Raw genomic sequence first — 72,089 nt, 5'->3', positions numbered from 1 at the left:
TTGTTCGCAATGAAATGCTAAAAAATTTTAAACGAATGTTGGTCATAATAAATGTAGAATAAATTTTTTATGTTTCAGTTTTGTAATGTGTTCTTACTTTTAAAAAATGTATTAAACATACCCGATTTTTTTTATTTCCTTGCATTACTAGTATTATCATTTAGCTACCTGTCTACCCGAGTGTCAGCTTGGCGCCACGAAGTCGGTGACTAGCGGGCCTGTTGTAGCATGCGCGTCATGACTGCAGCTCGAGTGCTTCGTGATGATTCTTTGACGAGCTGTTTGTGGCAGGCTCAGACATTCATGAGCGCCTCATGGCGCCACAAAGTCGCGGACTAATGTACCTGTTGTGACATGCACGGTCAAGTCTATTGTTTGGGTCCCCTCGGCACTGCGAGACGACATTCCTGAGTGATGAGTCACGATGCAGGCAGTGCCTCGCGCCCTAATCTCTAATCACCTAGGTAATAAGTGGTTTTACCCGAGAGAGGTTTCCTCTGTTTGGCTGTCAGGTTACATTTCTACCCCCACCCCTCACAGACCTGCTACGACATGCACATAAGTCATGCTGGGTTTTTCCGAAGACAATGGTACTTCCATGTACTACATTCCTATTGGCGGATACAACAGAAATACTCTGTTCCTAATGGTTTTTCCAAGAACAGGCAGGTCCGAGGCTATAAAAGGCCAGGATTAGCTGTCGGAGCTTAATTGTGTTATTGGAGTTTGAGTGAGCTAGTTCGTGTGTGAGTTTCGCTGCTACCATGATTCCTACCGCCAACGATACATCATCTTCTGCAGCTCCACTTCATCGTTTTCTGAGGTATGCTACATGTTTCGTTAATATTTTTATGTTTCTCAGCTTTTTCGTAGGTTATCTGCTAGCTAGTTTTTTCTCTGTACACTTATGTGTGGGTAACCAGTAATTGTTTAGCTTAAACTTTTAACAGTAAGTACTTTAAATATTCTAGCATTTTTGAGTTGTGCATTAGTGTAGTTTTGAGGTTATGTAATCAATCATTTTGAGTTAACATTGAATACTTTTTCAGCTTTAACTTTTATCAGTACTTTAAATATTCTACCATTTTTAGGATTGTACATGAAGGAGTAGCTTTGAGGTTATGTTTGCAACCTTTTTATTTAGTAACATTGCTAGCAGTTTAGGTTAGTAAGCTTGAGGGCTAGAGTTTTGAGGATATGTTTGCAACTTTTTTTATTTAGTCACATTGCTAGCAGTTTAGGTTAGTAAGCTTGAGGACTAGAGTTTTGAGGGTATGTTTGCAATTTTTTTTATTTAGTAACATTGCTAGCAGTTTAGGTTAGTAAGCTTGAGGGCTAGAGTTTTGAGGTTATGTTTGTTTTCATGTAACATCTAGCTACATTGTATTCTTAATTCTTTTGTTGCAGTTCTCCGTACGTCGAGCTTCCTTCGCGTGTTCCGTACGTTGAGACCGGACTACCGATTGTCGAGATGACATCTACCGTTCAGAAATGTCGTTTCTGCTCTGCCTCCTTCACGGCATCTAAGAATTGCTACCGACACGAGCGACAGTGTGCCGAGAACCTGCATCGTGACTACCAGCAGTGCCACCTATGTGGCAAGACTGTCGCTCGCAGTGACAAGATGCAGCAGCACCTTGCATCATGTACCGGTGCTATCACCACGACATCAAGCATGCGGTGCAGTTTCTGCTATAAGGCCTTCAAGAACTCCAGCCATGCCAGACGACATGAGAAGTCTGCTTGTGGACTAAACCCAAACCGCATAGTGCATTCCTGCGAGAACTGTGCTAAGGAGTTCGCCAGGGCTGACAAATTGAAAGCCCACATTAAGGTATGCAAGAGGCCTGCTCCACCTCCGACCAAAAAGCAGAGGATGGCAGTAGTTAAGCCTGCAGTTATGTCCAAGCCAGGTCGTACAAAGGTGGTGACCGGCATGGGTCTGGCCAATACCCACGGCTTCATCACCGCCGAAGTAGGTTTCAAGGGCAACTTGAAAACATACGTGGCAGAAAACACAACAAGTACTGCCAAGGACATATGCGCATATCTCAACTCCATCAAGGCAAAAATAATAAGCCAGCTCATGGAGGAGATTGAAGAGAATGGACCGCTGAAATTTAACATAATGCTGGAGTGTGACTACGAGAAACCTGTGGATGTCAGCGAAGACAAGAGGGCCTTCAAAACCATGAATGCCCCCCTCTACGCAGTTCACGAGGTGGAGGAAGCAGTTGCCGAGTCCATCTCCAAGATCTGCAAGGAGGAGGAAGATTACATGGGTAAGGGGTCCGGATGGACTTTATCGGCCGTTAAGAGACTACAGTTGAGAATCAACAAGCTTGATCCACTCCGTGCCAGCTCCTACATCGACCTACCTACTTCCATCGAAACAAAACATGCAGTGATCAATCCACAAAACCTGGATGATCACATGTGCTTCAAGTGGGCGATCCTGGTAAAGTATGTGGAAGGGCGGAATCCTGAACGTGTCAACCAGCGGTACCATGACTTGGAAGAGAAATTCAACTTCACGAACATCGAGTTTCCTACTCCAATCAAGCAAATACCGCTGTTTGAAAAACAGAACCCCGGAGTCTCTATCAACATCTACAGTATCGACGAAAATCTGAATGTTGTTCCTGCACGAGTCGCTCCTGAAGAGAAAGAACATCATTTCGATCTACTGCTCTTGGTCAATGACGATTCGTCCCATTTCACATACATTAAAAAATTTTCTGCCCTGGTTCGGTCCCAACTCACTACACACACTGAGGCTATTCATGTTTGCAAAAGATGCTTCAAGCATTATGATGATCAGGATAGGGTTAGTGGGCTCACTGGTCTTCAGTGTTTGGAAAAACACAGTGTGCTCTGCAAACAGCATGCTGCTGTTAGGATTGAGATGCCACAGCTTGATGAAAATGGCCAGCCACCTGTTCTGAAGTTCAAAAACTTCCATCACAGTGATAAGATGCCCATCGTGGTATATTGCGACTTTGAAGCTATTCTGGAGAAAATCCATACGTGTCACCCGAATCCTGATGAGCCATACACGCTGCAGTACCAAAAGCATAAAGCATACAGCTACTGCATTTATGTGAAAGCAGATAACTCCGTCATTCCAGCACACCTCACTTCTTCACTTCCTTCACAGCCTGAAGTGTATCGTGGTTGTGACGCAGAAGACAAATTCATATCCCGCATTGTGGAGATTGGACATGACGTACAGAAAATATTTTCTACGTCTGTTCCTATGACTCCGCTCACACATTCGCAGAACACTGCTTTTCTGCAAGCAAGGTGTTGTTGCTACTGTAAAGGAAAGTTCGGAGGGGTCGCAAAGAAAGTTCGTGATCATAATCACTTCACCGGTGAATTTATTGGACCTGCATGTAATGACTGCAACCTTCTCAGGCGCAGACCGAAAAAGATGATTGTGTTCTTCCACAACCTGGCGTACGATCAGAACTTCATTATCAGGAAGTTGGGGTACGACACTAAAGACATCTTCATCATTCCTAATTCGGAAGAGAAGCTGATAACTTTTTCCAAAAAGTTACATGATAAGTTCAGCATTCAGTTTGTTGATACGTTCCGTTTCATGAGTCGGGGTCTTGCTTCGCTCGCTGAGTTCTTGCCTGCAGACAAGTTTGTCAGTACTGCTGAGTTTTTCGCTCCTGATGACTTGGAGTTGGTTACTCGCAAGGGAGTCTTCCCCTACGACTTCGTTGATTCTTTTGCTCGACTAGACGATACGAGTCTTCCACCTATCGATGATTTCTTTAATATTCTGACTGATTCTGGGATTTCAGAGACGGAGTATGCTCATGCAGTGAAAGTCTGGGAAAAGTTTCAGTGTGCTACTTTGGGGGAGTATGCTGACTTGTACCTGAAGACGGATGTTCTGATCCTAGCAGATGTATTCGAGAATTTCCGTTCCATATGTTTGGAGACATATAGTTTAGATCCATCTCACTACATTTCTTGTCCTGGGTTCGCTTTCGACGCGATGCTTCGAACCACAGGTGTACAGCTAGAGCTACTCACAGATTATGACATGTATATGTTTGTGGAGGCTGGTATTCGTGGTGGTGTAGCGCAAAGCATCAAACGTCATTGTGTTGCGAATAATTCATATGTGCCTGAGACATATGATGCTTCCAAGCCATCCATATTCCTAGAGTATATTGATGCAAATAATTTGTACGGGTGGGCGATGTCTCTACCGCTTCCAATTCGTCATTTCAAATGGTCGGATACATCCGTTGATGTTATGTCTATTCCGGAAAATTCACCTACTGGATACATAATTGAGTGTGACGTGGAGTACCCTCCCGAGCTCCACGAAAGTCACAAAGACCTGCCATTTCTCCCCGTGAATCAATGTCCTCCCGGCTCAAAACAATCAAAGCTGATGACAACGCTGGAAAATAAAGAGCACTACATCGTCCACTATAAAAACCTCCAGCAAGCCGTATCGCATGGACTAAAAATCATAAGAATACATAAAGTTCTTCAGTTTGAGCAGTCGGCATGGTTGGAGCCCTATATTCGACTGAACACCAACAAGCGTAAAGCAGCAGCAAACGAATTCGAGAAGGAGTTCTTCAAGTTGGCTGTGAACTCCACCTTCGGAAAATTGATGGAGAACAAGAGACGAAGGCTCAAAATGGAGTTGGTGTATTCTGAGAAGAGGTTCAAGAAGTTGGTGTGCCGCCCATCCTTCAAGGATCGCACAATGTACGAGCCGAATTTGTCTCTAGTCCACCTGAACCATGAAACGATAATATTTGACAAGCCGATCTATGCCGGACAGGCCGTACTTGACCTATCAAAGATTCTAATGTATGACTTCCACTACAATACCATGAAGCCTAAATACTCTGAAAATATTCATCTGGCGTACATGGATACAGACAGTTTCGTGTATGAGATCCAGACACAGGACTTCTACCATGACCTCCAAGCCGACCCTATACTGATGGAGAAGTTCGACACCAGCTGCTACCCTTCCGGCCACCCTTGCTTCTCCCCCACCAACAAGAAAGTTGTTGGCAAATTCAAAGATGAATGTGGGGTAGAAGTGATGGAGGAGTTTGTAAGCTTACGAGCCAAACTCTACGCCTACAGGTGTGGTGGTAAGAGCGAGAAAAAGGCCAAGGGCATCCAGCGGTGCGTGGTCAAAAACCGCATCATATTCAGCGACTACCTGGTTGCCCTGCAAGAACACCGCACAAGGAGGGCGGGTGTAAGAGCCATTCGCTCCCGGCAGCACATACTATACAGCGAATATAGCAATAAGCTGGCCATCACGTGGGAGGACGACAAACGGCTGATCTGCGAAGATGGTATCCGCACGGTCCCCCACGGATATGTTGGCAATGACCTGTAAAATAATCTGTTGTATAGTTTTTCTGCTGTATTTATTTTCCGTTTTGTCGTTTTATTTTTTTGTATATATTTTCCATTTTGGTGTATAGTTACAGTTTAGCAGTATAGTTTTCTGTTTTTGCTGTTATATCTATTTTGTTGCAAATTTTCCATTTGTTGCATGGTTTCCCTTTGCTGTATAGTTCTGTTTTTCTTGTACGTTTTTCTCTTCATGAGATTTTATTTTTAATAAATACAATTTTACCCATATATTGTTTTACTATTTTAATATAAAACATGAATTCTCCTATTATTTTATTTAAAATTGGTTTCGGAAAAGTGAAATGATATTATACGCAAACATTAAAAAATATCTGCTTCCATGCAGCTTTTAAACATGTGTACGCAAACATGAGAAGAGAATATTACTTGTAAGTTAGGAGACTGAAAAATTTCTGGTCCGCTAAGATGGAGTGATAATTTTTTTTTTAATTATCATTACTTTAACTAACGCATCCACAACGATAGTATTGATAACATATATTTTAGTTAAAACCTATAAATGATAAGACTTTAAGAAAAAATTATGGTTACAACAACAAAATGACTGTGGATTTTGTAAATTTCGGTCTATAAGGTTCATAATAATGTTGGTAGAGAATTGAAACTCGACCTTATATACACTAATATTCTTTAGAAACCTAAACCCGATGACGACATCCATCAGATGAAATCAAGATGGCGGTCTCCACTAAATAAGATGGCTGCCTCCAGCAGACAACGATGGTATATATATTTTTATTTTGATAATAAATTTATTTTAAAGAATGTGGTGTAACGAAAAAATGTAACAGGGGTTAGTGGGGTGTTCGATGACGATGTCATTGTAACAGGGGAGGGGGGGGGCTAGTTGGTGTACTCGTAATGTAGAGGAGTGGGGTGTTCGATGCGCAGGTTTTTAATTAAAATTTTATTAAGTAATATATTTTTAAATTTTATTTAATTTTTTTATAAATTTTAAAATATATTTCATTAAAATCGTATAATAAATAAAGATTTTCAAAATGGCGGACGAAACTCAAATTGGCGGAATGTTCTAGTAAACAAAATGGCAGATAAAAACAAAATGGCCGCCGGAAGTGATGTAATCCAAGATGGCCGCCGGGGTCAAAGGTCAAGGTCGAATCCAAGATGGCCGCCGGAAGTGACGTAATCCAAGATGGTGGCCGTGGCTCCCCGGCTCCCGACCCCCAACCCCCCTGCACCAGGACATACTATATATACCTACTACTGTTATGCAATAATAGGAAGTGATGCAATACAAAATGAATTGGGCTAGTGCCTAAGTTAAATTAGAATTATAATTATAGGAAAAATACTGCATCTAATACTTCGAAAATAGGCTGGTTTAAGTTGTGATAGGTAATCTGTGAGTTGGAATAGTATTTATAATTTTGGTCCCATTAAGTTATGGCAGGTGGGATATATTAATAAATAATAAATGAAAATAACTATGTAGAGAACTGGATAGAAGGTTTTTATTTCGAGGACCTGGGAAGAGGGAGTACTATATTTTTAATGGGATGTTGGGCATATTTATTAATGTAGCATGATATGTTAAAGAAAGTTGTGTGAACTTTGGTTTTGGAAGTAGTTGTTGCATAATGGTTAATATAGTGATCACATTGGTTATATTATAGATCTATATAATCTGTACAGTTTCAAAATTCTTAGGATGAAATAATTTTAGAATTGTGGGAGAGATGAAGAATGTGATATTAGAAGATAGATCCTATGTCAGCTGATTACCACAGTGACTGTATATAGAGATGTGAGCATAATTATTGCCTCAGTTTACATCCGGACTCTGAAGAGAGAACATCACTTTGGAGATCTCTCTTGTTTAACTACAATAACATCTAAAGAGAGTATGAATATAGAATCTACCACGTGTTCTTCGGGATCCTGTGTGGAGCCAAGATCTCCAATGAAGTATCAGTGTCAGCATTGCAATATGATGGTCTCAACAAGCTCCAACATGTGGCGTCATGAGAAGAGTAATTGTGCGAAGAATCCGTCCTATGGTTTACTGTAATGAATATTGTAAGAAGTTTTCTCCCATGGCAATAGCTTCCATGTTATTGTTATGCCGTAATGCCTCTTCTAGTTGTTTGTTTTATTTCTTTGATGAGTTGACTGCATCACAATGCCGCTGGTGGCTTCAATAAGCTCACCAAGTGATCCGATAGCAAGAATAACTAGTGAGAGAAACCCTCTTATTTCTTTTCTGTGTATTTTTTCTTACACTGCTTCTTTCATTTTTTGTTGAATCGTATACATATTTCGCGCTTAACTTTAGTCTTCATTACTTTAGAAACTCACCATATTTATTATCTGATTATTTCAAAATTTTATTTGCTCTTTCGGCTAAGATATTGTAGACTCGGTACCTGCCTTCCAAGTTATTACTGTTGGCATACACTATATTGTGTTTTCTGCATCATATAATTATTTATACCTTTGTCGCCTCGTACTAAACATTTAGCTAGTTGGGTGCCTGGTCCACAAAATTGATATTCTGGAATATAACGTTCAAATGGCAATTTTTTATAAGCGTATTCACTAATCCGCGACCAGATTTGGTTTTTAACTTACAAGGCATAACGACACACTGATCCAGAAACATTGTGAGTATAACAAAATATATAGGGTACTGGTTTACTACATATGTTGGATAGTCCTGACTTCACGTCTGTGGTGGTATACTACATTTGGGTTAGTTGTGTTTTGGTTGTTGAAGAGTAAACATTTTAAATAGTAGCTTGCTGGATACCATGAGATGTTCCCACATAAAGTTTAAATGCAAAATCTGTCAACACACATTTAACCGAAGTGACAACCTCAAATTACATACTCGTCTATGTAAGCTTAGAACTACTTATCCTAAATATTCAACTCATTATATCCTCCTCATAGTCCTCCTAATAGTCCTCCTCTTAGTCCTCCTCCTATTACATCTACTCATTCACCACATCTTAAATCTAATGCTGCAACTACTTCTCATATAAGTGTATATGGTATACAAGTAGTTCAAGAAGATATAAAATTACCGGTATATACGTATAAGTGTTGAGAATGAGGCACTAGCACACGAATCACGACACAGTCATTTGCTTCCATCAACTGTGCGCTGCATTATTGCAGGGTCTTCAAATTGCTGGAAAAAATGTGTGTTACTAAGTTTGTTGGAGGATAGCAATGAACTTAGGTTTGAAATTGTGTGTCAAAGTCTTTACAACAACCATAATTTCAACACCTAGCACAAGTGTTGCAGGCCATAGATGGTTTAAAATATTTTCCATATAGTGATAATGAAGAAGTTGTGACGCCTGAAAATGCCTTGCCAAATTCTGTGATTGTTTTTGATGATGTTGCTTGTGAAAAGCAGCAATGTATCCAATATTAGGTACTCTATAATGGGAAGGTGTGTTAATGTAGACTGTTTTTACCCATGTCAGATATACTCGCGCATTCCAAAACAGTTAATTCATGACAATGCAAAAATGATAGTTTTGCTCAAAATTGATTATATGAATATTTGTTATATCTATTCTGGTAATGTTAATAATGACAAGTCATTTGAAAATTTTAAAGATCTATATTTCTTGAGCTGGAACATAGATCATGATTTTATGGTCATTGTCAAGGATTTCCCCCTACTTAATGGAGGAACAGTCGTGGATTTGATCAGTTTATGATAATATATCAGTAATAAATGAGCTCTATCATACCTAAATTTGGCCATAATGGTCTGAAACACATGACAGAGTCTTGTCTCATTCCTAAAGTAGATGTTCAGTTGCAGTGCTGATGGGAATCATATTAAAAATGTAGGCAGGCCGAAACGTGAGGAGGATGTAGTTAACAAGGCCTACGTTGATGCAGAGATTTCATATTTATTCGCTTTGATAAATAGCTTGAAGGCAGATATTATTACATATTTAAGCAATGAAATCTATGCCATTCCCTCAAAAACAATTACTTTAATAGACGATATACTTAAAATTATTGAAGATGAGCTAGTGTTTAAAATAAACAATAATTTACTAGATATGTGTCGCAATAAATATGAAAGATAATAAAACGCACAGGGTACGATAGTGCAGTGCTTAGTGAAACTTGAAGATACAATGAAACATATCTGCTGGAGCTTCGAACTCGCGTCTGAACGATCCGTCTCCTGTAATAGTTTTTTTTTCGGATCATGGGAATGTATCAAACAAAGAACCTCATCACAGAAGAATATATAAACAGTTTCCTTTTTGATTTACATTCATTATAATGTTTGAAGCAGCAAGTGACTTACATAATATCATTCAAAGTGTGTATGCAAAATATATGTTAGCTAAGCGTGCACGAATGGAGCATAATATGGTTTATGAAGAAGCTTTTATAATAATTATTTTGTGACTAGAAAATTTAAAGCCACCGGCAATACCTGTAGATGTAAAGGAGGAACCTGCTGATGAGATACTGAAAAGGAAGAAACAGTTCGTTAAACCTAGTGATGATGATGATGATGATGATGATGATGATGATTTTCCTCTCTCTTTATTAAATCCTAAGCAGGTAAGGGATAACATTCGGAGCGCATCTGTTCGTGGTTATTTGTCTTCTCAATTATCTCAGAATCAAGATACAAATTATGGTATGTGGAAAAAAGTAAAAAATGTTTTTTGGGAAAAAAAGAAATTGTTTTCCTTCCTAATTATGTAATACAGATTGGTAATGAAGTGGTTCAAGCAGCTCCTGGTCTTTATGAATTGCTATTCAAGTTGGAAAAAGGCGCATATTTCCAAGAAGCATTAAAGTAGTATAAATGTTTACTAAAAATCAAGAATGGTTATTTGAAGAATAATGGTTTCTCGAGTAACGCATATAAAGACGAGAACCATGTTAAATTCGATATTATTTCACAGTTGTTTCCGAATGTTGGCGGTAATGCTCCATCTGGTAGAGGACTATAGAATAAAATCGAAAATGATCGGCATGTAATAATGTTTATTGGGATGATGTAAATGAACCTATTGACAGATTATGCTTGCTAGTTGACTCTCAAAGAGCAGTAAATAATTCGCATACAAATGAAATTAATTCTATACTTGAAGAACTGAAGGAAGTAGGCTACATACAATGAGTCGCTCAGATATAGCAGCTGAATTACACAAACCTACTAGACGTTACTATCCAAGATGCAAAGTAACTGTTTTTGTTATACGAGATTTATTCCAAGCAGACCTCGTCGAGATGATTCCATATTCGCGTGAAAATAAAGGATTCAAGTATATGTTAACTGTTATAGATTGCTTTGGCAAATACGCTCGGGCAGTACCAGTTAAAACAAAGAATAGGTACTTCTGATGTGAAAAAACCATGAGCACAATTTTGCAAGATGGAGGATCGCCTTAGAACTTACAAACTGACCTGGGCAAAGAATTCTACAACTTTTCCTTCAGTGCACTTAGGAAGAAACATAAAATTAATCATTACTCGACTCATAGCAACCTCAAAGTTAGCCTATTTGAAGGTTTCAATCGAATTTTGAAAGGAATTATGTGGCGTGACTTTTCGTCTCAAATAAATTATAAATGGATAAAAATATTACTTAGACTTATAAATATGTATAATCACACAAAACACCGAACTTCGAAATTGAGACTGAAGGATGTTAAAGATAATTCATTGCTTCAGACGGTATTTAAAAATTAGAAACTACTGGATACTCACAAAATAAAAGCAGGAGTAGTATCCTAGGTCAGAATATCCAAGCAGAAAGACATATTTGTTAAAGGCTACACTCCAAACTGGAGCACGGAAATTTACAATGTGATTAAGATTCTTACTTATAAGCAGCGAATGTACTACCTCGAAGATTTGAAAGTAAATCCCAATCGAGGGGGATTTTATGCCTATGAAATCCAACCTACAAAGTTTTCCCATACATATCTAGTGAAAAAAGTTTTGAGATGTAAAGGAAAATAATTTGCAGTTCGTTGGCTTGGTTTTGACAAAAGCCATGATTCGTGGATACCAATATCTGACATTACAGATAAGTGGTATTAAACAAGCTGCTGCTGATCTTGACTTGTCTTATCACTATAAATATTTACTTCAAATGCGAGCATTATCTTATCGGTATAAATAGAGACGCACGATCCTCGACTACCTTCATTAAGATCATAGACGTCAACATGGACACATGGAGCATCAGTTCTGAGTCATTACTGAATGCTGTATTTGATGCAGTCATCGAAATTGAAAAATCATTAATAGTGGGTCAGCAGCCAACGCAAACAGATTCAACTTTGGCTGAGGAGCACTGCCTCCATCACCCACTGCATCTTACACATGTAGAAGTCACTGGTCGGATGATGAAGATGTACATTCACCGGCGTCTTGGAGCGAATATAGGCTTGGATCGCCCACCATGCAAGAAGAACCTACAGAAGAAGAGGAAGAGGGTATTGCCGAAAATGGAAAAAACTCTTAAAAATGGTATGGAAAACATGTCTTTCGGGAAGAAGTTATAGCAGAAAGAATAGCTATGCAAGAAGCGTGGATCAATGCAGTGTTGCATGAACTCTGGAGGCTTCGGGAAGAAATAAAAGATTGCCAACATGCCCATCGGCGAGAAAAGAGTACTATTATAAAATAATAATAATTTGTATTTGTACATATGTATATATTAAACTTTATTAATAAATATGGTAATTTTCAAACATTTAGTATGTTATTTCGTAGTTTCAGTACCCTGGCTGATAATTTATATGTATATATATATACATATATATATATATATAATTGGTTGAAAAGAATCCATAAGTTTTACAGTAGTAGGCCTATGCTTAAAACTTATGAAAGTTATAAATATTATGAACTTAAGTAAACTGTATAAGTAAGAATGGTAACTAGTTAAAAGATGGTGAGTGGAACAAATTTAGACCAGGTGTGTAATATTTTTATACAAAATTATGGTAGCCCAGTGGTTAGCACCTTTGCTACCTAACCCTAGGTTATTCCTTAACATATTTTTTTAGTTGAAATTATGTTATTAAGGACGGTATTATCATAAGAATTAAATGGAACATTCGACCTAGACACTAGTGCCTCTTTGATGGTTGCGATAATAGTGCGCTCTAGCATAATGATGTATGAATTAAAAATATAATACATTTAGTAATAAAAGTAAAATACATAAACTATATAATTCAAGATGACAGCTATATAAGTTATACCATTAAAAAATCCTGAATCCGAATCCACAAGCCTAATTGCAATTAGTTGTGATGAAATACAATATGAATGCATAATAATGGAATGATAGAGCATGAGAAAATTAAATACAAAATAGCGGAATGTTCTAGAAATACCAAATGGCGATTGTATAATGGTAATGTGAAAATCCGAAATCTGAATCCTTAATCCTCAAATCTTATCAGTGGTGATGTAATCGACGATAGTAGAAAGTTTTAAATTCAAAATGGTGGAAGGTTTTAGAATACAAAATGACAATAATAAATGACAATCCAACATGATGGCTGGAAATGATATAATCCAAGATTGCGACTAGAATTTATGTAATTCAAAATGGCGAATGTAAATTATGTAATAAAACATGGCGACTGGAAATAATGTAATCCAAGATGGCGGTAGTGATGTCAGAGATCAAAGGTTACAAATCTGAAATCGGGATCCACAATACACTGCCCCCGGATGTACATAACCATACTACTCATAATGCCTACCGGTTTGGTGGCTGAAGGTTCCAAGGTTCAGAGATTGTTGGGCCTATAGGCGCTACTCCCACCGTGTGTGGATTTATGACATGGCAGTAAAGTAATCATCATGGTTCGAGGAGAGTTTTATATGCTTTTAATAGGGCTTTTAGTAATCGTTATTCACACCTTTTATGTAAGTACATTAAGACTGCTGGTTCGGAGACTCATCCTAAATGCTTGTCATTGGTGTTCACTTGGGCATAAGGCATACCATGTTTCGGCACTAAAGGCCTTAGTGGTTCGGAGGCACTTGGTCCATATGCTTGTAGTTGCACCTATTGTGGTCGTGAGGCACATTATGTATGAGCCTATGACAGGCTAAATAATAATTCTATCAGTTGTTTTGTATTTATTCCTTGTATGTAGGTTTGTATTATGCTTAGTGATGTTGTAGTGAAAAATAAACTAACAATTTTTATTGAAGTGAAACTTCTAATGCGACTTACAACAAGGTTGCGTTAAACGTTTAACGATACCATGGAGGGGGTATGAAAGCACTGTTGCGTTAAACGTTCAACGCTCCTGGGGAGGGGGAATAGAAAGAGACAGAGCGAGAGTGAATGCGTGGCACTCGAACGCATGCGCGTAGTAGTAGTACCTGTTACAGGCCAGCGCGAGCGTTAGCAACGAGTAGCGTCCAATATTCCAAGCACATGCGCGTGGTATTCTTGCTATGCAGCGAAGTAAACAGTGTGAGCGTCGTGAAACTAACTGAAATACGTACTTGTTGTTCTATTTTATTGTTCTATTTGAATTTATAATATTCATTATTTCATTTACGTGTTTTTTTTTTAGTTTGATTTGATACAATATGATTTCACTAAAAATCAATTTCTACCCCTTCATATTTTCATTTCCACATTACCAGGTTTCACTTATTCCGCACGGAGGGACTCCACGCACTATTTTTGTTGTTGTTTAATGCTCTACCCACCATATAGCATAAGCATATTTTCTTAGATTTTCAAGAGTAAGCCATCAATGAAGGGCTGGCAATCTGGTGATTTCAACTAGTTCACTCTAGTGGGTAACAAGTGAAGCAAGATTCAAGATGTCTACCAACTCCAGCAGACGAGAATAGAATTCAATATGGCTTCCATCATAACACATCAGTTAAAATAATATACACCTTAGTAATAGTTGTTAGGAGTTGGTAAAGGGTTGAGGGGGGGGGGGGGGGGGGGGGTGTTCGATTAATTTTATGTTTTGGGAAAGCTGCTCTATTAATGTTTTTATAAGTGCATCATCCGAAGACCGAACCGAGAACTTTCGGAACCCGTGATGTATGTGTTTCGTAAATATAAAATTATTTAATAATTTTTAGTAATCTTTCTTACCAAATTATATTTTTATGCAATCGCTGGCTTTGAACTGGGGACTTTCGAAGTCGATGTCATTAAGTACTTTTTTTATTAAATACTTTGGTGTATTTCTTTAAGAATTTAAAACTTTTTTATAGTTTACTTTGTGGCTAGAATCAAGTACAAGGTGCTGACATGAAATTGAACATTTTAAGATAATGAGCCCCTCTGGATTTGATTGAAAAGGAGGGGGGGGGGGGATATTTCCTCAAAATGGGAAATGGGCTGGTGTTACCGAAATCCAAGATGGCGGCCGGCCACTTATCCCGCCCGTAATCCTCAGCTTGAAGTCTGTCCTAGAACCAATCAAATTATACTACTACTACTTTTTTTATTAGGAATTTGCAATGTTAAATGTAGGTCAACCCTTGTAACTTGCTACCAGTATTTCTCTTTGAGTTATTATTCCGAGGTGTGAATTATTGAATTATTATTTCAGGTTTCATTATTTGTTCCGTAAATTTATACAGCAGTAACTTAAACTACCTTAAATACAAAATTAGTTTAAATTATATGGTTTTATAGCATGCAAAATGGTTATATATGATATATTTCAGACTCCTGTTTATTTTACAATGAAATAAAATTATTTGACCGCATTAAAAAAAATCACACCAATGCAGTGACTGTAGTATGTGGTGATGTGGCCTTGGTGGTTGGAAGGAAGTGTGGGTGGCCGGGTGGGAGGGAACCACGAATCTTTCCAGGAGAGGTGCCTTAATAAAAACCTACATTCCCTATACACAACATTTTTTAATTTAGAGAATCCATTCACAACATAGATTTGTTACGTACGTAATAGTTTGTTCCTAACGGTAGTCTTTTCAATTAAAATCATTTTCTCTTGCTTAAAAAATGTGAAGTCCTTAATTATTAACATATATTTTAAAGAAGTTCAGTTCTCACTTTCCCGCCTAAATTATTATCACAGTTTGTTACATGTGCATGTCAGCCGTCATAAGTGGTGGCGCGAATAGTGTATTACGTCATAATGGTGATGTATACTGCGCACGGTAACAGTCATTTGTTCGCGCAAAGCATACCGGGAGCGGCAGGACGCCATCTAAGTTTATCGAGTGCGACAGTTTTATTTCGTAATGGCGAAATATTCGAGATTTTTAACGGACATTACTTATTTATCGATGTGAATAAGTGGACCCGCACATTACGGTGCACTGATAAATTTCGTCGTGTGCTGGTTTGGTTAATGTGAAAAGTTACAACGGGTGGAAAGTGAAGCGTAGTACTACAGCTACTTTGCCTCTAACGGAAGGGGAGTTGGGAGTAGTTAGGCTGCTCGGGGTAAACAAACTACTGTCGTGTTTACTTATAACATATGTTGTTCTTTGTGTACTTAAGACTTAGCTTACTATCATTATTAGTAATAATTATGTTGTTTACGGTGTTCTATCGTTAATATTGTTGATAAATATTATGTGCCTAATATGGCTGGAGATAACGTGCCGTAATACCAACATTTGAAGTACAATAACTTTTTTATAACCTTTAATTGATTTGGGAGAGCTGGCTTTGACTTGAATTATACTTTTTTCCTGCCGTGAAAATGTTTGATGAAAATACACATTTTTGTTGTTTTTATAACCGTGATATGTAGGTGGATCAAAGCCGTCGTTTTATTAAAGCTCAACATTATTTGGAATTAGGTGATTTTTTTTGTAAGCATGAATTTAACCGGGATTTAGATTTGTTTGGCGTCTACACCTTGGTTTGGAGGTTTAGTTGGGGGTGCTAGTGACTTACGGTTGTAGGAGCTTGATATGGGACGTTTTAATAATCATTTCTACAAGGAAAATTATTTTTGGATAGCCACAACTATGTTATTTTTTTTGTCAGGCGAATGCTCAGTAATATTCTAAATTAAATTGGTGTCTCATACCACAATCATTTTTAAGTTCTTGCCTCATCATACTGGTTACTTGAATTTTCTATGTTCATTTAGTAAATGACTACAAACTCTTAATATGAGTTTATATAGTATTGGAATTTGTGACAGTTATTCCTAAGTGGAAGCAATGTTTCAAAGCTGTAGGTCATGAGAATGCTATCGATGTGGATATTAAGTTTGGTAATTCTGAATCGGAGACACTTTTCTGATACACAAATGAATTAAAAAATTCCAAAATGCTACTTTTTTTTACATGTTTTACAATCATTCTCTATGACCAATTCTCCAATGACATGGAAACGGAGATGGATATAGTAAACGGAGATGTATCTAACAAAACAGATTTTCTTCAATAGCATGTAAACGGAGACGGACCCATACGGATTAGCTCGGCAATGCTGAAGCTCTTCTGTTTACGTAGCTCCATGCGACCAATAGAAGTCGAGTACTTGGTTGCAGTGGTAGCCATGTTTGTTTGTGTTGTAAATACATAAAAAATTGTTAAGTACAAGAATATCTAATGATCTATTATTATTTTGTTTTTTATATTTTGTTATAATAAGGTAAGTGTACCAGTAGTCGTCATGCTAAGAAGAGTTTTAGAAAAAAAAAATTGTGTACATAGCCTCGTAGGTGTATTAAATGCCCCTACATGTTTGTTTTTAACCTCAAACTTTACTCTACAATGCTATCCAACACTCTTCGATAAAAACAAATTATTTTTGTAGATTTATAATTTTGAAAAAAGTGTGATTTCGAGCCAGTAGTCGTCATGCAAATTTTCGTGTTTGCCAGTGTTCGTCACATGTTTGTGCCAGTAGTCGTCATGTGCGGATTCGGCTGCATTAGTTTTAATTCATGGATCCAGAATGATAGTATTGTACTATTTGGGCTTCAAATTTTATTTGGTACTATATTTTAAACATCAAAATGGCAATACATAAAGATCGTTTAGTAATATAATGAATAATCCTCATTAAATTTTGAATTTACTTACAACACTCACGGAACAAAGAGGGACAGCACAACTAACATGAAAATATATTAGAGCTGTAGCAAACCGTATGTATTCGTTACTGAGTAACGGGTGCGCCGTCTATATACGAGTAACGAAACGTTACACACGGCTGCATTTCGTTACTTGCATTTTTCGTATGTTTCACGCATTCGCGCGCATATTCGATGAATTTACGTTACAAAGAACGATGTTTGTTTATTAAGTATTGGAAATTCGTCGTCCAAGTTTTTTTTACTGTTTATTAAAGGTATTGTGTGTGTAGACAAAGTTTGAGATTGGAACAGAAACAATGTAAGAAAGTATTTCTTACAAATTACAAATATGTACGTTTTTGTTTTTCACTATCGCATATTTTCACGGTTTTTTTTTGTTCTTATCTTAAAAGAGATATAATAAAGCCGCTCTAATGAGATTTAATTGTTTCTTGGTTAACAAAAACTGTTTAATTATCAAATATTGTTAATTGTTTATATTCTATTTATTATTATTTACGCGACGTCATACTGTACGCGTACGCAATACGACTCGATTCGTTGCTGCAACATAACATAGCAAGTTATGCGGTATCAGAAGTAAACTTTAAAAATGAATCAGGCCCCATCTTCCTACCCAAGGGTGATTTGCCTTTGTGTTTATCGGACAATGTGTTTCTTGGCACACTATTTTTTTCCTCTGCTCGTTTTATACTCATACCATTCGCTACATCTTTAAGAGCAGCTTCCATGGCTGACTCTTCATACAACAGTATTTTCCGTTTTGGCATTTTGCCCTGTAATTAAAGAACGAGACACATTACAATGTTTAGTTTACTTATTAATGTCAAAATATATATCGAATGACCCCTAAATTAATGTAAACAACAATGCCTACACAATTTCTGCAATTAATAAAGTAAAGTAATTTCCGACCCAGAAGTCGTCATACACATGCATCGGAAGTCGTCATAAGTGACGACTACTGGATCTGATCATAATAATGTACTTTGTCTATCAACAACAAAGAACCAATATTATTTAAGAACTCTAGGGTGTAACTTAGCACAACTTTAAATAAAATATTAGATGTACCAGTGCTCGTCAGGTATGACGAACACTAGCAATACAAGGTTTTTATTGATCCAGTTTTCGTCACCCTAACTAAATCATACAAAGAAAACGAATTTTTTTAAATAAACACTTTCACCTCTTCAAGAACATTTAACTAACGCATTCAGCACAAAACATCACGAATAAACATGAAAAATTATAGAATTAGAAGTAAAAATGTGCACGTACGTCCTTAGTGTTTTAGTATAGGAATTCCCCTATTTATCTTCACTGCTCTACGAACTTTTGATGCACGGACTTTTTTTGATTGAAAATAGTGTTTGTTCTGAAAACTATTGTGGTAATTTCAGCTAGAACGTCGACCAAATTTTTGTCAATATTTAAGTTGGCGATATATTGAGCTACTTCTCTATTATTTACATTTGAAGTTGCTAGTGACGACCATTGGAGCAGTGACGAGTACCGGTGCACTTACCTTATGTGTGAATTTGGCCGGAATTATGATCCCAAAGCATAATATTATTTAATTTATATTAATATTTCCTAACCTTGAAATAAAATCTTATTGGTTACCATTTGTTAAGTGTCGGTGCATTGTAGAAGCAGCAGACGCAATGAGAAATGTTCCGGGAGATCCGTCGGTTACCATTTGTTAAGTGTCGGTGCATTGTAGAAGCAGCAGACGCATTGAGAAATGTTCCGGGAGATCCGTGGGTTACCATTTGTTAAGTGTCGGTGCATTGTAGAAGCAGCAGACGCAATTAGAAATGTTCCGGGAGATCCGTGGGTTACCATTTGTTAAGTGTCGGTGCATTGTAGAAGCAGCAGACGCAATGAGAAATGTTCCGGGAGATCTGTCGGTTACCATTTGTTAAGTGTCGGTTCATTGTAGAAGCAGCAGACGCAATGAGAAATGTTCCGGGAGATCCGTCGGTTACCATTTGTTAAGTGTCGGTGCATTGTAGAAGCAGCAGACGCAATGAGAAATGTTCCGGGAGATCTGTCGGTTACCATTTGTTAAGTGTCGGTTCATTGTAGAAGCAGCAGACGCAATGAGAAATGTTCCGGGAGATCCGTCGGTTACCATTTGTTAAGTGTCGGTGCATTGTAGAAGCAGCAGACGCAATGAGAAATGTTCCGGGAGATCCGTCGGTTACCATTTGTTAAGTGTCGGTGCATTGTAGAAGCAGCAGACGCAATGAGAAATGTTCCGGGATATCCGTCTTCGTTTCTGTGATCTTTCTTCGTTTACATGCCATTGGAAAATGGGCATAAGAGGGCATTGTGATACTTCCAGTAGTTTACCAGTAGTATACCCTTTTAACAAGTAGTTAGTTTATGTTATATATTACAAATACTGTGATATTGTGAGAATGTTGGGTTAGTTTAGGTTAGCTACATTAAAAATACTTCTTAATTGTGGACAGTTGGTTAGGTTAGCAACATACAAAATGCTTTAAAATAGTATGTATGTTTGTTCCTAAACAATCTTTCACACATTTAAGACTATCTAATGTAGGTAACGTAACTGTATAATTTGTTGTGTTGTCTCTTCACACGAAAGTTTGTGTTTAAATTCTACAAGTGAGAAATAACTGACATATGAAACCTATATCTCAAATTAATTGTTTGATATTGTGTAAACTAAACGTTTCACTAAGTTTGAACATCACCTAACCTTGGATATAGTGAGACAGCTAAACATACACAAATACTAATCTCATCAGTATCTGAAAATAGTAATGACATTACTGGAAATTGAGCACCAATGCAGACCATTGAGAATGTTTAATTATTAAGAACATTAATTTATTCAAGAAAGGAAATTAAGTTAACTTAATTCGTTCAGAAAAACAACATCTTAGGATTTAAAAAATCAATAGGCACAGAATTTTACATCAGTGTACGCAAAAGCATATTAGGTTTAAATTACTTGTTTAAGCTATGATATTATGAACTGGTTAACTATAGAAAACATTCAATTGTTTAACAGTGATCGTCATGCTATTAATGATATTATTATCACTCAAAGTATGTTAAAATCTTTTCGTTAATCCTCAGTTCAAGTCTGCAAAATTATTTACCGGTACTTTAGACACTTGATTATCAGTATCCCAACAGTTAGTTTACTTAGCAACATTGGTAGAGCCGTTAGTCATTAATAACGTTAAAAAAAATTATCTCTGGTATCTTCCGAGTCTATTAAGAAAAATTTATAATTGAATCACAGAACTTAATTAGGTTACATAGCAAGTGAAAATTTAATATGAGGAAATAAAGCAGAAGTTAAAGTGAGACATCATTTGAACATTAGCTAATAGCATTCTATCACTAAAAAGACATAATGATGCTGCATAAATAACAGTATAACATATATTACCTTATTAACAATTCACAATTACACTTGGGGCTCATTGTAATTCATACTTTTGGAATTGATAGTCCTTTTTTTTGTTGATAGTTGGTAGACACTACGACACTAGTAATGGAATCTGGTGAACCCAGAGACAGGGTCTGACTACTCTTGAAACACACATCTTTCTGTAAGACCACACAGGGCCCGAAACTCCGTACTGCGATTGCCAATGATGCTCCGACGTAGTACCATTCTCCAACTGGTCGCTGGTTAGAATCAGTTTTAAACTATGCTTGTATGTAGTAAACCAGTAGTAGCTTAGTCTCGCTGGATATCTGGTCTTAGTAAATCGTTGTAGCATAGCACAAAGTCCGTAGTGACCTCGAATATTTCAAAATTGCACTGAACCAGTAAAATTAGACGTTTGCTATGTTTCATCTAACTAAGTTTGTGGTTAAATTTCACCAAAAAGTTCTTATCTGCATTATTTAAAATGTTTCCTTATTACTACACGTAAGTCATTTGACCATATATTTACTTTAAAATTTATAAAATAATATATTCCGTAGCAGTATACAATGCATAATAACCATCTATTTAATTTCAAATACAGTTGTTAACAGCTCAGTAAAATATTTTTAATGCTTTATAGCTTACTTAAGACAAATGTTTCTGTTAATGTCTAATGATCGTGCATGACTCGGTGTTCCAAACAAAAACTCAAACCCATCATCATTTTTTATGTTAATATAATTCCTAATATAATCAATTCTGTACTGACCTGACAATACTTAAAAATACCAACAAAAAAAAGTTGAATTTGCAAAGCAGTCATTTCGTCAAACCAACCAGTCACTCAACCCGACCTTTTTGATTTTTCTGAAACTTACAGAAATCATTTTCAATAATTATACAAGTAAGGAAATATTTTCAAAACTTTATTATAAATTGCAGTTTTTTGTAGTTTATTTTCAAAGTTTTGATCAATCATCATTTTGTGGTTTGCATATACATTTTCAATCTCAAATATCTCAAATTGTATAAGACTTAGAGAGCTGTTAGACCCCTCATTTCAAAGGGCAACTTACAAGGTTTTATGTGATAATGTTACTTGCCTATTTTGGGTGAAAAATATTTTTTTAAAGAAATTTTTGATATAGTTTTTTTAAAACCTTCGTGAAAATCATATGTTTTTTGAGACATGAAGTAAAAGGAATCCTGAAAATTTTAGAGTGGGATCTCGTTGGGATCAGGAGTTACAGTAAAACCTAAGAGATTATGTTCAAGTAATACTGGATTATAATTCTTTATTTGGTGTTTTTACAGGTAAATAAGAGTAGGTTCTAAGTTGTAAATCCACCTTTATATAACATCAAAAATGTAAAAGAAGGAAAGATAAGTCTTAATGTTTTACCTTGTAAATAAAAAACTTCTTTAGTAAGGATTTAAAAATATATTTATTCAATAATAATACTCTTAAGACCTATTATGTGGAGAACTGGGTCGTAAGGTATAGTCCAATTAAGTTTTATTAGGTACAGTTTTATTAATGACTAATATTTACATTACTAATAAATAATTGCACTTAAAAATGTCTGCTCACCAATCACTGGCACTTAAATATGTTTATTCACAAGTCACTCAATGTCTGTCCAGTTCCACAGTTCGCACTCCTCACTGGAGCTAGCTCGACAGTGGTTCGCCCCTTACCTCGCGCCTGTCCACACACACAGTCTCGCACACCTCAGTCACTCTCTCTCAATCCTGTCGCTCCATGTTGCACTGCTCTCAGGGGGGTCTCTCACCCTCTTCGCCAATGTCGCACTTCCCTTCACTCGCGGAACTCTCCGGACTTGCGTAATTCGTCGTAGGGAAAAGGAGTAATTTTTAACCAAGATCCTAGTTTCATTTTGTGGAATGTAACAGTGAAACTTTTGTGTGCCTTTTATTATTTTTCCAGTTTCAATCAAGCCTGCTCTTCAGGATTCTTTTTTCTGTCTCATGCTCTTCGTTAGTAGTATACGGAAAATTTATGGTTACTATATTGCCATTGACCCGGTCATACAGTTGGTGAAGAGTCATTTATCTGTTCATAATGGACGATTCGCAAACTGGCCAAATGCAGCTAATCTTTTTGTGGTCCCTCCAACACCGTCACATGTATTTTTTCCATGTGACGATGCAAAGAAATTCCATTCAGCCTTCATGCAAAATCTTTCACAGATTACATAGAATTAGAAAGTTTGATTTTTTTTTTGTACTGCTCCATCAGAAAAATAAATGATCTTTTCGATTTTATTGGACAGTGTCCCTTAAAGAAAATCAATCACGAGCCTTTGAAATAAATGGACAGCAACTGTATCATGCACCATACAGTTGGAAATAACTATATTCTTCTTTTCCTCATTGATTATTGACATAGTACATGACAAATGGATGAATTGTTGCTTGAGCACTGTTTCAGTGGAAGCCCTGAGCAGCATCTTGTAGTACAAATGAATAATTGTCTGCAAAATTGCAAAGAACAGTGCATTGGTTTACAGGAATGGTTTCTTTCAAATGTCGTAAGTAGAAAGACTGTTGAACTGCAATATAAGAGTGCCTTAAAAGTTTTGGCAAACTATGGGAAAAATAATCTAAAAACTCTTCTGTGGATTTTGTAACAGTTTCCAGGACACATTTATTATCAATTTGCAAGTGACATTTTCAATACTACTTAACTCATGCTTCTTCAAACTGTCTTCAAAATATCACCTTCTGGGCAAGCAACACAATCTGAGAAATAACATTTAGTAGTTGTGGATTTTCAAATTATGTTTTTTTTATTACATCTTTATATGTTTTAATCAAGAGTTTGCCATTTGCCAATATAGGTAGTTTGCATTGGGTCATCATTAATTTGACATTTTGATGTGTGGTACACACACACACACACACACACACACACACACACACACACACACACACACACACACACACACACACACACACACACACACACACACACACACACACACACACACACACACACACACACACACACACACACACACACACACACACACACACACACACACACACACACACACACACACACACACACACACACACACACACACACACACACACACACACACACACACACACACACACACACACACACACACACACACACACACACACACACACACACACACACACACACACACACACACACACACACACACACACACACACACACACACACACACACACACACACACACACACACACACACACACACACACACACACACACACACACACACACACACACACACACACACACACACACACACACACACACACACACACACACACACACACACACACACACACACACACACACACACACACACACACACACACACACACACACACACACACACACACACACACACACACACACACACACACACACACACACACACACACACACACACACACACACACACACACACACACACACACACACACACACACACACACACACACACACACACACACACACACACACACACACACACACACACACACACACACACACACACACACACACACACACACACACACACACACACACACACACACACACACACACACACACACACACACACACACACACACACACACACACACACACACACACACACAGTGTTGTGTCCCACTGAATCCTGAAAGAACACAATGCTTAGAGCGAAGCTCACAAAAATTTGTGAATCCAGTGTTTTGGTCAGGGAAATGTTCCTCAAATAGGACATATGATTCTCTTAAAGTACAAAAATACGTTGACTTTAAGATCATGAAAAATGATGTAACTTCAATTATGGCAACAAAAGGATGCATATCGTACAACTTTTAAGATTGAAACATACTTTTCAAACCTGAATATTTGTATGTTCTTCTTTGAAACATAATCAAATATTTAAATTCCTAGAATAGGTGGTCATCTGAAAGAAAAAAAAAAAACAAAGAATAATATATTTTTGCTAGTTAACTTAGGTACTTTTAATGTTGCTAACTTAAATCAACCAACAATTTACCACAGTTTACAGCATTTTAGATATAGCTAACCTAAACTAACAAAACGTTCAAAACAGTGGGCTCCTGGTAAACTACTTGAAATACTACTTCCAAAGCTATGTAGCAGTCAAATAGAATGAGAGGAACTCAAAGTACCATTTTCAGAAATTAATTAAAAATATTTTTGAAGAGCACCTTCTGAAAATAATTACCATAAAATATCTAGAGAAATGTTTTAAGAAAACATTGAATGTTGCAGATATGTTATCTTTCTGTACTTCATACTCAGTGATCTCATTTAGCTTTGTTTCCATAAAGGTTTAAGACACAGTAATTATCCTTACACTTTTTTTTCTTCTTTCAAAATTAGATTTAGACAGTAAAATTGGTTACAACCCAGATCTCCCAGCTAGCTGAAAATTGGCCTGAATTCCACATACAAAAAAAAATTTGAAGAATTTTGTAAAAAACATTGCTCTAAATGATTCATGATGAAAATGAAGTCCTTCGAGAACGAATACTGATTTTTACTGCTTTTTATTATCTTTTACCGAAAATTCACATCAGCACAAAGGCTGCCATCTTCCGACCACAACACTGTTCAAGATTGTACATAAAGCATAACAAAGAAAGTGTGTTGATGTGAGAAAACAATTTACTTTAAACTGGTACCGAAATGTCAGATGAAAAGGTTATCGTTATTAAATCCCATAATTTCGCACAAAATTAAAACGTAAAAGTCAAGTACTTACATACTTGGACGAAGACTAAACGTTTCATGTTTGCCTCGTTATGGGATAAACACAGATGACTGCAGTCAACAAATTCTAAATAAAAAGCTCAAAAATGTTTCTCAGTCGGTGTCGCCCGGACCGCAGCTGTGAAATGTGCTTTTAAACTACATAATTATATTATTTTCAGAGGCATTGCACGGCCGTGACCATCCGTTACCACGACTGCTACATGACTATCTACTGACCTGACTACCTCCGTCCACAAAGAACAGAGATGGCCATGTGTCACCCACAACCAATCAATTACAAGCTTAAGATCCTATTTCAAGAATCAGCCAATCAGATCACAATGTACAAGAAATGAAACAACTCTGCATATACATAACTAGGGACTCTGTTTCTTTCCAATTATTATGATACATTTGTCCTCGAGTTCCCACGCTCGATGGGGAACCACCGTTTATGTCTCTCTTACACTTCAGGGTACACATGCCTCTCTCTAACATTAATGTAATATTACTGTCACATTGCATCATCATGCTTTCAAACAAAGGGTAGCAATAACTCAAGTAGAGAAAAAATATAAGGCAACCCTTGAAATCTTAACCAAATAGGTAATAATGACGTTTAGCAGCTTTTGAAATATAAATTATTTAAACTAACAGGCATATTTAAAACCATGAATTAATGATAAATAAGAGCAAAACAACACATTGCTACCATATGAGTACCTGAAACAACATTGAAACAGAAAACCTAACCAACTACTGAAAATGATCATAAGACATTTTAAAAATATTTATACCAATGATGTAGAGATTGTAAGGGCTTGCAATGCTACATTATCTCCCCCCCCCCCCCCCTGCTTTTTTTTCCTTCATAATTTCTCAAATGAATTAGAAAGACATTCATTTGAGAAATTAAAAAAAAAAAAATGAAACTTGAAAACTCAGAACTCTACCTCAGCCATACTGGATTAGTGATTTTGATGGATTACTGAATGTCAATGTAGTTTTAACACAGATATAAAAGAAATTAATATCATAATACAATGATATTAAAAATAATTTGTAATAAATTGCTGTGTAGAAAGAAAAATACAGAGGAGCTTTGGTTTTCTTCAAAAACTCTTCGTGGAAATGTACCCTTTAAGTGTGGTGTTGACCTGCTAGAAAACAGGGAACACTGTACTGAAATGAAAACAGACAATAACCATAAACTCAAAGAAAACTATTTGGCAGCCAAGGTCATCAGCCGGGATTCACCTGAAAAGATTTGAATACGAGTAGCTCTATTGGTGCCGAATTACTGATTGTGCTGAACCATTAAATAACAGATTAAAGATATTTCAGTATACTTAAATATATAGTTTTGTTGTTATAAAATAATAAATTATAACAAATATTCAACAATATTGTGGTACAGAATGCAAATTGGTAGGAGCAAAGTAATAGTAAGCTCTTAAAAAAAATTGATAGATTAGTAGGAAATAATGTGTGTAATACATTTGGAACAGATTAAGTACCACCAAAAATATTTATTTTTAATTATTTTTTGTTAGCAAATTAACAAAAATATAATAAAGAAAACATATGGACATGATTATAACCAAAGTTATTAGTGATTCAAATCTGACTATATTTTGTCAGGAAAAAAGTTAGACCGACTATCACTGTAACAAGCGAATACACGTTTTCACGTCAAAATTCCGTAAATAAACAATAATGGAAGTGTAAGTCATGGAACACCATCAGTCTTTTGCTAACTTGCCTTTTGTTTTTTGATGCCTCACTATAGTGATAGCCACATATAAAAAACAAGTAGTTGGAAGAGACTCCACGTTTATGATGTGGAAATTATGTCTGATAAGTTTTTAGCTTTCTAGCACAAAATTGGCATGTTCCAGCGAATTTTAGAACTATTTTACTATGTATAATTTAGCATATATATAATAGTGGCCCAGTATTACAAAAAATGAGTAAAAAAAACTTTATAAGTCTGGAAATTCGATAACCAAGTATTTGTTATAAGTTTTTAGCTTTCTAACACAAAATTGGCATGTTCCAGTGAATTTTAGAACTATTTTATTATGTATAATTTAGCATACATATATATAATAGTGGCCCAGTATTACAAAAAATGAGTAAAAAAACTTTAAAAGTCCGGAAATTTGATAACCAAGTATTTGTTGACGAAATTTGATAACCAAGTATTTGTTGACATCGCGATTTCTGACTGAAAAAAGTGAGGTGTCATTCATGTTGCAGTTGTATCAAATGGCACAACATTGGACAGTATGTTTGTTTGCTGATAGATTTTGTGGAGTTAAAAAAATTGGTAATTTTTAGTTTATAAACTATATAAAAGTTAGCAACTATGTGAATTTTAAGATTTTTTTTGTAATAAATTTATGTTTTATAAAGTTAAATGTCCTGACTCACTGGTGATAAAACTGTATAAACAGAAAAAAAAATACACATTTCACTGAAATCTAAAGGTTTAAATGTTTGAGAAGAGTAAAAATATTACTGATGGGGCTGTTTATGTGTTGTGTCAGTTAAAAAAAAAAAGAGACTTCTGAAATGTGAGAAATGGTAGTGTGAAAGTTCTGTATGTTTTGGAATAATAACGTGCCTTAGTGTGCAGAATGTTGTTTAGTTGCGATGTTACGAGAGTGATTGTTACAATACAGTTGTCTGGAGAGTGTGGTCGTGTCCCCTGCCAGGCGTGACTGGAGAGACAGACACACCGGCTCGTGGCAAGATGATGAGCAGCGTGCCCGCGGTGCAGCCCCCGAAGGTGCTGTCGGGGGCCCCTCCCCCGGCGCCCCCGGTGCCCCCGGCGGGCCCCCCCAAGGTGCTGGCGAGCCCCGGCAAGCCGGTGGCGGTGGCGGTGCCGAGCGCCAACCACACGTCGGCGGCCCTGCCCCTGAGCCTGGTGCAGGAGCACAAGGTGAACGCCAGCGTGGCCCCCGTGGCGGTCCCCAAGCCCACCGCCAACGGCATGGAGGGCCCGCCGGAGCCCAAGCAGTCGGAGGAGCCGGCCGCTCCCGTCGCCGTGGTGAACCACGCCCCCGAGACCCCGCAGCCGGCCCCGGCCCCGGCCCCGGCCCCGGCCCCGGCCCCATCTCCGGCTCCCAGCGTCTCGCCGGTCGCCCCGCCGCCGCAGCCCAGCCCGCCTGCCGCAGGTACCACCACCGCTCTCGCCGCTGAACTCTGTTCAGGGCACACCTGCATCTTTCTTTCTCTTTCTTAACACTGATGTAATTTTACAGCCACATTGCATCATGCTTTCAAAGGATAATAACAAAGCAATTAAAATACGACTGCACTTGAAAACTTGACCAAATAGGTAATAATGACTTTTTTAATTCAAATTATGTAAATGAACAGACATACTTAAAAAAAATAACTAATGAGAAATAAGGGCAAAACAATACATTGCTAACATTCACTCAGCCATTATTTACACTGAAACAGAAAACCTAACCAAGTACTGAAAATTATAGAAAAAAAACATAAAATTATTTATGCCAATGTTTTGTATGTAGAGAGTAAGGGCTTGCAATGCTACAGGCTAGGTCTGTAGAGTTGCTGCTGTCTACAAGACAGGCACTGTGTTACGTATCTTATTGGTGGTATGTGTTGCCACGTAAGTCTTGTCATTAATTAGCAAGATTTGTTTAGACTGGGTTGTCTAATACCTCCTGGAACACTAACTAGCTTGTTCAAGGTCAAGCACGGCTGGTGTGTGTGTGTGTATATCGGCCCTTGAAATAACGCCGTTGAATTTGCACAGTTTTGAAGTAACAATTCCAGTGAATTAGGGCATGATTTGAAGTTGTGTGTAATACAGGATAACCCCAATTTTACATCACGGCGTTGTACGTTTTCCCTGTTATTTGCAACATTTTATTTTGGTCCCGTTTTAACCTCTTTTGATGCAATGCAATAAATTCTCTTTGATTACAACACGCCTACAATCTGCTTCCTGCAATTTATGCTGTTTGTTTATGCTATACCTACATAAATTTGTTATTCCATTGTTTGTCATGAACATCATACATATGAAGATAATACTTTTATGTAAAATACCAACTCCAAAATGCTGTTGGAAACACTACTGTTGTAGCTCCTGGATTTTTTTTTTACAAGCTGCCAACACTGGCCTTATTTTGTCAGACTTTGAGAAAATGTTAGCATGCGATGCTAGCACTGGAGTTTATAAAAATCCAAACTGTCCATCCGTAAATTATACAAACCGTATTGTGTAGTTTATATTTGTGGTATTCATCTTTGTCACTGTTCATTAAAAATAACATGGTCAATAACAAATTTAAATGTCAATCAGCTTATTATTTTGTCTTTTTCTGACATTAATTAACTGAATTTTTATCTGTACATATTTTATCGAGATACAGCTAAAAACTAAACATTTTAAAGTGCGTAGACGAGCACAAAGGTACTTGTGTTCCACTCGCTGAGAGGTTAGGCTTGCATATTTCAACTCTGTTGTGAAAAATAATGAAATCATTTAAGGAAATGCAGCCAAGTGTGGTGATAGAGTACTGTATTTTTATTAATATTCGTAACTTGTAAATGTCTAATGTTACTATGAGTTACTAATTAAAGTACACACACACACACACACACACAGATATATACACAAAATAGGATGTTGGTGTGTTTGACACCGTTTGACCGATCCCTGAAAGTTGGAACACCGAAGTGTATTTTCACGGAGAAGGTTTTTGTGCTATCCATTTTTTTGTGACTCGCCACTCGATGGCGCTGCAGCACATCAACTTCTAAACCGTTCAACCGATCGCCATGGGTAAATAGAAAATCGTAGGTCATAGACTTACAAACAACAATTGTGTCATTTTTCTATATCCACCACACTGTTATATAGCGCTATCGATTTTGCTTTAACTCTCGGACAATATATCACCCTGTGTTCAGCCCGGGCAATGCTGGGTACTGCAGCTAGTATGTATGCTTATCTATACTCTATAAAGAATGTAAATATAGGACTTTAATGTTAATTATTCTTTTTAGATATGCTTCAGACACTCCTTATAATGATGTGTATGTTAAGGTCGTATAATATCACTGTTCTCTGAGCTAAAAAGAATTTTTAATTAATTTCCCTTATTTTACACTTTCCTGCATTTTACAACATTTTCAGACATCCCTTTGAATAGTGTAAAAAAGGGATTCTACTGTAATAAATATAATGCAACAAATTAATAATATGACAGATCAAAAACCAGTAGCTTATCCTTTCCTGTATAGGTATTCACTTCTTTTATTGCTGTTTACTTGATCCCATTAAAGTAGTACAGTTATGTATTTTACACAGAAATATCTAGACCAAAGTGTTCGGTTATTTTTTATATTGTGCTATCTGTGAAGTTAGCAGCAGCTTTTGTGAGAGAGTCCAGAAGCTCCCAGGGAAAGTTCACATAGCATGCGCCATCGGCAAGTAATGTGGTAAACTGGCAGACATGCATCGTGTGAACAGTGTTGGCAATTAATTTAAGAATATATTTAATAGTATTTATGGTTATAGAAAACTTAATATGTATTTATTTTTAAATCTAATTAGTAGAGACCTGCAAAATTTGCAGATTCATTGACCTCTAGGATAGACTCCACAGTCATTTAAATACTCACGGAAATGACACCTGTTCATTGGCTACTGATGCGTGAGACGTCTCAACTGGGCTGTCCGTAATTCGGCACTTTCTTGGTTTAGTGTTTCCCATTGGCTCACAGTTCCCCGGATAAAATGTGGGCCAATCGCAGAAGTGGTACGAAGGTATAGTTGTTTCGAAGCTAGCCTATCGCAAAATGAATCTGCGAATTTTGCATGTCTCTACTAATTAGACATTGAAACAGATTTCTAGTAATAATATAATTATTTGGTTTGTGGCTGAGTAAGAAATTTTTATGCTCAAGGCCTATTATTAGAGACCCCGAAAAATGGTGAAGCGCGAAATTCACGAAATAATGCGAAATTTGATACTTTAAACAAATTTTGTGACTTTCCTTTTATTTTGACAGTCGTGAAATTCATGAATTTTCGCGCGAAGTTCACACTTTTTTGCACAAAATAATGTCCTTATGTCGCAAGTTCTATTTATTTACTCCATTATAAACATAGGCGTGAAATAAACATAGACTGAAAGACTAGTGCCGTGATATTATCTTTGTTTAGACACGTTACTGAAATTCATGTATTTTTATTACTCTGTTTACAAGCAGTTAATATTGCCGTCGCAAAGGAAAACAAAATGTAACAAATGCCAACAATCGATATGTGCGCACTACCAACATAACAAAATTGACTCCACAGTTTTCGTGTTTTGAATAATGGTCGTTTCTGCCGCAAGGCGCACTGGTGTCGATTTTTCTAACCTAATTTAATCGCATGGAGCTAAGATGGCAGTCATTTTTGCATGCACATATCTATGAGTGTTTACAACTACCGTCCACATTTTGTAAGTTTTGTGATACAATTGAATTTGTGGCTAAGATGCCGAAAACTTTGACAATGTTTGATCGCAGAGAGATGAAATCGGATGATTTTATATTTTTGATCAGCGTGACAAAATTATGATGTGCAAGTTCTGCAACGTGCGGGTTGATTGGACACGCAAAGACACGTGCAAAAAGCATGTGGCAAATGACACACACAAAACAAAACAAAAAAGACAATTATTTTGTCAAGCATTCTACCGTGTCTAAACAAATCTCGATAGGCGACAGCGTGAATAAAGCAAACAAGCTTGAAAGTGCAGAAAACAAGAATTTTTTTTCTGAAATTGTGAATATGATGCTGTAAGTTAACATTCCTTTGGAAAAAGCTGATCATCCAGCTATGAGGGAATTGAAGATTAGCCTTATTTATTTAGAAATGTTTTCCCCCCTCTAATAAAAGTTCATAAGCATATGTAGGCCTACAATATTATTGATTAACTTACCTTTAGGCCCAACTTACCTTGCAAGTACCTCAGATTAACAAACACATAAATAGGATGGATTGCATTGTGAAATGGTAAGCACACCACAAGATATTTTTGACTGATTGATGGTTTGACTGTAATCCAGCAGTACCTAATCTAGAAAAGATTAGGTTAGGTTTGGCTAAGAATTGTTTTGAGTAAATTAGCCCATTAATATTTTCAGCGATAACCTTATAAATGCTACCTATTTATAAGTATATTGTAAGTTATGTATACATTTTAGGTGCAGGGGATTTGCCATCATCAGCCAACACTCTTAGAGAAACTTATGTCCCAAAAATTGGCCAGGCAAATAAGGAAGCAGTAAGGCTATGAGGTTTTTTATACACTGGCAATGGCATAATTTTTTCACAATTTTTTGGGGTCTCTACTGATTGCTTATTTTCACACCGATTTTTTGCACCGCTCGCTTATTTTTACACCAATTTTTTGCACCGCTTTTGTAATTTTTTTACACCAAAATGAGCCAGTTTTATTTACAATTTTCTGGGGTCCCAACCTATTATGTAAACAATGCGTCCCATGAATTTTTATACAGTGTATTTTTATATTTAAGATGTATAACAAGTAAGAGAGGTTTTCAGAAGGGGGGGGGGGGGGGGGGGGGGGGACAAAAACAAGGAGGCAGTAGTGGGGGGAACAACAAGAAGATGAATTCTACAGGCAGGTGAGAGAGTTGATGTGGAAGAAGCAGGTAGCATTAAAATGCAAGCAAGTGTTGTACAAGTGCCCACAGTCACGTACTGATGAGACACTTGGACTGTGGACAAGAGAGATGCTGGGGAGATCAGAGCATTAGGAATTAAGTATGTTGGCAGTTACGAGAATGGGAAAAAAGAGGCTGCAGAGGAAAATTATGGAGTTGAAGTACACAGGAAGAAGACCCCAAGGAAGACCAAGGGGAAGCAGGAAGATTAGATAGATAAAGGAGTGCAGGAGAGAGGAGAAGAATGTCACAGAGTGAAGGTTGAGGAATGGTGGAGTGACAGAGGAAGAAGCATTTTACTTTGCTGACACGGCTGCAGGCTGAAAGAAATCGGTGATGACTTCTCAAAATATAATTCAAGCGTTTATTTAATTGTACTTGTATTAAGTTGTAGAGGATCAGTATGTCTTGATTGAAACTTGGTCAACAAAAAAACTTAAATGGTTGGACAACAAATTGTTCCGATTAATGTATACTCTGTGGGGAAAAAAAAGTATTTTTTTTTAGTGTTGTTTTGATTTGCTGGAACAAATTATGGTGTTACTTGGAGAAGCAGATGTAGTTTCTTAATTTGACATCTGGACAGTGAAACAGCATGTGCAGTGCCCGTCAGCTGACTGAGCGGGAAGGAAGGTGTCACAGTTGATGGCCATGGCACAAGCCAGGCTAACTTTAACTGCAAGTACATCACATGCATCAACATGGGTGCCAAAGACACAGACAACGTTAAAGTAAAATTTTTCAATCTCTTGACTGATATGATGGAGTTTACATGTGTTAAATTGTTTATATGCACTTTCGAGAGTGCTCTTGACTTCTGTCGTTCATGAGCAACGGAAAGCCACGTCCATAAGAGAAAAGGCATAAGCAGTTCTGGTGTTTTCTGAGTTAGTTTCCCCTAGAAAGTGTCCTGGGGACCTGTTGCTTTTCCTTATATAGCTTTCTGTGTTTCTTAAAAAAACAAAAACTTATTTCAAATAATTACAAATTGTTCTATGACTACCAAGTTAACCAAATTCACAATGTGTAACTACGCCACACAAATGTTTGTGGGAGCTTGCAGCGGGGATGTGCATGCTGTGGTTGTGTGTGCAGCAGTGGTGCTGCCGAGCGCGCCGAAGCCCGCCCAGGCGCCGCCCCCCTCGCTGGTGCCGCCCCCCCCGGGGCCCCCCCGCCCCGGAGGCCAAGCCCCCCGCGCCCCCCGCGCCGGAGCACCAGCACCCCCCGCTCCACAAGCCCGTGCTGGAGGTGAAGCGAGCCCTCGAGCCCCCGCCCAAGCCGGAGTTCAAGGTCGCCACTCCTCCGCGCAACAACAAGCGCAAGAGAGACCTCAAGGTGTGTGTTCCTGCAATTACTCAAAAAAACATACAGTAGAACCCTGTTATAATGTTCCTGCATATAATGTTTTCCTGCTTATAATGTCATATTTTTAATGTCCCAATATTTCCCCCATAAGGACAATGTATTTATTTCCTGCATATAACATTCATAAATAGTGTAATTTCCTGCTTATAATGTTTGCTTTCTAACATTCAATAAATGGGGAAAAAATGTTTTAAAACCAAATTATTCTAACACTTACGATAAAAAGTTTCCTTTATGTATGTTTATGTTTACAATCACTGCCATACAATACATGCAGTTTGTTAAAATACAATTTTATGCAATATACTGAATGTACACAATGTTCATAGTTATGTGTCAGTTGGCACCCTTAGTCAACTCTTCTCTTCCTTGCCATTCCAGTGGGTATTCAGATGCATGTACAGTAAGTCCTCGGTTTACGTCGGGGTTACGTTCCTGAAAACCGCGACGTAAATAGAAACGACGCTAAATGAGCCATGTGTCATGCCACCGGCCGGCCACGGCCCAAGGTCAGCCGGAAGCGCTGGCATACAGACGTGACAACGGGCAATTTTATCAGCAAATGACAACCGACAGCGTGGGAAACAAGTCCAACTATTCTCCGTTCACTCTTACCTGAGTTTTGGAATAAACAAAGCCTCTTGTAAACAAACATTTTCATTGGCTGCCGGCCGCCGCGCACATTATTCGTGCGCAAGAAATAGTCCCTTGGTTACGTACCATTTGTAAGTATTTTTACACTGTATTTTTATAACAATTGTTGATGTATAGCATTATAGCGATTCATCATTAATTTCCAATACAGTTTAATGTGTCAGCAAGTATGTACTTACAATTATGTTAGCAGACGCCGTGTGTACGGTGGCATAGACAAAAGGTACTGTACAGTGTACAGTTGATGCCCGGCGCAACAGTTGCATTTCGGATTCGCGCACGCACGGTTTGTTATGGCTGACGTCGGACCGAGTTTTGTAAAACACAGAACGGGAAAGCCTTTGAAAAGTGCACAGAAAACTATTGTGTTGAATGTTTTTAAAACATTTTCAGACAAATATACGGATTGTCGTGTGAACGATATCGCGAGTTTAACTGAGGAATTTAGGCGTGTTTCGAAGAGCAGTGTGCTTCGTGCAAGGAAATAATTACAGGACACCGGGACATTTACATCTTCCGGGAAGAAAAGGAAACTTGAGTATCCTGTTATAAAAACTTGTGATGATTTTGTGAAGACGGTTATTAGGCGTAAATTGCATAGTTTTTTCTTCGCAAATAAACCACCTACACTGAACAAAGTGCTACGGTGCTTCCTGTTGTATTACGTCTCCGTTATTTTATTAGCACTGACTGTACTGAAGTGTGTGTGTTGCAACTAGTGCTTGGCGCGCCAGATGAATTCAGCCTATCACTTGCTGACGCGGCGCAGTGATACGGCGGTGTTTGTTTATTTTAGAACTCAGCTAAGAGTGAACGGAGAATAGTACTTCTCAGCTTTATAGAATGGTTATTTAACCAGCTGCTTTATTACCTTTATTGATTGAAATATAAAAACAGATATATAGTACATACTGTACGTAAGAGCAGGAAGCGTCCCTCATGATGTATGATAAGATAAGGCGGTGAACGTGTAGCTTACGCTACATAGCATAAATTAACTACCGAAGGAAACAAAGAAATATAAACGAATTATATACGGTGTTTTGGTTAAAATAAAGATTTACGGTCATTGTAAACGACGTTATTGTGAATCGGCGACAACTTAAATTGAAACATGAGTACTCAAACATTAGCGACGTTAATCCGAAACGACGTAAATCGGTACGACGTAAATAGAGGACTTACTGTACATAGTCCTACGATATTTAAGTTGCCAACAATTGAGCGAGGGCATAACTAAAAGTGTTTTCTATTGCTTACAAATAAATTTTTTTTTTTTCATTCATACGTAGGAATCCCAAAATTAAACATTTTCAGGTGGCGAAGGAGTAGACGTTCTCACTCTTACTGTGGTCATCATGAATCGTGAGACAATTTTTCAAAAAATGTGGCAGTGTATCTTTAAAGACAAACAAAATTTAACCAAGGAGCAAGACGAAGTTGAAAAATTGTTGGCTTGTTTCAGAAAATTCATGTATCAAGTATACTATCTTTGGTTTTAACATTAAAGTTGTTTACATAGGCTTGGTGAGTCCATTGGTACAAAGCTCGAACATTGTTAAGTGCTAGATTGAGATTTCCTGCTTTTAACGTTTTCCTGCTTATAATGTTTTTTTCTTGTGCTCCCTTGAAAAACATAACAGGGTTCTTTCCAATTTTTGTGGATAATTTTATATTCTTGTTCCCCATTTCAAATTGAATACTTTTTTTAATATTTTGTTTTTTTATAGATACAGCATTTCGGACTTAGTCAAAAAAAATTTAGTGAGGTGATTTTATTTACTGTATTTTTTATATATATAAAAATTAATGTTTGTTTATCCCTTATGTCTTCTTAAAACATCAGATACTGATGGAACTTTGCACAGTTAACCTCTGAAGGTTACTGTCTAGGTGAGATATAGGTGGTGCGCGAGTCGTATCAGATAGTTACCAGTAAAATTTTTGACAGTTTCTCTTTTCTATGGTCCGTTTAGTAATGGAGGCACGCGAGTCGTATCCATGGAACTATTAGTCTCTGAGTGGGTGTCTGTTCTGAAGTTAACCAACATCACCTAGTTTGTAATTGGATAGAAAACAAATTGTAGCTGTATAAATGCTAATACAGTGTAAACTCTATATAACGACACTTAATAACGGATTGAGCATTTTTCGGCGTTTTAGAGAGTGGTCGTTAAATGGATAGAAAAGAATATATCATTTTACTATTCTATAATAATATGTATTTACTAATATAGTACACATTTTAAACACGAACATTAATATTCATACAAATAACAACACTTATTGCGTATAGTCTTATTTTTTCTTTTGTTTTCCATATTGTAGACACGGTAGAGTGGCTAAATCCAAAGAGTCTTCCAAATTCACTGATCTTTTCTCCCGCCTCTATTGAGCGTATTAATACAACTTTTTCGTCAATACACACAGATTTTCGTTTATTCGCCATATTTACAGTTCAAAAGTCTGTAAGCAACTGCGATAATGATAAAGTGTAACAACTTGACATAAGTCTAGTGACCTGGGTAAACATGTGCAAGATCATCATTCATCATACAAAAGAAAAAGACAAGATTTCTTAGAATCTCCGGTACGTCATTCGAAGTAAACACGTGCTAGATAATACACAACAAAACAGCAAACAAAAGAATGTACACAGCTGCAGTTCTTATCAACTTCGGCAACTTAGAAAGTACTGCCAAATGATTTATAATGCTGTATTGCTTTCGTTAAATAGAGTGAGCGTGACGCTATATAGAGTGTATTATTGTATAGAAAACAAGGTAAACCAACCAAAGTCAAGTGACTTTATAAAGAGTTTACACTTGTCCCATATGCGTTCCTATACCATTCATCCGATTGCGATGAAACTCTGGTAAGTTGTTGTGCGCATGGCTGGAAATGTTTCTGAATTAGTATAACCATTTTACAATAGGTGGCGTGCGAATCATTTCAACAGTGTGTGTATTTCATGTACTTCAGTGGCAGTTTGTATGTTTTCGTAGTATGGGTGTGCAATGTTTTGGGCATCTGACCAACATGGCACAAGAATTAGCTGGAGAAAAAAAATGGCTTCACACATTTACCATGTAATCATGCAGATGTTGCCATCCTCTGTTTAATACACACTCAATTTATATCTGCACTTCCATATCTCTTTGGTGCAACTTATTTCTTCCTGATGTGCATGTCTTCAAGATACACATATATGTATGGTGTATTTGTTAACTGTTATTGTTAAGTATTATTTTATATAATTAATTTTTTAAAGTAAAACATGTCCATATGGAATAATGTAGCTCTATAATTAAAACAGTGAAAGAATTCTTGAAATCGATCCAGCAGTTTTCGAGTTTACTTTGGACAAAAAAAACTTACACAAACTCTTAATATATTAGTATATTTATATATAAAGGTGACACAAAATACATGGTAAATCAATGTTCGTAACAATAAGGTTTAACACTGTATTATGGCATAGGTGATGAAGTGTTTTTACACTTTTTTTGATATTTAGTTTAAATCAAAGCTGTTTTATCGTGATCATTGGCCAACCTATGTTGTGAGCGGTTTTTTAGAATTATATTAGTGTTAAAATATAGTCTGCACAGTACACACTTATTCTAACCTCTTCATTTGTGTTGTCTGCAGCATCTGAGTGTGTTGGTGTGAGTTGAACTGTGTTGCGTGCAGCCGGCGGTGGAGATGAAGACTCCCCCGTCGCAGAGTGACGAGCGCAAGTCGAAGCGAGTGCGCACGCGCACCCAGCCGTACCAGAGCCCCCTGCCCGAGCTACTGTTCATCTCCAAGTTGAAGACGCCCGTCAAGTCCCCGGACGACAAGCTGATCGTCTTCTACAAGTGAGTCTGCACAGACTGTCCTTGTATCATACAACCAACGCACATCTTGTACTGAAATAAAGGTTGAATAGCAGCGGTGCACCTTTCTTTGTTTGAAACGAATTTTATATGAGGTAAAGTTATTCATGAAAACAAAACCTATTCATCGAAAGTATTTTTAATTAATAAGTCATGCAAAAAAGTTATTCATGAAAACAAAACCTATTTATGGAAAGTATTTTTCATTACTAAGTCGTATTTAGTTCAACTTCAAATATAAAAAATGAAATCAGTGATCCGAACGTGAGCCAGAACTAACACATAACTATTGTCATAGTACACACTAACCACAAAAGAGTGCAAGCTATCAAATGTTGTTTACTTGGCACTAGACAGAGCGCATGTGTTGCGTGCATTTGGCGAGCTATCTAAATCAATTTTTGAATATGTGCACACACACCATACGATCATCAACGTAACCAAACATGTATGATGCCAACTAATGCTTGCTACATTTTTGTATGCGGTACACAGCGGCGACAAAGACAAACTGATAAAAGTTATAATGTTTGAAAACATCTTTAAAAGAAAATTACACATAAAACATCTTGTATTTCTGTTAATGTGTATGTTAATGAGTACGGTGTAAAATCCAAATGAAAAATAATTTTTAACTTTAAAATACATAGTTTTTTTTACAGGAAAATAAGTTTGTGGGCCACACTTACAAGGAAAAAAATAATGTACTTTTTATTGAGAAAATGGCGTTACTGAAACGTGTGATGTTAGATGGGAAATCATATTGTGCGGGTACATCTTAAATGTATTAAACTGTAATTGTAATTACTGTGCTTTCCCATTACAACTACCAAACTCCCTGACAGCAACTTGAAAACTGATTGCTGTTGCACGGTGCTTTATCCTGTAATGTTTATTTTCTACACAAAGCGCTCAGAATCAAACGGGACCAAAAACATCAAGAGACTAATATGAGAAAAAATTTTTTTTTAACTTTTCGTGCCCTAAAATAATGGTGTGACGGTTATAAGAGGGTGATAATTATGTAATAAAACACGGTATTTGGGAGGGTGGTGGAAATACATCCATTATTAATAGGGATGGGACGAATCCACATTTTGGTCGAATCCGAATCCTTGTTCGAATCCTCAGTGTTTGTCATTGAATCTCGAATCCCAGGCCCACACTAAACTTCACATATTATTAAAAAAATCACACATTTATTTTAAAAAATTACATAGACCTATGTATTAAAAAAAATACATGTGTATTTATAAAATTATAAAATAAGTGCATAGTGTATACACCTGATATAAAATAGAGACAAATAACCTCAAAAACCACACACGTATTGTCTAATTCTCTGTTAAATTAATCCTTCCTATGTTTTCAATAAAATACGTTTGTATAACAGACACCATTTAAAAAAAAGTTACATTTTTTTCTGCAATGTTATATTATTGAAGGTTGGAAATGATTGAGTAGTTATGCTAATTGACAAAATGCAGCGTAGTTTATCTTATGTTTGTGCTATTTCCGTTACCTTTATAATACAGTTTAGGTATACAATTTTCTAGATCTGGACGAACCTCAGTTCTCTGGTTTCGAATCGAACTGAACTGAATTGAATCGAACCATAGCAAAAAAATTTCGAACCGAGCTGAACCTCATACAGAAATAATTGTTTTGAATTAAAACAAACTGACCACCAGCATTTTGATCTTTAACTGAATGGTGAGAAAGAAAGGTTCTCCAGCCATATGTAAAATTAAAACATTATATAGCTTAGCTTTATTAAAACATTGCAAATCGTTTTATAAGTAAAGTTAATGCAATAAATAATGAAGGAAAGATTTCTGATTTTCTTTACATATATATACTTTTAATTCATGAAGAAGTTCCATCTAAATTTCAAAAAGACTATCTTCCTTTTTCAGTGTACACTAACCTTCATTTAAAAAATATAATATTATAAAGATGACGAACATTCAGGCCACATAACATATTTTTGTGGCAGACATAACCTAACATTTTTAATAAGTAAAACTTTTTAATAGGACATTAAAAAAAGTCGAATGTGAATTAAGTTACCTATCTACATTACAAAACCCGCTGACTTCAGTTGCTGTTTTCTTGGAAGAATGCTGCTCATCAGACGAAACTTTAGACATTTTTTGGGGTGGTTCTGGGTCATCTGGGTCGTCATTATCTTTTCTCCATTTGGAAAACTTAAACGACGTAAGCCTGCTCATCGCAAATCACCTCAAGAACAATAATATTGTAAACGTAACGTAAGAAGTGTGGTTATAGAAATTTGCGTCTGAAAAAAGAAAACACGAGAAATAATGATGGCTGCCGCGACTACGCTAGTCAACTTAGTAGCGTACTGTAAAATTTACTGGACCAGTACTTTTAATACACAAGATTAAATTAATATTATCAGTACCTGACTGTTCTTATAACCAAAAAGGCCAAAGAAAATAAATACATCCCAGTAATTTAAAATACGTTATTTACGTAATCATTTCCTACAGCATTTGTCTTGTGTTAACTTGATCACGTCAGTTTTGCCGAAATACGAGAGTTCTCGTACATGCGCTTAAGTTTAACGTATGGGGTACGCAATCTTGGGTGATTTTACAACACTTCTCGTACACGCACTATAGTTAAAGGTAAAATATACAATACCTTTGGCATTTGTACGATAGTTTATATTACGTAGTACGAGAAATGCATACAAAATTCTCTAAAGTAAACAAAAAACAAAGCGCTCCTATATGAAAATATGCTATGCGAGTTATGCGACGATTAATAATTTTTTTTTATATTTTGTCTGCGCTTGAAACTGTTGAGGCGACGATTATGCGATAAAAGTCGGACTATACAAGTAATGGAATTTTGTTGTACTGTTTTGTGAATGGTCTCAAATGGAGGTTAGAAAATTAGAAAAACGTAATTTTTTTTAAACGAACGTTCGGTTTTTCGAATATATTTTAAGAGGTTTCGATCCGAACCGAACGTAAGGGTTCGGTTCGGTTCGGTTCGAAATTTTCGAACTTCGTCCAGCACTGCAATTTTCAATTTCTACCTAAAACTCGTAAAAACCCACCTCGAATCCCACCTCGGATCCTACGAATCCTCGAATCCATAGGATTCGGTATATTCGACGAATCCAAGATTTGAAAATCCCATCCCTAATTATTAAGTAATTTTATTCTTGGAATGTTAGCAAATTCGACTTTATTAAAATTCTGGCCTAATTTTTTTATAGTCTGCTATAAATATTAATATAAGTATTTTTAGTTTACTAAGAAAGATCTTATATATTTAGTGACCAAATAGTTTGGTATAGAAATGGTATACTTCAACCAATAACTAGGGGTATGTACATTTCGTGTTTATTTGTTCACAGAATTCGAGGTTATTTTTCTGGAAAATCAGTGTTATTTTTCTCTGAAAGGGAGGTTATTTTAACTACCAAAATGGATAACAGTAATACCAATTTCATATCTCAAGTGTCATGAAAATTGTTTTAACACTTAATACACACCAAATACTAACTACTTAATATTAAAAAAGATGACATTAAAATGGTATAATTGAAATTTAATGTCCAGTATTTGGAGAAGTATGAAGTAATTTCTCAATTCTTATTGAAATACTTACTGTAGCAGGTTTCGGCATTTTTGTCAACAAAAGTAATTACGGTAAATTAACACATTTTTGTTAAAAATATTTATTACTTCGGATAAGTATGTAGGCCTACGCCACGTAAGTATTAGAGCACAACTACCATGCCACGCAAGTTCAATTCATACCGTTTACAAGTTTGTTGTATTCAACCACGCGCGGGCACGGTAGTAAACAGCTTTGTTTTGTTGTGACTTCGTGTGAGTGTGCGTGAGCGTGACTGCGCGCAGCCTACCGGCTGCCAGCTGCACTGCTGCTGCTGATTGCATCATTGTGTGAGCTCAGCGAGTAACGACGTGTTGTGTAGCTACTGCGTATTTGTTTGATGTTTTGTGTACAAGTGTATCAAACTATACTCACGTCTTTGCTTACATCATTCAAGTTATTCAAAACATTCAATTTCGCCTCTGTACATGTTTACACCGTTTTTCTTACCATAAATACTAAAAACATCGTCACATGTTCGCGTGCGAGAGGAAGCAGCGCATAGTACTCTAGTTGAATTATTGCGGCCGTGTTGATTTACTAATTCTGCACCAGGTTAGGCCTACGTTACGGACTTCGTCAGAAGTACGTATTTTTAGCATAGTTTAATCAAATAGTTATGGATATTGGGTTTATTTGTTTTCAAACGTTAAGATTCACGTACAAATAGTATCCTATAATGTGGATATCAGGTTTATTCGTTTTAAACTGTTAAAATTAGCGTAAAAATGATTTTATTGCAAATTCGTGATTATTCGCTTTAAAATGTCAAAATTCACGTAAAAAATTGTTTTATCGCAAATGCGAATATTGCATACCCCTACCAATAACATATATTTCGAACATCATATATTCGTACATTATAAAAAAAGACACTGGCATTGAAAGCCACAAGCTTCAGGTCCACTAGAAAATCAAACCAAAAAGTATTTAAGCTCTATCCTCTTAATACATTTAATAAATAATACAAACTAATACATTTAAACAAATAAAATTAGTTCAATAAGTTACACTGTATTGTGGACAGATTACAAAAATGTCTCTGAAAGTATAAAAAGTTTACCTGTGTATATAGCTGCATAGAAAACTATCACTCCTAATCAGATATTAAATAACACCCCTTTACAACCAAAAGTCACATAATTAGATGTTCAACTATATAGCGATGACAAAATTAGTAAAGTAACAAAACCTGTAGAAGCGCAAACAAAGCCTTTATACTATAGTAGCTAATAAGAAAGTTTTTTTTTTTTTTTTTCAATATGGGCAAGTTAAGCATTACTGGCCAACTTCATTGATATTGTGATCAGCTGTGTACGAGAATACTAATATCATCTCGTACATGAACTTATTTAGGATAATCACACCCTACTAGTTAAATAGGTTAAAATAAATGACAAAAAACTTTATCTTGCATAACTTGCAAAAGAGACAAAAGCTGAAAGATTTTGCCACCAACCCACCGCGTTAAAACGTACATTATGTATATTGTATATGTGTAGTGTTATTTATATTTATCTGTGTGTGTATATTCATGAAATAAATATTCAATATAATTCTGGTGGTTTGCACTCGGTCACTTTTAAGTTTAGAAGTAGATTGTCTAGTCTGGGTGTTTTTAAGGAAGGGAGAAGGTACTGAGAAAGAGCAAGCAGAAAGCTAACTGCTCTCTGAGGTATGCAATCTACACCCTTCCCCCATCCCCCTCTTTCTGACCTGTCGTAAACATGACACCTTGCTGGGTGATAAGAAATTCTAGGAAAAGTTTCCCCCCCTGCTTTTCAAAACCAAACCACTCCAGCACTCATCCAAACAGCTAATGCTATCTATTTAGAGTGTAGGGAACTACATGTTGTGTTCTTTACTTTTTGCGCTTAGCAGAAACTCAGGATCTTAGCTTTAAGCATATAGTCAACCACAACAGTGTAGAGTTAACTTTTTTCCACCCAAAATGAAATTTTTGCATATGGGTTGCGGTACATTTTGTCAAACAAAAAAGTGACATAAAATCTACGACTCATATGCTGGTAAATATGGTAATTAAAAAGAAAGATAACTTACGATGAACTGAATGGGATTTCATTTTCAAACCAACAGTAATATGAGGAGGGAACCAAAAAAAATGGACTGATTGTGCGCTGCCATTCGTAGATGTATTAGTTCTCCTGCTAGATGGGGTTAGTAGATAACTTAACTAAACAGCTGCCCAGATAATGTTAACTTATAGGTTAACATTTGATCGTAATATTTTTTTCTCTTACTATTCTCGTGTTCCGCCAGTGAAGTCGTTAATGGCAGAAACGCTGATTCAACTAAATAACGGCAAAATCTGCTTTTGCAGATTTGTATCGCCACAGCTCTACGAGCAAGCAAAAATTAGGTAGAAATAACTTTAATGGCTTTTCATTATAAAATAAACAATCATCGGACCTATTAACAAACATTAAATAAATGTAAACTATGTTCATAAAACAAAAACTTCTCAAAATATAAAAAAAAAAAAAAAGGATGATATTTACATCATGACAGTATACTTAACTACGTATTATTTCTGATTACAAAAACAGTATTAAATATTTATTAACTTATTTGGGAAAGTGGAAAGGACAAGTAACCTGGGTTGTTACACTATAAACATCGTTCAGGTTTGTTCATGCATTCATTTATTCACAGGCAAACTCTTCATCACTGGAAAATTATGACTAAATTAAGTCTTTTAGTGAAGAAGTCAAATATGTGCAGCTCCAAACCAGAAGTGCGCAGTAGTATTATGCCTCATATATATTTTCTATAGCTATTTAGTTCCTTTTTTTTGTGAAAGGTTATTTTCTGAAGGCTGAATATGCTAGTAAAATTTTGTTCTTGTGTGTACATTTTTTTGCTTCATAAAATGTTGGTATTGCCTTATAGAATCCCTGTAATTTCTGGGTAGTTTATTCTAGAGATCAGTTAGCTCAATGCTTCCTTGTCATTTTTTTATACAGTGAGAGGTCTTTAATCCACCACGTTCGGGACTGCAGCCGTGCAGGATTAGCGATTTGGTCAGATGATCGAATGTCAACATAGTTTTAAGGGAAGTACCAAAGAAAAATCAATAAATAGTACAATGGTATTGAAAACAAGTTGTAATAAGCTGCTCTTACCTAAAGAAAAAATACAGATAAGGGTTGGGCTAAAAATGCCAGAGGCCAGTAACGCGACCTGATAGCTTAGATAAACAGCTCAAATCCACTCAGGAAAATATGAACGCAGGTGGCTCAGTTGTAACCGGATTGCAGAATGTGCATCACCATAGAATACCGGATTAAAGACTTTTAGTTGTAGAATGCTTTTTCATGGGGCACACAGTAAATGTGCTGGGATTTTAAAGTGCCAAGTGCTGCTGGTTTTGTGTGCAGGAATGAATTCCTGGCAGTGCGAAATGCAGAGGGCAGCTTCTACGTCTGCCAGGCCATGCAGAACATTTACAAGACCAGTCCAAAAATAAGAATACGATGGTTGTCGCAAGAGAAGAAGGAGAACAAACTGACAGACGTCTACGTGCCAGATTTCTACGACACTACAGGTGGGTTTGTGGGCTTGCTTCTGGAACGTCAGTTTCTTACCGTAAACTGCAGTCTGTGGTGATCAGCACTGCCCTGATTGTGATTGAGCAATGTTCAGGGGCTGAGATTTGTTGTGTGCAGACTTTGATTGCATCCTGACAAACTTGGACCTGAAACGTGTGGACAAGAACCGCTACCAGCTGCCGGAGTCGGAACACGAGCGCACCGAGAGCATCCTGAAGAGGGCCCTGGATGTCGAGAAGGGTGTGTCGGAGAAGCCGTCGGTTACGGAGGAGCATCCTGATGGTTGTAAGTTAGCATATCATGCACTGTTTAAGGTTCTTTACTGATATTTGTTTTACCATTTTTAAAGAATTATTTAGTAAATGTGTTTTTATTCTTGCATAGCGGTATGCTACATAATAAGAATGCATGAAATTTATTCTTTCATTCATATATTAAAAATTACATTTCAAAATAATTAGCTATCAATGCAATGTGAGCAAATATATTTAAGATTAAGAAAAGTTGCTACTTGTACAGTGTAGACGTACTAACAGACAAACTGAAACTATGCTCGCTTATAGGGGTGTGCAAATAGTGGATTTTGATGGTCGAATAATTTCGAATCGAATAGTAAAATTTTCGAATAGAATGCGAATAGTTTCGAAGTCGAATAGTTGTAATATATATATATATATATATATATATATATATATATATATATAATGTTACTACACTGAACAATGGCGGGTTTTTATATATTTAGTTTATACAAGATATTTTCTGTGAATGAAACCACAAAAAAAAAAGTTCACTTAGTATTTTTAAGAGTTATTGAGGACATGAATTTTTATTTCATATATAATAATATTTAATAATTGTTATCTATTTTATATTTGATGCAAATATTGGTCCGAATATAAGGCGACCATTTTTACATAAACGAGAAATGAGAAAATTGGAAGTCGCCTTATTTTCGCACCCAAGACGTCAGCACCGCAAACATTAGTTCCAAACTGAAAGCTACAGTAGAAACATTTTTAAACAAAATGTTCACGATTTTTATATTAACAAGAACTTCGTTAGCTCACACGGGGAAAACGATAAATCCACCCAATATTGCAGTAATTCACAATTGTTTAACGTTGAAAATTAAAATGCGAATGTTGAAGCATCTCAAAATGGAAATATTTTATTACACATATCATATTTGTACTTTGTGTACAATCGCGTGTTAACATTTACGTTAATTTAATTTCAGATTTTTAACGGAAAATTTGTACTAAAATATCACAGCTATTTTCAGAGCGATTGTTTACGTTTACAAAACATTTCGGAAGTAATGTTTGGAAATTCATGGCTGCCAACTGTCTTTCCACAATATTTCTTTGTTGTAAAACGAACATTGCCGAACACGCACGAAGACGCCATATTTACAGGAATTTGGTACGTTGCTTCAAAAGCTATTTTAATAATTTCACAGTAATCCACTCTTTATTTATGTAAAAACCTCTCAAACAACATAATTATCTTAGATTATTCTTTAAAATTCATAGGACAGAGACTCTGTCAGAGAGTAATATGGACAAATATTCGCGGTCACGTCACCGAAGTTATTCATGGCCGTATGCTTCACCATGGCAGCTAGCCACTTGTTTTGTTCCGGCAAGCTGCATTCTTTGTTTGCTTTGTTACGTTTACCACACTACTAAATAGTAATACGTAGCTGTGAAACGGAAAGTTAAATGCGGTATACATAAATGCAAAAAGGATTTATCAACACAAAATGTATGTCTAATGAATTTTCACATTGATTTCTACCAAAATTATTTTTACATTTGTTTGGCCTCCTGAAACTGCAGGTCGCCTTATATTCGGGCATACGGTATTCGCAATTTTAAATTTTGCTATTCGACTTACGAATGCGAATAGTTCGTCAGTTACTATTCGCAACTATTCGTGTTTACGAATATTCGCACACCCCTACTCGCTTATCATGTATGAATATTGTCCTAAATGTGGACAACACTCTCTACTCTACCGCAGGCTTCTGTGTCGAGGATGAATGTGCATGCACGTGCGGTGTTGCAGTGGATCTGTCCCTGTTCCGCGACGAGGCTCAGCTGAAGACGAGGAGGAACTCGAAGCAGTCGACGAAGCGGAAGAAGGCCAAGGGGAAGGAGAACTCGGAGATGCAGGCGGAGAGCTCGGGCTCGGAGCGCAAGTCGCCGAGGAAAGCTGGGAGGACAAAGTTGCGGGAGCGGCCGGGTGCGTGGGAAGAGAAGAAGGTGGAGGGAGGCGGGCGAGACCGTGCGGCAGCGGCCAAGCGACGCAGCGAGGTGGCGGCGGCCCTGGCGAAGCAGGCTGCAATGAAGCAGACGGTGGCCCGAGGGGCTCTGCCCAAACCCCCTCCCCCGAAGAAGGCGAGGGCGTCGCCCCCACAGTCGACACCCACCCCGGCTGCTGCTCCCTCCCCGACCAAGTCTCCCAGGAAGGAGCATGTGCCCGAGCCACCCAGCCCCACACGCAGCTCCAAGACCAGAAGTACGTAGCAATCTGCCTCGCTTCTCTGCCCTCAATAAGCCTGGCACCCCTAATATTTATACTAGAGATGGGATTTTCGAATCTTGGATTCTTCGAATATACAGAATCCTATGGATTCGAGGATTCGTAGGATCCGAGGTGGGTTTTTAAGAGTTTTAGGTAGTAATTGAAAATTGTAGTGCTGGGCGAAGTTCGAAAATTTTGAACCGAACCGAACCCTTACGTTCGGTTCGGTTAGAAACCTCTTAAAATGTATTCGAAAAACCGAACGTTCGTTTAAAAAAAATTATGTTTTTCTTATTTTCTAACCCCCATTTGAGACCATTCACAAAACAGCACAACAAAATTCCATTACTTGTAATATACAGACTTTTATCGCATTATCGTCGCCTCAACAGATTCAAGCGCAGACGAAATAATAAAAAAAAAAAAATTATTAATCGTCGCATAACTCGCATAGCATTTTTTCATATAGGCGCGCTTTGTTTTTTGTTTACTGTAGAGAATTTTGTATGCATTTCTCGTACTACGTAATATAAACAATCGTACAAATGCCAAAGGTATTGTATATTAGACCTTTAACTATAGTGCGTGTACGAGAAGTGTTGTAAAATCACCAAAGATTGCATACCCCATACGTAGAGCCAAGATTTTATGTTGTTATGAAAAAGGACTTTTCGTCATTAAGAATTGTGGATTTCGTCTTTATCGTCATAAAAAATTAAAACACATGTAATAACATGTACACACCTAGCAGAGCTGCCTTGATCAAATGCTTCAATAATTCGTGGTTAGAGACTTAAAATATTCAGTATTCTTATGCAGGTAAGTACTGTTCCTGAGTTCAGGAGAGAGTCTAAATTAATTAAAATATAAACTACAGTTAAACTTTTGTTCTATAAATGCAATATAATTAAGCTCAAGAAAAAGCCACCATTGTCAGCAGTTCAGCATTCTCTGGTTTTAGAGATCTTCTTCTGTCACTTACAACTACAGAATACTTAGAAAAAGATCTTTCTGAGTCCACATTCGTTGCAGGTAACTTTAAAGCAGCAGCTGCAAATTCAGGATAATCCGCTTTCATTTTACATAGTATGTCCACCATGTCTATGTAGTTCACATGCGGTTTCTTCTGCTCTTGGGAAACCAGGTTTTGGAGTGTTATGTAGCCTGTTGCTACAGAGGTCTTCTGCACCTTGCAAAGGAAAGGTAGGTTCCCAATATGTTTCTGGAATTCTTTTTCCTCCACACGAATGTTTCCTACATTTTGAGGATTCATTAGAGCGCTGATTCCCAGAAATAGTTGACGAGATGGATCAGTGTTCACCAGATCAATCAGTTTTATAAGACTGAGTTTAGCTGTGTTCTTGAACTGCTCTTTAAGGGCTGCAAAGTTGACAGTTTTCATTTCAGCCAAAATGTCTTCAACATTTTCAGGAAATATTCCCTTAGCCAAGACATCAAGAGTAGTTTGCAGTTTACTCAATTTTGTGCACAACTGATGAGCAGTAGGATACTTTGTTCCTTCAAGAAAATTAATTAGCTCTACAAAGGTGTTACAGTTTTGAGCCACAAATGTAAGAGTGGCCTCAAGACATTGTAACTCTTCCTTCTGGAGTCCCTTGATATATTTAACACCAGAGTTATCTTCGCTAAGCTGCTCAAAGAATTCCACAATGTCGTGCAGATGGAGTGCGAGGTATGATACAGATTCAAACCATGTGTTCCAACGTGTAACAACTGGCATGGGGAATAACTTGACGAGAGCCTTGTTTTCTCCATGTTTCTGGAGAAGAAATTGAAGGTATGCATGCCTCCTCTTTCTGGTGTTAAGAAAGGCCATCTTTACCTTACAAACGAAGAGGTTCAGTTCTTCCAAGTTGTTTTGCCAGATCTGCCCAACAATGTTTACTTTATGGGCCCAACATTGTATGTGGTACATGTGGTCACCAAATACACCTTCAAGGGTGCCAGCAGATTTTGTCATGTACCTGGCACTATCTGTAACATACGCAATTATGTTTTCTTCCTTGACTTCATATTTGGAGCATACATCAATCACTGCCCGAGAACAACAAACAGCATTTGCTGCATCAAGGACACAAGAAGCCCCTAAGATAACATCTTGTTCAGCACCTGGTTTCAGAATTTTAAACAAGATGTTGAAAACCCAATTATTACTCTTGTCAGTGGTTTCATCTGCGAGTATGACCACATCTTGCCCCAAGAGCTGCTGCTTGATTTCCACTTCTTTTTTCTCTCTAAGTAGGGGAATGTACTTTTTCCTCATCCAATCCGCTGTTGGAAGATCACCAGCACCACTTACATGCTTCTGCATCCATGCAGTCAACTTGCTGTTGTCAAGTTTCTCAAGAGGAATACCTGCAGCTACAAAGGCTTCAACAGTTTCGAGAACAAAATCTTCCTTTTGTTTTTTTGCGCATATTTGCGCCACTCCTGCTTCTGGGATAGAAAGCTGTCGTTTCAAAGTGCATGGGGATCGTTTAGCTTTTACATGTTTGTTGCTAATTATGTGCTTGTTTACCGTGTCCTTACGTTCATGCTCCAAACGGCAATTACAATATTTACAGAAAAGTATTTTTCCGTCACTGACATATAATCCCTCATTCTTAAACTCGTCAGCACGTGATGCCGCAGTAGCTTTATTTTTCGGCATGATTAAGAAATTTAGCTTTCATTTATGCACGTCATTTGTAAACAAAGCCCGGAGGTACCAAAAACTAGTATTTACTGAAGTTGTAGCGAAAAAATAAACAGCGGGAAGCCTACTTTTTACAGGCGAGAGAGCCTTATACACGAAGTAAAAGGTTAGGTTATGTCAGGTCAGTGAAATAAATGTTTTTATTTATTTTCCGGAAGGGTTGGGTAGGTAAGCGTTATTTAAAATATTTAATGATCGTAAAATAAATAAATCCTTGCAATATGGTGCTTTTTCATTAGCGATCTGAAAACTTCGATTATGTTACGATTTTGGCTCTCTCGCCTGTGAAGTGTGAAATGAAAATGAAGGCTTGACGGTAAACTGCTTATTCAACAAGCACACAAAATTGCGTTACAGTGAAATTTCATTAAATATCAAGTGATCATTAAATATCAATATTCGCTTTCATTTTATTTTCATACGTATTTATTTAATGAATGCAGTTTTTGTTCACGTGTATTTTTCAAAGGATATAGCAAACAAGGCGCTGAGATTTTTCACGTTGTTGTGTTTGTTAACTTGTTAATTTTAGTTTACGATCGTCAGTTGTTAATATTGCGTGATCTCTAGTGGCTAGATGAGTTTTAAAAACCCTAACCTAACTCCGATAACGATCTTTTTTTTGTTCGTGAAATCGTCAATTTTTGAGATATATTGTAATTTTTTAAGATGAATAATTAACGTATTAAATAACCACCACACTGCAGTTGGATGACGACCATTTCTTCTACAAACAGATACGGAATTTTTGTCAATCAACCAATAGTCGGTAGTTAACGATTTAAATCAATATTGAGGTGTTTATTTGTGGTTAGAAAACATTTCACATTTTTCGCGGTTTGGGATGAATTTCGCGTGAAAATTCGCGATTTCGCATAAAACCATATAATCTTGGCTCTACCCATACGTTAAACTAAAGCGCATGTACGAGAACTCTCGTATTTCGGCAAAACTAATGTGATCAAGTTAACACAAGACGAATGCGGTAGGAAATGATTATGTAAATTACGTATTTTAAATTACTTGGATGTATTTATTTTAGGGCTGGGCCGATGCCGATCACCGATCACAATAATCGGCCGATTTTAACTAGTGTTGGGCCGATTCCTAAAATATACCGATTCCGATTACACTTTTGATTCTTAAATTTAAGGGTCGATTCTTCGAATCCGATTCCGATTCCTTAATTTTTATCTGACAATGTTCAACAGAGTAATATACTCAGAAAAAAAAAAGGTTGTTTATGATTTTAAAAATGTAATTGCGTTGTGTTTCATTTTCTGTGCAGAAATTAACATTATATACAGCTTATATAATGTTAAAAAGAATATTCATTACCATCAAGTTACGCTACCTTGAATTTCTAGCACAATTTGGCCTTTTAACCTTGCATATAGTTAGACGAAACACGTGTTCAAACACTGCCAATAATCAAAGATGTCTTGTGACGTAAATTGTAAATAATGTAATAACTTAACCAACTTTAGATACCTTACATTAATTAATTGTATAATAAAGAGGTTTGTACTATAGGTTAAGAATTTTATTTTCAAGCACAACTAAATAATGATCCAAATAAAATGACAATATAACCTTGTTTATACATATTTCAAGGGACCAGGGCGGAAAAAAAATAAAAAGAGGGAAATGTAAAAATAAAATTTTATTATCTCTCATTATGATGGAAATGACAAGAAACAAATTTGCACCACACTAAAATAAAATGTCAGAGATGCTAACGTTTTAATATATTACCTAGAACTTAATTATCTCACTTGGTGAAAAGAATAAATCAATCCAGTCTTGCAGTTCTTCACAACCGTAAAGAGAAAATAAATTTTCGGTTCTTGAGTAAGAAAGTTCTGTGCATATTTTAGCATCTCAAAATTTCCACATTTTATGGTGAGATTTTCTTACACAAAATATTTATACTAGGCCTGTGCGGGATCCCGAAATTCGGGAAAAATTTCGGGAACATAGAGGCTTTTATCCCGTCGGGAGGGAAAATAAATTTCCAGAAATTTTCGGGAATTTTAAGTCTATCTTTACTAGATATAACATAACCTCAAATCAATCAGCTAATGAACCTAATACAGTAGAACCTCAATGATACGTTCCAGTTTCATACATTTTCCCGTGTCATACGCCAATTAATCTTGGTCCCGCCGAAAGTACTTTTACAAATGGTTTACTTTCCCGGAACACACACTTATAAAATCATTAATTTCCCGTTTCATACGTTTTTACGAAGCGGAAAAGTCCTAAAATTCACAAATGTTTTTTTATATTCCTCCTTATAAACTACGTTTTAATGCTTTTATTTTGAAAAACGTTCATTGTTTACCATTGCAAATGTAAGAAAATAACTTTATATCACCATAGATATGGATAGTATCAGGAAGACTGTGCACTTCACTAGTAGTATCTATAGCCAGCACCGAAGCGAGACTAGTGGCGCAAACTAGCAATGATTATGAAAATGGTGCACGCGTTTTACCAAGGCACGGATTTCATATTTTGTGCATTCATTAATCTTTGAACTGAATATACCCGTTTGTTATTATTTACTTACGATCGGATTGTTTTGTATTTTACGTTTCTCAAATTAAAATTTTATTGAAAATTGTTTAGTTGCTTAAAGTTGTTTGTAAAATAAAACAAACAAGCAAATAGTTATGATTTTTTTTACAATAGCCTAATTTATTTTTATTTTTAATTTAGGCTTGGTGACTTTTCCCCCTCCCTCCAAGAAAGGACTTCATAACATTTTGTAAGGCCACTGTTTCTCATGTCAGCTTTACTTGATTATGGACTGTATTTTACATTTCTGGTGGTTTTATTTTATAAATACATATATATATATATATATTGATGAATTCATATCTTTTATTAATATAATGCAATTATTTACGCATATGTATTTATGTTTAATCTGACATTGTGCTGGTATGCTAGATTGGAAAAAAATTGTATTATTGCCATTCCCTTTTCATACACTTTCCCGCATCATACACCAGTTTTGTGCCCTCCGTTGAAAAGTGTATGACAGGGGTTCTACTGTACACATTTCCTTCAAAATAAACATTTACAGTGCTGGAAAGAAGGAAAACCGCAAATCTTTATTCTGTTTTAGCAATCTTTAAACTTTTTTTTTTCCAGGTTTAATGATAACTTGTTTTCATAATTTCTGACAACGTACGTAATTACCTATAACATACCCGAAATACGACAGCATTAAAAGTAATGAATGCTTCACTTGATGTTTATAGCAAAACAAACAAAAATACGTGAAAATGGTTTTATCTCAACTCTACTCACGAGAGAAACTTGTCAAACATGACAGCAATATGCCAGTTTTGCATTAAATAATGCCCGAATTTTCTATGCCATTAATTATCTTAACTATAATATAGACACTACTAATATTTTGTCATAATTAGTATTCTGCCGATTTAAAACACCTATAATATTTTTCTTTATCAAACATCACGAGATGTCCGAAAATCAGTTTCCTTTGGATGCCAACAGGCCATAAACAAAGCATAAATGATTCCTGTTGATCGGATCACGTATTTCTTTGTCATATTTTCGGAGATTTAAAAGCCAAAATAAAAAAATAATAATTATATTGTAAAATTAAATACAAGTTACCGTAATAGCTTTGAAATGTAGAAAAGTATAATATTTTCTTTCGGACAGTTAATTTTTTAGTGTTTTTGAGTTTAAAGATAAACAAACTTCAGCATTTTGGAGGTATTGGTAGTTGGTTACACTGTCTAATAGTTTACGGTGCTTGTCGGCTATCTTTAGTGGAATTTATGTGGTATTCTGCAATTCGTTTATATTTTCTTTGTCCGTATGGAAAACTTGGGAAAAATAACGTCCGAGTTAAAAGGCGTGTGGAAATTTTATGAGAAAAATGCTAAACCAAACCGCAAAATGCAAACAGTGTCAAAAAATTATTAAAACAAGTAGAAGAAATTATTTTGAAACATTTTTTAAAAAATAAACATATTTATAGGATACAAAATTGACATGAAGCATATATTTCAATCAATTTTTTCCCGATCACGTTCCTGTTTCCCGCAGGAAAAATATTTTCCATACCGAGAATTTCCAGAATAAAAAAATCCTTTCCCACACAGCCCTAATATATTTCAATCAATTTTTCCCGATCCCGTTCCCGTTTCCCGCGGGAAAAATATTTTCCCGCCCGAGAATTTCCCGAAAAAAAAATCCTTTCCCGCACAGCCCTAATTTATACTCTTAAAATAATCGCGTGTTAACATTTTAATTCATTTCAGGAATTTATCGGAAACAATTCTGTTAAACTAACACAACTACTTTCAAAAGATTGTTTATGTTTGGCAATAAAAATTTACGAACGTTTCAGCAGCAATGTTTGGAAATTCAGATTAGCCAACTGCCTTTCCAAAATATATCTAACGTAAAACGAGCATCGCTGAACATGCAGAAGAACGCCAATTTACAGCAATTTGGTTATGTTGCTTTTACACTTATTTTAATATGGTCGCAATAATCCACTGTGAATTTGGGTAAAATCTCATTCAAAAATTATTTCATTTTAATTCTTTAAAGTTTAAAGTGCAGAGATGTGAAACATCTTAATTTTCACGTTCACGTCACCAAAGATTTGGTTCATGGCCGTATGGTTTACCATGGCAGGTAGCACAAACAAAAAAAAAAAATTAGGTTGTTTACAATGGCAAATGTAGTTGCCATGATCAAATAGTTAACGTTTACATTATTTTACTTGCCGTTTACATTTACATAATTTTCTTTTAAAATTTATGGTTTTGTCTAATTATTTTTGAAAGTTTACTATTAAATGCAGTGCTGCTGCAACGTAATTCCCGAAATATGCTTTTGCTTAAAGCGGGAAAGTAGATACTGCATTTGTACTGTAGGGAAAATGGCGGTGCAAGTAAATAAATACGTTAATCACCGTAATTTGTAAATCAGTAACGTAAAAAAGATTGTATTATGTAGTTTAAAAATTATATTTGCATGCATTTTAATATTTTCGTACGTTGCGTAGGAGATGTATTTTGCAAACTTAAAAACAATGCAGGAATCGGTCATGGTCGATTCCAAAACCATTGTATTCTGAATCCCACAATTATACTGGAATCGGTGGAACCGACCGAACCGGAATCGACCCATCACTGATTTTAACACATCGGCATCGGTACCGATCTGCAAATTATATACCGATCACCAAACGCTGATCATTACATAATAAATCAAAATTAATAAATACTGAATTAAGCTTACAAATGCAAAGTTGTACGTTTAAAATTTACTTACAAAATAACTAAATAAGGTAGGCCTACAATCACGTATCAACAAAAACACGAATTTACAGTACAGTAGAACCTCGATGATACATTCCTGTTTCATACATTTTCCTGTGTCATACGCCGCTTAATTTTGGTCCCGCCGAAAGTAATATAATTACAATTGTTTATTTTCCCGGAACATGCACTAATAAAATATTTAATTTCCCGTTTCATACGGTTTTACGAAGCGGAAAAGTCCCAAAATTCACAAATGGTTTGGTTTCATTCCTCCTTATAAACTACGTTTAAATGCTTTTTGAAAAACGTCCATTGTTTACCTTTGCAAATGTAAGAAAATAACTTTACTGCGCCATAGATATGGATAGCATCAGGAAGAGTGTGCACTTCGCTATTAGCATCTATGGCCAGCACCGAAGCGAGACTAGTGGCGCAAACTAGCAATGATTATGAAAACTGTGCACACTCTTTACCAAGGCATGGATCTCATATTTTGTGCATTCATTAATCTTTGAACTAATATACCTGTTTGTTATTGTTTCCTTACAATCTGATTGTTTTGTATTCTAAGTTTCTAAATTTAAAATTTTATTGAAAATTGTTCTGTTGCATAAAGTTGTTTGTAAAAACAAACAAACATTTCTGATATTTTTTTCTTTATTTCTAATTTAGGCTTGGTGACTTGTTGTCTATTTTAGTGATTCTTTAAAGCACTTATTTTCAAGACCTGTGAAAAGTGTCGTATGGGTACTTTGGTTTGTGGGGTGGGAAGGTCTAGAAATAGTAGAAATAGGAAATACTTAGTTTACATTATATTTTTGTTCATTTTTAAAAACCAATGAGCAAATTGTTTTCTGTCAGAAGTGTTAAATAAATGGTAAATTATCATAAGGTAACTTTTTCATTAAATTTTTTTTTAGATTTTTATTATTAACATCAAACAAGCTATATAATTCTTAATTTGTCTGATCAGTGATCGGTAGAGACTCTGAAAAATGGTGAAGCGCGAAATTCACGAAATAACGCGAAAATTTTATACTTTAAACGAATTTTGCGACTTTCCTTCGATTTTGACGTAGTCGCCAAATTCACGAATTTTCGCGCGAAGTTCACGCTTTTTCACACAAAATAATGTCCTTATGTCGTAAGTTCTAATTATTTACGCCATCATAAACATAGGCGTGAAATAAACATAGACTGAAAGACTAGTGCCGTGATATTATCTACGTTTTGACACGTTACTGAAATCCACATATTTTTATTACTCTCTTTACAAGCAGTAAATATTTCCATCGCAAATGAAAACAAATGTCAACAATCGATATGTGCGCACTACCAATATAACAAAATTGACTCCACAGTTTTCGTGTTTTGAATAATGGTCGTTTCTGCCGCAAGGCGCACTGTTGTCGACTTTTCTAACCTAATTTAATCGCATCGAGCTAAGATGGTAGTCATTTTTGCGTTCACATCCATGAGTGTTTACAAATACCGTCCACATTTTGTAAGTTTTGTGATACAATTGAATTTGTGGCTAAGATGCCGAAAACTTTGACACTGTTTGATCGCGAAAGAGAGATAAAATCGGGTGATTTTATATTTTTGATCAGCGGGACAAAATTATGATGTGCAAGTTTTGCAACGTGCGGGTTGATTGTACACGCAAAGACACGTGCAAAAAAAAAGGCAAATGACAAACACAAAACAAAAAAGACAATTAATTTGTCAAGCATTCTACCGTGTCTAAACAAATCTCGATAGGCGACAGCATGAATAAAGCAAACAAGCTTGAAAGTGCAGAAAACAAGAATTTTTTTCTGATTTTGTTAATATGATGCTGTAAGTTTACATTCCTTTGGAAAAAGCTGATCATTCAGCTATGAGGGAATTGAAGGTTAGCCTTATTTATTTAGAAATGTTTTCCCCCTCTAATAAAAGTTCATAAGCATATGTAGGCCTACAATATTATCGATTAACTTAACCTTTACTTCAAATAAATATGCAAGTACCTCAGATTAACAAACACATAAATAGGATGGATTGCATTGTGAAATGGTGAGCACACCACAATATATTTTTGACTGATTGAATGATGGTTTGACTCTGTAATCCAGCAGTACCTAATCTAGAAAAGGTTAGGTTAGGTTTGGCTAAGAATTGTTTTGAATAAATTAGCCCATTAATATTTTCAGCGATAACCTTATAAATGCTACTTATTTATAAGTACTATATTGTAAGTTATGTATACATTTTAGGTGCAGGGGATTTGCCATCATCAGCCAACACTCTTAGAGAAACTTATGTCCCAAAAATTGGCCAGGCAAATAAGGAAGCAGTAAGGCTATGAGGTTTTTCATACACTGGCAATGGCATAATTTTTTCACAATTTTTTGGGGTCTCTACTGATTGCTTATTTTTGCACCGATTTTTTGCACAGCTTGCTAATTTTTACACCGGTTTTTTGCACCGCTTTTGTCTTTTTTTTACACTGAAATGAGCCAGTTTTATTTACCATTTTCTGGGGTCCCTAGTGATCGGCAATGATCGGTATCGGAATGATCTGAAAATTTAGTGATCGGCCCAGCCCTAATTTATTTTCTTTGGCCTTTTTGGTTATAACAGTTAGGTACTGAAAATATTAATTTAATCTTGTGTATTAACCGGCCCATCCCTACTATAAATACAATTTTTGCTAATTTCATCTGGAATCTTAAACCATCATATACTTTTTTTTTTGTAAATATATTTTTGAGTCGCAACATCTGTTCTGTCATAGACATATACAGCAAGTAAGCTGCTATTGTATCACATGTGAGCGATTATTACTACCATTAATACACCATTAAAACTACGACAATTACTTATTTTAATGCTCACGTCAATGGAGTGTCCATGTTTTATGGTGGTGTAGTCTATGGTTGTTGACGTATGATTATTTATACCCACTTCTGGTGCGTGTGATGAAAAGAATACAAAAATATTTTTTATGTTTTCATGTTGGAAATGACAAACATATTATGTTTTGAATTGTTACGCAATTTTTTGTTTCTGTTTGATGAGACAGTAGCGGGGGGGAAAAAATCTTTGAATATGTGTTGCATGTTTAAAACGTTGCTTATTGTTCATGGTTTTGATAATGAAGTCCCATTAAACATCAAAAAAGAGTATATATATCGCACAAATGACTTGATCTAAGCAGTGAATGTTGGTACAGTGAAATTCCGTTACAACGTACTTCAGAATAACGTATCTTTCAGTTCAACGTATGATTTTAAATTCCCGCTCAAAACACCAATGTAAACAATGTAAAAATGTTTCACTTTAACGTTAAAAACGTATCCTACCTTTCAATACAACGACCATTCTTTTCCAGTTATCAGGAAAATTTAACATGATAGTTACTGATTTTGCGCAGGGGTTCTTTAATATAAATGTACATTAAAATTAATTTTTATCACTTTCAAGAATCGTTAACAAGTATAAAACTTAAACAAACATTGTATCAACGATTCATAGAATCATAGTACAGTATAACGCGCTATTCGTCCTCCTCCATGGATCACACACTTAGTGCACGAGACGATCTATACAATCGATTGCTGTCTCGCCCCTCTTCAAGACAATTGTTTTTAGCTGCGCCATCTTTTGGTTATTTATAGAGCATGTTTTAAAAGTTTCAATTACCGCAGATACAAAGGTTAAATAAAAATTATATACAAAATAGAAAATCCAATAATGTTAATTTATGCAGGTTAATTTTTGAACTGTTTGGTGTCACAACATGGCCGACACGCTTTGTTTTGCCACAAAGGTCGGATTGTTGCCTGGCACAGCCATGCTCTCGACGCACGCTACTAGTGCGGAGCTATGGTTATCTATGGATGAGAGGTTTGTTTACGTTTGACGTGGCACGAGGAAAACAATATTGTTGATTGAATATTTTAATCAGGATGGATGACCAAAAAGATAAAAAGAAACGCAAGCAGTTTACTTTGAAGGAAAATGTGGAAATTTTAAAAGAAGTTGACAAAGGCAGGAAAATTGCAGATGTGGCACGGTCGTTTGGTTTGGTTCCCACTACACAATAATAAAAGATCGCGAAAAAGTTATTAAAATGTATGAACAGTCATCTTTATCTGCTGGTCGCAAGAGACTTCGCCTAGGAGATGACGAGGGAATTCTATCCCAATAAATGTACATATCTGCAAAATAGTTTAACCCATTTGTCATTTTGTATATGTAGGCCTAGAATTTAGGCTACTGTATTAAGTTCAGTAATTTTTTTTAAATTCTTGTTGTTTATATTTGCTTCCAAGCTAATGTAACATTTGATCCCTTACTACTTTATTTTTAAAAATTCAAAAATACGTTTTAAAGGTAACTTTCAGAATAAAGTACTTTCATTACTAAGTATAAAAGTTGAGGCTTTATTGATGTACTTTATAACGAGATTCTACTGTATATGATAAACTCTTGAGGTATGTTATGTCATGTATTTGTAAGGAAACAAATACAGTAAAACCTTTTTGTTGCGACCCCATTTATTGCGACCACCTCTCTATTACAACCCGATTTCGAGGAACCGTGAAAAAATTGCCGAAAATCGGAAGAAAATCGGACAGAAAATAAGTTTCTTGTGGTGAGTAGCGTGTTACTGGGTTTCTCTTGCCGAGTGCTGTACTGCCGTAGGCAGCGCATATCTAAAAATAGATACCACTTCCTGTCGACCGCTGTCAGAGTTTGACAACCCCCATTCCACGTCCCTTCAATGCAGGAAAAACCCCCCGGCCGCAGCGTGTGAACATGGTAGTCGGCCGCTCGCTCGCCCTTGCTAACCCTCTCCCCGTACCGTGCGCTGCTGCCGATCTCGGATGCTGCTTGTACTTGTTAACAATCGTGGTATCTGCTTCATTTTAACGAGGAGAGTAAAAATATACTAAAACTGTCAGCAAATTGATAAAAGCTTTATGTGTCCGCAAAACAGGGCAAAACACTGGCCCGCCAGTTGTTTTCATTCAAAACGTGGCTAAAGAACTTGCATGGATCAGACTGAAAACATCTGGCCATACCTGTAGGTTATAAGGAATCTTGTTATGAATTGAGATGTTATGTTTTTCGAGTAGATATACACAGCGACCGACTGGATGCACGCCCGCCTCGACTTGGTTTAACTGCCGCAGCGATGTTTATTTTGACAGCTCAAGCAATTATCTTTTCCCGTGGGTTGACAGAGAAAGGTCGCTTCACCCGGCATAAAAAAAAAAGGCTACGCCACTTATTCCCCACGCAGGAAACAAACTGGCTGCCTTCTCTCCCCCGCATTTATCTTTCTTCTAACATTCCACATCTCGCTTCTCGCGCGAGCAATAACAAAGCGACCACGCATTGGGCCGTTTTATGCTTGCTTTGGTGACAGAAGCTTGATTTTATTCAGTATATTCCTTTTCATAGGACCCTTGCTATTAAAATACATTTATATTTAAGTTTGAAAGCTTGTAAATTCCTTGCCAGAGATGACTGAACTCGAACTTGGTGTGAAAAGTGACATATTTTGACATACTTTTTTTTGGGCGTGTTTGGTGGGGAGGGAGGGGTCCGAAAATATTTACAACGATCTTACCCCTCCCTCACCGCTTTAGTACCCCATTCATAATAGCCCAATTTTAAGGAAGAAGGGAGGGTGAAATGAGCATTTTCTCATTGAAGGTTTTTCAAAGGGGAGCGAAGTTGAGGTGTTATAAGGGAGGACACTAGATGGTTTGTGTGTCTGGGAGGGATGAGCTAGCCTTGAAGATTGTTGAGAGGGGAGGGAGGGGTGAGCTCATGCGTCATGAAGCCGCTGCCGCCAGCCAGCCGGGCGAGCTTCATGTGCGCCCACTCGCGATGCAGAACCTACAGCTGCCATATTTTTAAAGGAAATGTCCCATTATTTTTTTGTTATTCTTACATGAACATTATTGGAAGTATTAAAGCCGACACAAAAATACGCATTATGTTAAAATTAACATATTTAATGATCTTTGATTTCGTTTTGTTTTTAATTTTTTTCTGATTTTCACATTTTGTTCAAATTGTCCAATTTTATGACTGTTCCCGAGAATGTATTCGTAAAATCAATGCTTCGTTAAATCCGGGGTTCATGACATCGGGGTTCTAGTGTATTTAACTACGGCAAGCAGAAAACGTACATGTAAACTAACCAGTAAAAATAAACTGTCTTTTGACACATTTTCTTTAGAGGTGGCCTGTAGGGCGACGGACTTGTCATGAAGGTTGAAGTGGTTTAAAGTAGGGGTGTGCGGGATTCCGACGCTTCTGGAAAAAAGTCGGGAAAATAGGCTTCCCGAAATGCCGGGCGGGAATTTTATTACTCCCGAATTTTTCGGGAAATATTTTAATAATTTACAAATGTTTACTAATCATAAAACATGTTTTCTATCAATTCAAACTGCTTTTACAAAAATATTTTTTATGGATTCGTACATTTTTGAAGGGTTTCCGTACTATTTAAACGCAAAACATCTTTTAAACTTATGCCGATCGTAGCGACAGCTGTGGTGTGCAGTGAATTATGATAATCGTTTCACATATCTAATTGGAATATAAAAAACGTACATGGAGTACCTTAAATATTGTATGCGCTCATAAATATATTTCTTCAAGGGTACAAATTTGCAAGATACGTGAATAGTCAGTTATATAACGTTATTGCCGTCACCATCGAATACTTAACCTAAAACCACCGTGTGTCCTTAGACACAAACAAAACATGCGCATCTTTTAGCCAAAGATATAAGAAATACTAGACTTGCGTTACATAACGAAGCGTAACCGTTCTCATTACTTGATAGCAGTGGCGATGTAGAGAACTGTATTGGCACTTTGAAAAATATGAAATCACGTAGTTTTACACCACTGCTCACGAGTATCTAAATATCTATGATTTTGCTTTGGGAGAAAAAAATAGTTGTTTACTGTTTAGTTTGGCGGGCTTTGTCGGCTGACGTTACGTTATTAGGTTTGTGCAAAGTATCTGTTCCTATATTCGATGCCGTTGTATATTAAAACAAACTAGCAGCCTACAAATAATGGAGTTTGCAACCGATCAGCCTGTTACTTGTAAACCTAAAGGTGTTTGGAAGTATTTAGAACGTCGACAGACAGTAAATCCCCGGCAAAGTGTCTCTTGTGGAAAATTTTTGAGATGCGAACATGGTAGCACGTCTGGATTACTAAGGCATCTCAATAAACATCCCTCTATAAAAAAAGAATTTGAGGATGCTAAAAAATATGAAGTCGCTGAACAAAGGGAAAGTGAAGCAGACAAAAGAAATAGCAGCAAAAAACAACTAACTTTGCAAGAAACTTTTAAATGGCCATCTTCTCATATTAGAATTAAAAATTTGCTTTTTTTTTTTTAATTTTTCCCGATCCCGTCCCGTTTCCCGCGGGAATAATTTATTTTTCTCGAAAATTTCCCGCAGTACAAAAACCTATTCCTGCACACCCCTAGTTTAAAGCAATGCCGTCTAGCATTGTGAGTGACAGCATCCTGCCATTGTACGGCTGGTTTCTTGCGAGTAGCAGTTTGGAAAAGGGGGGGGGGGGGGTGAAATCAACTGAAAATTTCGGAAAACATATATTACGACCCTATTCCTGGGAACCGTGAGGGGTCGTTTCAGATAGGTTTGACTGTATACATTATTCAAAGCATTAGTATTTGAGGTTGAATTGAATACGAATAGTTTATTATTCGTATTAAAAAATTTTAATATTCGTAGAGGCCTAGTTAACACTATACGGAAAATGTTGGTGCAAGTAAAAAAATACGCCAAAACTAAAATTTGTAACTCCTGGGTACTTAAAAATGAGTTTCTACTTTAGTTTGTTTAAGTACATTATAAATACTGTATACATTATTCAAAGCATTAGTATTTGAGGTTGAATTGAATACGAATAGTTTATTATTCGTATTCAAAAATTTTACACTATACGGAAAATGTTGGTGCAAGTAAAAAAATACGCCAATACTAAAATTTGTAACTCCTGGGTACTTAAAAATGAGTTTCTACTTTAGTTTGTTTAAGTACATTATAAATACTGTATTTTTTTATGAACAAAATTTGAACAGTTCGTTACGTTATTTTTGTGGAATAATCAAGAAAGTTTGTTATAACATGTACCATTTTCACATTTTTTTCATGGAATTAGGGATGGGGCGACCGAATCCAATATCCGCCGAATCCGCCGAATCCTAGGGATTCGAAGGTTCGGCGGGTCTGATATAGGATTCGTCAAAGGATTCGGTTTGTTACTATTTATAAAAAATACAGTAAAACTCGCTTACGAGGTCCCGCATGGTAGGTTTTTCCGTATAAAGAGTTTAAATTGCCCGAAGTCTCATCATTTACGCCATTAAATGTGTGATATAATGTCCGTTAAAATTTTTTCTGAAACTTCCCGTCTCAAATAATGGCGCACGTAAATATGAAGAATAAACAAATGAACAACATACGAAGAAATATGGATGATGTACCATAACTACAGTACAAACCCAATAGTTATTTTAAGATAATTACCATAAAAAGAACAAGATTCTTTGTAGAATACCATAATTACTACAGAAGCATGATAGCTACCATATTTGCACTATAGTTACCGTAACAACTGAGATGTATATTTACCGTGATAGTAATGTATTATTTATTTATGACATATTAAATTAAAGAACATTGTTGAAAAAAAAAAAGGATGTTAAACTTTGATATGTATGGTTGGCACATGTTGCTAAGAAATAATGCTATCTGAAAGAATGCAGTACTACTACGAAAAGTGAAAATGGTACTTGTGGATTTTTAGGTTATGGTAGTCGCTTTCGTTTTTCAGTAATATCGGCCGAAAATTAACGAGTGTACTGTATAGGAAGTCGGCAGAAATGCCGATTCAACTAAATATTGGCAAAATCGGCTTCTTCAATACAGCTCTACATTTAATGACATGAGTAAACATATTTCAGACTTCAGGATATTGAAAAAGACTAATTTCCATGTAGGTTTATTGTGTGTATGTTTTTTTTTGCAAGTGTAAATTGAATGAAGTAAAATGCTTTTATTTTTATTACTGTCAATTGATTAAACTTTAATGACCAGTTACAGATATTTATGACACTAATTTTGAGGTTAAGCAATTTTACTAAAGCATTCCAGCCAAGCAGGTTGCCAGCGAGAGACGCTTCTCTTCTGCTGGAAACACTATCTCCAATCGTAGAGCTAATTTAACTCCTGAACGTGCAGAACAAATTATTGTTCTGCATGATAGATTAAAGAACATAATTTAATACTCTGTGACAATCTCTCTCAGAATTATTGTGCTGAAAAGTAGAAATGTTGAAACAATGTGAATGTACTTTTCAAACAACATGATTTTTGGTGCTAAGTTTGTTGAAGCTCAGTAAGGACTCTAGAAAAATTGACAAGGACGAAATTTTTCCAAAGATATGTTACATTTACACAAACATATACTTGGTTATGTTAGTTGGATGATATCAGTTACTAATGAACCAGTGGAAACAGGTAAGATTCAATGGAAAAAAAAAATGTTATTTTTTTTTCTAGCAGTGCAAAATGTAAACACACTCTGTAAATAGTTACCCAAAATTAATAAGCCCACTTCATTTTAATACTTTATTCAAACATTATACTAAGTTTAAGATAAAAATAATTTCCCAAAAGTGTAACTGTACCACAAAAGCTCGAGCTCGGCTCGAAGTAAAATTCTTAGGCTCGCAGACCTCTAGCTTATTTATAGAAAAAATCCTAACCACTAATCTGTACTAAAACTGAAATTTCTCAAGAAAACATTTTTGTCTTTATATACACTTATACCAGAAATGTACCAAACTACATGTGATAAAGTCAAGAGACTTTTAGTGCAAGCAGAATACATCTCACTTACATTAGATATGTGGATATCATCTATTAAAAGATTCGGGTTTGGGTTCGAGATTCGGCAATTCCAGTCAAGGATTTGAGTTAGGATTCGGATTCGAGGAAATCAGGATTCGCCCCATCCCTACATGGAATAGTCTTCACTCTAGGAAATTACTTTTACACCCAATTTCTCAAAACTATTTAGTACCTAACTCTTTATCTTTTTCGTGCAGTTGGTCAATTTTAAGTACTAAAATTGTGATTTAGTACATGTTAGTTATCTGTACAGCAGCTTTGTACCCTGCCTGTATAATTATAAATAAAAATAAGGTAATTTTTAACATCTTTATTTAAATTAACAGGAAAAGAAATGGCAATTTAAGATGCATAATTTTCGTAAGCATTATGCTTGCTACATGTAAAATGTTTAAACTAAATAACTGGGAAAATGTCTGAAAATATAGAAAAACAGAAAATAATTTTTAAATGCTATCTTTAGTTGTAATGGCAAGAATTAATGAAAATTATTGCCAGGAAGCATATCATTTAAATGAATTTAGTACATGATATATTTTTCCCCTGGCAGTGGTGTGAACTGTGTGTGTGCGCAGGTGGCAAGGGCGCGGCTACCCCGCCAAAGACTCCGTCGGCGACGCGGACCAAGGAGCACGAGCGTCGGGGGGCAGTGTCCCCGGCGGCGGCTAAAGGTCGCAAGAAACCGGGCAAGAAGGCCTAGAGGCGCGGTGAGTGCCTGGCTCGCCGAACACAGTTCACATAGAGTAAACCAAGAAAGCCTGCCGCCACTTTGTACCTGTGTCCCGCGTGCTGCAACAGGTCTGTCGAAGGAGAGGGAACGTCCGGGGACGGTCGGGAAGTGACGGATTGACGATTTTCTGCATTGTGAGGCGTGTTGACGCGACGAAAACATTCGGGGTTATTTTATGTACTTTTTGAGAAAATCGGTATCAGGAACCTTTTTCTCGGACTGGAGAAATAAGTATAATAGAGAGAATTATATGTATATGTGGACGGCTCCAAGCCGTCGGAGGGCGCGGCGTCGGAGCGACTGTTCGCTGCGTCCCGCGTGTTCCCCAGTCGACCCGGCAAGCATGTTTGGTGTGCGTGCAGTTTTATCGAGGTTTGCCGCGCTGGTCTTTTTTTATCTGCAGATTGGAGTTCAGATTGTATAACTTGTTCTTTTTGCGGTTTTAATTTTTGTGACTTAACATTTTTACTGTCAACTTTTACGACTCATGTTCATCCCCGTGTACCTGTCTGTACTGCCTGTTAAGTTGAGGAATATGTAGGTGTGATCATTTATTCATGGTTTCGTTTTGACTGGTTCACGAATCATGGTAAAGATTTTTCTCGGTTGCTCATTTGCAAACCCATCAAACACTATTAATAATACATTTGCTGAAAATGCATGGACAAATTTGATCAGTTTTTATCACTGTAGTTATTATGTGTTCATCTGAAACATCTTCTGTTGTTGAATGTGTAAGCGTTTCAAGTGGTGGCTGCTGTTGAAAATGTTTTGTGTGCAGAATTTTTGTCAATTTAACAACAAATTTAGTACTATTTTAGTATTTTATTTTTAATTTTTGCACATCTGAATTCGCAAAGCACCTGGCAGTAGTAAAAATGTTATATATATATATACACATATATATTTCTATGAAACTAATTAATGAAGCAATCCATCACATGTTAATGAGAGTACCAAGTTTTCACATGGACATCATTGGCAGGTTTTCCATGTTTTTTTTACTGAGGTCAGAAAATGCAGTTATTTATATAAACAGATTATCTAGTTTGTTCAATTGTAGACTAAGTTACACAGTTTTTATGTTTTTTTGTGAATAGTAATTATTGACTTTTAAGATAGCTGTAACAGAGGTTAAATGAATTTATAAAGCACTATTCTGTATATGAATGAAACTAAAATGGAGGTGGCACTTACTGAGTGTATTTTTTCAATTTTCAATTATGTATGTGTTGTAATTTTTGTTTTTTAATTGTGTATATTTGGGAGAGATATTTTATTGCAGTTTATATAGGTAATATGTCTTGCAGGATACATTTTAGAGAATGGATGAGCTATACTTGGTGTGCATATGAAACTCGCACATTTCACGACGTCTTGGTTCTGGGGTACAGTAAGGTTGCCGGGCCTGCTCCCGGTCTGACCAGCACTTTGTTCTTCACACCTTTAGCATGTACTCTAGCTAGAGATCTGAGTTGACACAGACATTGTAGAATGTGCCATGTTTCGTAAATAAATCATTTTGGAAATGGTACCTCTCATTGTGGTGTTTGAATTAGCACTGTATGCAACTCTGCAGTAGCTGCATTCATATGCTGCTCTCCTGGTGTGGCCAGCCATGTCTTATCAAACTGAATCTTCCTAGGTGGGAGTGACTGTGCTTCCAGCGCAGTTGCAATTGCATTGGACAAACGATAGTGGTATCTTATTAAAAAATTTACAGCATTCAGTTTGGATTTTGATAAAAATATCTGTATAATGAAATTAGGTACGAGTTAATTTGATTCCTAATTCCTCAGTTCTATCTTATTAAGTTATTAGTAGAGGCAAGATTATATGGTGAATTGTGATAAAACCAAAATAACATCGAAAATCATTTCAATATGCTGCTTAACACCGAAATGCCAATTATATGGTGGAATTAAGCAGCATTTAACCAAAAATGAATTCAAATCATAAAAAATAATAAAATAAAATGTTTGAAATTAAAAGAATTTTGTTATTTTCAGACAACAGATTGTACCAAAAATTGTAAAAAAAAAAAAAATATTTTGTTTTACTGTGCATCTCTTAATGATAAGGCAAGATTAAACTGTGAATTGCAATAAAACCAAAATAACACCGAAAAGCATGGCAAACACTGAAATTCAAGTTAATACACTACAAAGCACCAAAATACAATTAAAATTATGAACTTAATCAGCATCTTCAATCAAAACTTAGCTCTAATTACAAATACATTATTTTTCAAGTATTAAATTGAATGAAAGTAATTTATTTAGCATGAAGTTTGACCAAATTTTATGCAAAAAATTGCAAATGTTTACTTCTTTTTAATCTTGCAACTGTATTAGTTACTCATTTTTACTTGTTCCAAATAGATAGACATGCTTATTACAAATCATTTTATTGAAAAAGTGCATCATGTATCAGTCAAAATGACACTGTTGTGGAAAAATTAGAATCGTGAAACATTTAAGTGTCATATTTGTTCAGTTATATGCTGTCGTTTTAATAAACATATTTCATAAAAAATAAAACATTATACAGAAATCTTTTTTAAAAATGTAATTGGCCTGAAAATAAAACCACAATTGCTCACCAATTTATCTTTATTGTTCTGAATGTATCTTGTTTCAAACAAATTTATTACAAATTATTTTATAGAAAAAAATGCAGCATACAAGTATTACACCACTATTTTGTGGAGTAAGTATTACAAAACAGCATTTGTAAAAATAAAAATAGTTACATCTATTTCTTCTGTTATAATAGTGAAATTTAACTAGAAATAAAACCATAAATTCTTGTCTCTACTTACGTATTAGGCCGGTGTAGAATTTTTCATATTTCAAGTATCAAATAAATATTATTATTTGTATTTGATTCAATTAAAAAAATTACTTAAAATAAAGAATGTTTGATTTTCTTCTAAGGTTAGTGAAGCTGTTGCATATCACTTTGGTTAATTATGAATATTAAGTTTAAGGGTAATTGTTGTACAAGGTAAATGAGAACTTGCAGTATCAAGATGATCTTAGAGGTGTGTGAAGACCATTTGTTTCAATTAAAATCAAAGACGAAGACAAAGATCAAAGCCCATGGATACAACTTCTAGGGCTTGCGTAGGTGTTTTATCAGACAATCTTTATTTTAACTAACAGCTTAACTTTAACAAACCGAAGTAAGAGTTTGAAAGTAGTTGTAGTGCAAGGATGGTGCTTGGTCCCTTCAGGAGAGGTATCTGGTATCTGGTCGGGACGAACAGCTGTTTGGTTTATAGAGTAAGCTGCTGGCCGCAGTTAATTGCCCGTTCCTCAGGTCACAGAACGTATTCTTATTTCGGGAAGGGGGGGGGGGGGGGGGGCGGGAGTGGGGAGTTACTAAAGTGCATATGCCTGGGTAAAAGGGGCTACCATTTTTTGTACCTCTGTGGACTTGAGGCAAACCATCATACCTTTTTGTTATTATTGCCTTAGCTGTTAGGCAAACATCACTGGCAGCAGGAAATTTGATGATATGGGGGAGGGGGGGGGGGGGAGGGTGAATGAACGAACATGCAGTTGGTCAGTGTGTTGTCTATGAGAATGAGTAAAAGTGACGTAGCATTTCACGTAATGTGGCCAAAGTTTTCCACCATATCATACAAGTTTCCTTCTCTGGGCCACCTTCTGAATCAAACAAAGAGGAGGAGGGGAGCTGTTTTTTTTGTTTGTTATTTCCTAACAATTTGGATTGAGGGTGTCCTGAAAACTGTCATCTTTCACACCTTCAGTGTTTATAGACCCATCAAACCTCATCAGCATGCTGACAGTTCTGATACATTTTTAACTGATTCTCTTTCCAGTGATATGTGGTTAGCTAATAACTGTGGTGTTGGTTTGCCTATAAAAAAACTGTGTTTTAAGTTGTACTCGTACTGTATTCAATACTCTTAAATAAGTCTTTGATTCGGCTTTGATTATGCTAAGCTTCACACACCCCTATATATTAATGGAGCGAATGTAACTAGCCATACTATATTTCATCATGTGAGGAAGGTTCGGATAGCTGGAGAATCTGCTATCTGGAAATTTTTTTAATAACTTGAAAACAAGCTAACAATAAACAGTTTACAATCATTAAAAAAAATCCCTAGATTTCTGTTAGCTGTGTTTTGGTATTCATAACCATTAATTTGCAATATAGAGTGCCATTCTGACAATACCATACATGTATTTACAAATATTTGTTTTTTAATCATAACTTTTAATCTAAAAAAAAAAATTATATTTCAGAAGAAAAA

General features: G+C 36.2%; 1 protein-coding gene across 1 annotated transcript; it reads left to right on the top strand.

Moving 5' to 3' along the window:
- Positions 1-28,456: 28,456 nt before the first annotated feature.
- On the top strand, positions 28,457-69,345 carry LOC134541729 (uncharacterized protein C6orf132 homolog). Its single transcript, XM_063385377.1, has 8 exons — positions 28,457-28,880; positions 34,522-34,574; positions 34,609-34,761; positions 39,139-39,305; positions 46,376-46,542; positions 46,664-46,831; positions 48,617-49,069; positions 67,650-69,345. The coding sequence occupies exons 1-8, from the start codon at positions 28,457-28,459 to the stop codon at positions 67,772-67,774; spliced, it is 1,710 nt and encodes a 569-aa protein (XP_063241447.1). The 3' UTR covers positions 67,775-69,345.
- The last annotated feature ends 2,744 nt before the right edge of the window (positions 69,346-72,089 follow it).

Source organism: Bacillus rossius (genome assembly GCF_032445375.1).
Source record: "Bacillus rossius redtenbacheri isolate Brsri chromosome 4 unlocalized genomic scaffold, Brsri_v3 Brsri_v3_scf4_1, whole genome shotgun sequence".
Lineage (NCBI taxonomy): Eukaryota > Metazoa > Arthropoda > Insecta > Phasmatodea > Bacillidae > Bacillus > Bacillus rossius.
The sequence above is the reverse complement of the archived record's forward strand: the minus strand, read 5'-3'. Positions and strand labels throughout refer to the sequence as shown.

Excerpts from the sequence above, each read along its gene's own strand:
- LOC134541729 (XM_063385377.1), top strand. The coding sequence starts at position 28,457 with ATGATGAGCAGCGTGCCCGCGGTGCAGCCCCCGAAGGTGCTGTCGGGG. Across the intron at positions 34,575-34,608 it reads AGGCGCCGCCCCCCTCGCTG|GCCAAGCCCCCCGCGCCCCC; the intron begins GTGCCGCCCCCC and ends CCCGCCCCGGAG. Across the intron at positions 34,762-39,138 it reads AGCGCAAGAGAGACCTCAAG|CCGGCGGTGGAGATGAAGAC; the intron begins GTGTGTGTTCCT and ends TGTTGCGTGCAG.